Source organism: Podarcis tiliguerta (genome assembly GCF_965153285.1).
Source record: "Podarcis tiliguerta genome assembly, chromosome: 8".
Classification (NCBI taxonomy): Eukaryota; Metazoa; Chordata; class Lepidosauria; order Squamata; family Lacertidae; genus Podarcis; species Podarcis tiliguerta.
Genome location: NC_139541.1, coordinates 20594838 through 20666926, shown reverse-complemented (window position 1 = coordinate 20666926; position 72089 = coordinate 20594838). Strand labels below are relative to the sequence as shown.

Here is a 72089-nt window from a genome sequence, read left to right as displayed (position 1 = left end):
CTGTCAGCACATTTTCCCCGCATTTCGGTTGGCAACCCGGGTGGTTGGGAGCTCCGCGAAGAGGAGGTTGCCACCCCTAATTTAAACATGGAAGGGAGAGGATTTTGCACACAGATGCCCATGTGGGTTCTATAAGGCCTGTTTGTTTGTCAATGTCCCTTGAACTTGTCTGGAAGCTCTTAGAGGAAGTTTTAATTCAGTTAAACTAAATAGCCAGCTATTGGAATAATTGGACTAAAGGTTTAACAGGAGAAGTCGAGAGGGGCCAAAATTAATGGGAAATCCATGAAGAGGAACGTACCAAGGCAGACCCTTGATCCATCTAGCTCAATATTGTTCACACTAACTGGCAGCAGCTCCCTAGGGTTTCGGATAGGAATCTTTCAGAGTCTGATCTGGACCTGCCGGGTTTTGACTTCCACATGCAAAGCAGATGTTTTCTTGCTGAGCTACAGCCCTTCCCCTCCTGCAAGATCCAAGATGGGTGTCACAGATTAGACAAGATTATTCTGGTAGATCCACTATGTACAGTGGTACCTTGGGTTACATACGCTTCAGGTTACATATGCTTCAGGTTACAGACTCTGCTAACCAAGAAATAGTACCTCAGGTTAAGAACTTTGCTTCAGGATGAGAACAGAAATCATGCTCCGGCGGCGTGGTGGCAGCAGGAGGCCCCATTAGCCAAAGTGGTACCTCAGGTGAAGAACAGTTTCAGGTTAAGAATGGACCTCCGGAACAAATTAAGTACTTAACCTGAGCTACCACTGTACTTTCTTTCTTTTCTTTTTTTGTCAAACATTTTTATTGATTTTTACATTGCAAATTTAAATTCAAACAGTAAATATCAACATCATTATTTAGGATTTCCTGAATCCTTTGACTCCCGTCTGCCCTTCCATGGTTACCATTTTCTATCTTTTTTTCAGCTGCTTCCCTTATTTTCTCCATAATCCATTTTTACCATCGTACATTACAAGCATTACTCAAATCCTGCCAGAGTTTTTAGTTGTTTGTAGTGTTCTCTTAAGTGCATTGCGAATTTTCCCCATTCCTTCTTAAAGTTCTTCTCTTCCTGCTTTCTGATTTTCCCGGTCAGTTTTGCCATTTCGGCATAGTCCATCATCTTCATCAACCATTCATCTCTGGTTGGGACTTTATCTTCTTTCCATCTCTGCACCAGTAGTATCTGCGCTGCTGTTGTTGCATGCATAAATAATAATTTCTGCTCCTTTGGTATCTCTGCACCTAAAATACCTAATAAAAAAAGCCTCTGGTTTTCCCCCACAAACGTTATTTTAATCATTTTCTTCAACTCATTATAAATCATTTCCCAGAATGCTTTTGTTATCTTGCACATCCACCACATGTGGTAGATGTGCGATCCACTATATACTTTCAGTCTGTCTGTTCACTACAGGTTTGGCCACTTCTCAAAATATCTCCACCAGATTTGTCACAACGGATCCCAAGCTGCGGAAGGCAGATTTTTCTATGTGTTAGAATGGCAGGCGCCATTTTGAATCAAGATGGCAGATTGAAATAGGAACTTGGCATGACTTCACCAGATTTTTGCCACGACAGCTCCAGACTAAAAAGAAAGACACAATCCTGTTAAAAATAATCATATTTTGGGGCTTCTAAAAAATTCCCCAGGGCAGAATATTCGCAGCCTGAAGTCATTGCAATTTTGGCTTTATGGTGGTAGGTATCATTGGATTGTTTTTTGCCATAGTACTGGAAATAAAAGAAAGGGTAATTTTACTGCCTCTTCCCTTCCCTTCCCTTCCCTTCCCTTCCCTTTCCCTGCCCTGAACAAATAGTCACCAATAAGAGTGTGTTTTATGGAGCCTCCCTATTGTTCCAGACAAGGTCCAGGGACTGCATTGATCCATATGCACAGGTTTTGTTTGCCTCCAGGTTTCCTTGAGGGGAGATGATCGATACCATTGAGTAAATCTCATGCAGAGAATGTCAGATTGGCAATATCAATATGTGTTATATAATAAACTGAAATTGAAGCTGCCTTTCCTTCATCTCGGCATAGCTTTAAGGCACAAAACTGGGCTCCTTTCACACCTGGAAGAATGAGTGGAGAAGAGGTGATTAAGAGGCAATATCACTGGAGGCCCTACCAGCTTTGGTCTGTCTTCAGCCAGCCCTCACCTGTCCAAGAGGTGGCACTGGCAGGCTGGTTCTTCCTCCTTAGTCTCAGTTCTGCCCTTGTGCCACACAGCCAAGTGCACAAAAGTCAAATTCATCAGCTCTCCCTGTCATTGGCTCTAGCGCCACCTACTGTTGAGCTCCTTGCCCTCCGCCCTACCACTTACCAATGGGCACTGGAGACCATTGGATGATATCATCACCATGTTCAGTTTGAAGGGGTCAGTACAGAGTCAGACGCTCCAAGTGCCCCTATTTTCCAGGGACAGCCCTGGATTTGCAGAAACCACCCAACTTTCTGAATTGATCCTAGAATGTCTTGCTTTTCCTTAGGTTGTCCTTATGTTCATCGGAGAAATGTTGGAGGGTGTGGAGTTATGCGACCCCTGAGCCAAGGAGATTAGTAACTATGCAACCTTTAGAAGACATCTGAAGGCACCCTGTATATGGAAGTTTAAAAAAAATGTTTTGTGCTTTATTATGTTTCTATATACAGTGGTACCTCAGGTTAAGTACTTAATTCGTTGCAGAGGTCCGTACGTAACCTGAAACTGTTATTAACCTGAAGCACCACTTTAGCTAATGTGGCCTCCCACTGCTACTACGCAATTTCTGTTCTCATCCTGAAGCAAAGTTCTTAACCTGAAGCACTATTTCTGGGTTAGCGGAGTCTGTAACCTGAAGCGTATGTAACCCGAGGTACCACTGTATGTTGGAAAGGGATGCGGGTGGCACTCTGGGTTAAACCACAGAGCCTAGGACTTGCCGATCAGAAGGTTGGCGGTTTGAATCCCCATGACAGGGTGAGCTCCCATTGCTCGGTCCCTGCTCCTGCCAACCTAGCAGTTCGAAAGCCACCTCAAAGTGCAAGTAGATAAATAGGTACTGCTCTGGCGGGAAGGTAAACGGCATTTCCGTGTGCTGCTCTGGTTCGCCAGAAGTCATGCTGGCCACATGACCCGGAGGCTATGACCTAGAAGCCGTACGCCAGCTCCCTTGGCCAATAAAGCGAGATGAGTGCCACAACCCCAGAGTTGGCCACGACTGGACCTAATGGTCAGGGGTCCCTTTACCTTTACCTTTATATGTGTTGGAAGCCACCCAAAGTGGCTGGGGCAACCCAGTCAGATGGGTGGAGTATAAATAATAAAATTACTATTATTATTATTATTATTATTATTATTATTATTAGACCCCTATTTTCATCAGACAAATGTTGGAGGGTATGCATAGTTAAACTATGGAACTCACTGTCACAGGGGGCAGTTATGGTCCCCAACTTGGATTCATAGAGAAGGCTAATAATGTCTACTAGCTATGATGACTATGCTCTCCCTCCTTGATCAAAGGCAGCAATGCTTCTGAATACCAGTTGCTGGAGACCACCGGACAGGAGAGTGCTTTTCTCTTGTGAGAGTGCTTTTCTCTTTTCCCTTTTCTACTTGTGGGCTTCCCATTGAGGCATCTGGCTGAGAACAGGATGCTGGACTAGATGGGCCATTTGGCCTGATCCACCAACAGAGCTCTTCTTATGTTCTTAAGTTCAGTAAGGCTGTTCCCTTCTGGTTCATTCCCAAGAGCGTGAAAGATGTGGCCTTGCAGTTAGCTTGATGGCCCGATCATTTTTCGCACCGCTCATGCCCCCTCCTGCTGTTGATGGATATTAGCTTAAATGCAAATGTTTGGGTCCACCGTAATCTATACAAGAGAACAGATTTTCTTCCCCACTGCAACGAGGAAATGAATTATTTTATCACATTTTCACAGCTCATGCTTCTGCCTGTTCGCTAAATACTTTACTGATGTTCCTGGAGAAAAAACATTCTCATAAAAGGGGGCGGGCAGGAGGGAGAAGGGGAGGGAGAAATCTGCTTGGGAATTCCTGTTGATGTGGTGGTTTTGATTAGTACTAATGTTTCTTTGGCCCTGCTGTGAAAACGCATTTAAGCGTAATTGACTCAGCATTGTTAATTCCTGTGCTTTTGCAATCTTCCGATGAAATCTGTAAAGGAAAGAAGGCAAATACAGAAGATTGATCTAATATGGATCAATTGGATGTATGTTTCCCGGCCATATTTCAGAGTTTTGACAGGGGAGGAAGGGAGCCCTGTGCAATGCAGCTCTGATCCGATTTCGGGGCTGTGAGCCAACATTTCCCCCTGTCCATCTGATGGTGACCTCTCAGATAGTGACCTTCAGCCAAGATCATCTGATGGATGGGGAGCAGGGATGGGAAGAGAGGACTCCCAGCCCCCAGCCTCCAGACTAAGAGCTGGAGAGACACAGAGAAAACACTATTCTCCTGGACTTCTATCTGCCCTGAAAATGTACCCTTCAGGGGATACGTAGCAGTTTCAAAGCAATTTTGGGAGGGGAAATGGCACACGTGGGAGAATCAAACCCTGACAATGCACTCTGGACCCAGTTTGGATGGAAGAAGCTCCTACCTGCAGCAGTTATATCTTCCTTCGAAAATCCAACAAGCCAAAGATAGATGATCAGATGGGAACAGTGCCGGATTTACGTACAGTGGTACCTTGGGTTAAGTACTTAATTCGTTCCGGAGGTCCATTCTTAACCTGAAACTGTTCTTAACCTGAAGCACCACTTTAGGTAATGGGGCCTCCCACTGCTGCCACGCCGCCGGAGCATGATTTCTGTTCTCATCCTGAAGCAAAGTTCTTAACCCAAGGTAATATTTCTGGGTTAGCAGAGTCTGTAACCTGAAGCGTATGTAACCTGAAGTGTATGTAACCCGAGGTACCACTGTATAAGCTAAACAAGCTATAGCTTAGGGCTCCACTCTCTTGGGGACACCCCCCAAAAATTTCACTATTAGTATAAAGGTAAAGGTACCCCTGCCCATACGGGCCAGTCTTGACAGACTCTAGGGTTGTGCACTCATCTCACTCTAGAGGCCGGGAGCCAGCGCTGTCCGCAGACACTTCCAGGTCACGTGGCTAGCATGACACAGCTGCTCCAAAGAACTTCTTCTTAATTGTATTTCAGTTCAATAGTTACTTTGATAAAATACATATTTTGTGCAAATGGCTTTAGATACCTATTAGGCCCATAAATTACCATATAGCATATATTCAACACAAAAAACAGCAACAATTTGTTGTTGACAAAGGACAGCTGGACATATAAAGGGCCCCATTACCCTCAGTAGCTTAGGGCTTCATCAAACCTAAATCCGGCCCTGGATGGGAAAACTATTATCTATTCTGGGGGGGGGGGGGTTCTAGAGTGCAAAAGCAAATGAAAAGGTCCCCACTGCCCTCTCATCACTTACAACAGCTCAGACAAGCCCCCCCCCCCCAAATCAACCCAACACTCCAAATTTCCCACCAACATTTTGTTCTGGATAGATGATCCCCTGAAAATGGGGTGAGGGTCCCATTAACTTCTTACCGTCCACTTCCTTAAACAGTTCCCCTTTTGAAGGTTAAGGGTGGTGAGAGTTGTTAAGAGACCCCCTTTCCCGTCATGGATGTATAATTCCCAGAATCCCCTGGGAAGAGGGGATTGGTTGTTAAAACTCATCTGAGAATTGTAACTCAGGGAGAATTGGAGCCTCCAAACAATTTTTAGCACCCTTAACAAACTACAGCAGTGAGGGAAGCCGTGACTGTTTAAAGTGGCATGATTCTGCTTTAAATATACAGTGCAGTTGGAGGAGTTTAGGGAGTTTTTGAGGCATAAAAGTCTCTGTGACTGATTGCAAGCCAAGTGCAATAGCACTGTGGCCAGCAGGTGGCAGTACCAAGGCCTTTCCTCTGGCTTTGCAAAGCCATTGAAATCCACAAAGACTCTGTCGTGTTGCTTATGAGATGGTGGATCATGTTGTGTTGCGACAGCAGGGCATTGCCATTGCATCACCATTGTCCTTCCTGGAAGTAAAGTGCTAAGCTAAGCAGAAAACTCATGACTGGATTGTAAGGAAAGTGAGAAAAAAGTCTCACAGGCAGGAAGTATTTTCGACTTGTCCATTTCTTGAAGGTTTTCAGATTTCTAATCAATGGGGATGGATGAAACACATAGTTGATGTGTAGGGTTTTGATAGCACAGTGTATATTCTGTGGGGTAATTTGTTTAAAGTTGGAAGGACTGCCACTCAACTTTGTGACGTTTCTGGCATGGAGGAAACAGTGGACCATGCAATATGGATTTGTCTAAGATGCAGGCAGTGACTGTTTTCAGCGTGTCTGATATGTGCAGTACCATGTAGGTGTGCATTGCACTGAACCCGTAAGTGGCCAAAAAGGTCATAGAAAAGTCACAAAAAGGGACAGAACAGGGCAGGGCAGGCTTACATGAGCCCTACCAATGCGTGAGGGGGGTCTAAAATGTAACTCCCGTGCAAATTGGTTGCTGCCTGTACAGGGATCAAAAGGATCCTTTCTTCGTGAGCTTGATGACTTGGGCATTATATACTTGTCTTCAGGGCCTGACTTTCAGAACAAAAAACTTTGCTGGTCAGTACTTTCCATTTTATATGAGTTCATGTGAGATGCTAAATTTTATGAGCCGCTGCAATTGAGAAGTAATGACATTGCAGCTAGTAGGTGGTTTCGCTAGGGCCTCCTTATAGTTTTGCAACACCATCGCAATCTGAGGAACAGACTCTGTTGAAGTAGTTGTCCTGGAGGTATCAATGGTGTGCTCTTCTAGCTTGACTCAACCTACCTGACTGAGGCTCTCCTGAGAGGCCGTTGTGCCATATGGAGTCTAGATTGTGGTCATTATGCCAGGTGGTGACCAGAGAGAGGGGTTTCCTGGGTCTGTTGTCTTTTGAGCACCAGGTGAAGACATCATTTACTCTGGCCTTTGATTATGTCCAGAATTTTGTTTCCTGATATTGTTAAGTCACCTTGGGGAGGAAAATAAATGTAAAGGTAAAGGACCCCTGACAGTTAAGTCCAATTGCAGACAACTCTGGGGTTGCAGCGCTCATCTCACTTTACAGGCCGAAGGAGCCAGCGTTGGTCAGCAGACAGTTTTTCCAGGTCATGTGGCCAGCATGATTGAGCCGCTTCTGGCAAAACCAGAGCAGCACATGGAAACGCCGTTTACCTTCCCGTTGGAGTGGTACCTATTTATCTACTTGAACTTTTTGGGCGTGCTTGGACAGCACTAATCATATCAATCACGTTTTTATTATGAATATTGCATTGCAATATTCACTTTGCTAGTGACTCTTCATTTTGAAAATGAATGGATAGCTTATGGGATACAGATTTTTCTGAACATGTATGCTGTGATCATAGTCGCACTGCATCATGGGCTTTGTAGTCAAAATTCAGGAGGATATTTGACAATGTCCTTACCACCATGATCATTATATATCATTCCTGCTTTTAAGTGTTAAAACTATCTGTTGATAGATTGAAAAAATTGTTTTCTCAATTTTTAATGCATATCCTGTTCCCAAGGGGCATAGCTGAGTCTAGTAATGGTTCACCTGAAAATCTTTCTCCCCAAATTGGATATCTGCCACTTCCACACACCCCGTCAAAAGAAAAAGCAAAACAAAAAACCCTGCCTAACCCTTCAACGTGTTGGAAAGTGAATTTTTACATCACTGCTCATCCCTCTTGGCCTGCTTGGACAGATTTGTGTTTATGGGGAGAGTACAGCACTGGGATGTTTATAAGTGTTATAACAGCTGGAAGGAAAAGCTCCCATACTGTAGTTTTGTAAAGACCACAGTGGAACCAAATCCTAACTTAAGATCTCCTCAAAGGAAAACCAACCCGCTGGGACAGCTGCCCTTGTAACATTTGAAAAGGGGAGTTTAGCCGTATGGTAGTAACAGTGACAGCATTGATTTAGTTCAGGATACTTGATGCAAAGCTGAAAGGTGACCATAAAAACTATGAGTTGTCCAGTCAACAATTGGATAGAACATAGAGAATTACCTTGTACTGAGTCGGCCTGGTGGTCCATCTCACTCAGGGTTGTCTGTGCCAGGAATAGTCTGGGTGTTGTCCTCCAGATGTTGTTGAACTACAACTCCCATCATCCTTAACCATTGACCATGCTGGTCGATGAGAGTTGTAGTCCCACAGCATCTGTAGACACCACACCTGGTCTTTGCTGTCTGGCAGCAGCTATCCAGGATTTCCGGCAGAGCTTGATAAGACTTCTATCTGCTGGGAATTGAACTTGGAACCTTTTTCAGGAAAATCAGGTTCAGCCCCAGTGTAACAGCCCTACAGAAGCTATGCTAGCAGTCAGTAGGACCCATGATTTGCATGATGGGTCCAATCCACCATCGGCAACTATTTCAAAGCAGCAAACCGCCTTTGGTAAGTAGCACATCTCGTGTGCAATATCCCGCGAATATTCCAGGCACCATCTTTCCAATTTCCAAAAGGAGAGGGTTTATAAAATGCCAGGGGCACATATGGTTGGGGGAAGCTAAGGAACGAAATTGCAAAGTGGGTTAGGGGAGCAAAAAAAAGGCAGTATCAAATCAATTAATGTGACTTCTTCCTAGCTTTTTGCCTTCAATTATCCGAATCTCAATGAACCCTCCTTTGCAGGCCCCAAGCGAAAGCTATGCAAACTTTCTCCCTCCTTGTTTTAATCTTTCACCAAGTCCTGACTTTCGCCTCCAGCCCATCTAATTGAAACTAATCTTCCCGGGCGAGGCCTGTCTCTTTCCTCTAATCCTTCTCTAAGGAGACTCACATGGTCCCAATTAGAACCACACCGGCCCTTTTTATTCCCTTCCCCATCTCCTTCTGCCAGTTTCATTTTTTTCAAAAGTTTGCGTTATTAACTCCATCCTTGCAAGTTCCTGCCTGTCACGGGGGCCTGGAGATCTTATCGCTGTCCGCTGATGTCTTGGGTTACCATGAAAGCATTTTATGGATTACATTTTGCAAAAAGGCGATAGAGGGCATGATAGCAAGCATAGTGGTGAGCTTTATGGGCGTTTAGATCAGCAATAAATGAGGGGGCTGAGGAAGTGTTTATCTTGGACTTAAGCATATACCTGAAGGCAGGAGACAATATAAGCTAAGAAGGCACAGCTACCACACCACAGAAGAGCTTCACAAAGAGGCCTCAGCAAGAGGAAGGATCTGGAGAAGTTGGAACATAAGCATCGCCTTCTGGATCAGACCCAGAGGAGAGCAATCTTCCCCCATTCCATTCCTTCAATTTTCTGTGGTCTCCCATTTGGGATGGTGGGATGAATTCATTTATTTCATTTAGCTTACTTCTCAAATTTTCACTTCCTGAAACAATATGTGAACCAAAACACCATTCTTGAAATTCTCAATTCTCCTGAATATTGCATTTTTATTGTCCAACCAAAGAATGCAAACCCATCCATTAGAAATTCAGTATTTCATAGACACAGGACATGCATAGGGTCTATGGGGAAGGGCCATAGCTCATTGGCAGAGAATCGTCCTTGCATGCAGAAGGCCCCTGCTCCGATCCCCAACATCTCCAGGTAAGGCTGGAAAAGAACCTTGCCTGAAACCCTGGAGAGCTACTGCCAGTCAGAGTAGGCAGTACTGAACTAGATGAACTAATGGTCAGATATGGTATCAGGCAGCTTCCTACATCCAAAAGATTTATTCCATCTTCTGTAAAACAGCCCACCGAATATCTGAAAATGATGATCCTACCATCTCTTAATCTTCTCTTCTCCAGACTAAACATACCCAAACTGCTTCAACTTTTCATAATCATACCTGAGCTCCAGGTCTTTCACCATCTTTGCTGATATGTTCTAGCACTTCAATATCCATCTTAAACCGCATTGTGCAGAACTGGACACAGGACTCCACAGGAGGTCAGCCCGAAACAGAACAGAGCGCTACCATTATTTCTTGAACTCTGGACACAATGTTTCCACAGATGCATCCAAGATCCCTTTAGAAATTCACAGAAGGATGAGGGATCCTTAACCAACAACCCCATCTTAATGCTTATGTTGAATTGTGGCTACTGAATCATCTTATCAAGCATCCACAGTTGCATCAATGTGTCAGCATTTTGCCATTTTTTCTGTTTTGTTTTAATTTCTGGACTTTCTTCAGACCGCTGCGCATGCACTATTGTCTGAAATAATTGGAGACGGCAGTCCTCTGAACACCAGCTGCCCCACAGCAGAAGTAGGAGGGGGATTACTGCATGCATCTCCTTCTTTGGAGCTTTCCAGAGGCATCTGCTGTGACACTCTGGGGAACAAGAGCAGAGGAAGGGAACCTTTTCCACACTGAGAGCCTCGTGCCATTCTGGGCAATTTTCTGGGGGCCACATGTCAGTGCTGGAGAGGGCCAGATGCAAAGGTGAGGAGAGCAATGTATTTGAATGTTGCATCTGTACAGGAGGCAGAGGGGTGGGAGTCATTACGTGGTCCACCAAGACCCTCAAAAAATTTCTTGCGGTTCATGCGGGGGAAAGTTCAGGAGCCACTGGCCTTGTTTCAGACACTGTGATATTTATCTTTATGATAATTTTCTGGACTTCTATCTCTTGGTGGCTTTGTGCATTTTAATTGTGCTTTTACAAAATATTTAATATACACATAACACAAGCTTCTTTGGACAAAAAGGAGGAGCAGAAGCGCCTACACTAGTCTGTCAAACCCTAAACTGAAGTGCAAAATGGAAACTCCATCTTAAGCACACCTATTTGGGAGTAATGCTCATTGAATTAAGCAGTGATATATTAAGCAGTTTGTAAATGTTTTAAATAAATATTAATGTGCAGGGTGTACTCTAAAGTCCTTTCAAGTAGCTGGCGATGCTACTTACCATACTTTTCCGTGTATAAGACTAGCCCCCCCCCTTAAAAATCATGCTTAAAAGTGGGGGTTGTTTTATGCATGGGCGATTGGCAGCTTCTGCCGGCGAGGGTACAGATGGGAGTGGATTTTGTGACACATTCGGGTGAGCGATTTTCAGCATTCCCCCCTAAGAAAAGATCAACAACCCTTGTTAATCCCACCCAAAAAACCTCAACAACTTTTTGACATCTCCCCCCATTTTCTGAAATTTCAGTCCCCCAAAATAGGGGGCATCTTATACACGGAAAAGTACGGTATTTGTTTATTTAAATTTATATCCCGGTCTCAAAGGATACTGTTGGGTGCTTGGAGAAGCATTCCAAGTTGTTAACTGATCCAGAAACTAGCAAACAGATTAATGCTCAGACATCCAGTGGGAAACTTCTGCAGCCTGCTTCTCACTGAGGTGGCAGACTTGGACAGTAGCACTTCAGAGAGCAAGTTAAGGTGCTTAGTGCTGAATCTCCTGCACAAGGAAAACTAGGCTGTATAGGAAGAAGGGTTCAAGCCTCTTTCTCTAACATGCTAGATGTCTATGTGTGGGGATTCTTAACTTTATTATATTTCTTTTTGGTGCATGCATAGGAGCATGCCAGTGATAACAGTCCTCATTTAAAGTACTGCAGCCCAGACACAGTTTTAGTCTAAACAAGGGCTGAATTAATCATCCCCCCCCCCCAACATCCCACGCCACCGATCAATTATGAATCAGAGAAATAGGTATGGTGGGGAGGGTTGCCCATTTCTAGTTAATTCAAAATAGACACTTTCCGCCTCTCTATATCTAAGTTTTTTTTCTTTTTAAAAAAAAAATCCTTTGAGTGCTTTGCTTAAACAAGTCTCGGGCAATCGTTTTGCCTTCTGCAAAGCCCGTGATTTATTGCTTGCTTATATCGTTTCTGCTCGAGAGCTGGGCGCATAAATCAATCAAGACGTCTGTTGCTCGGAATACATTCGGCTCTTCAACCTCACTCTTGCATGGCCCTGAGAAAAGCCACAAAACATTGCCACCCTCCCACCAACCCCTCCTGCCCAAAAACCCAGTCGAAATGAGTTCACGATGGATCTGACAATGCCCATCCCTCGTCTGAATATTTGCAAGATGGCAAAACCCTAAAAATTAGGGAAGGCTTTAAAGGATCCCTTAAGGAATGTTCTTTAAGAACATGATGCCTCTGTTGGAGACGGAGATCCGCCAGCTCTCTAGAAATACCCACTGCAAAACTCAGTAATGAGCTACCTAGAGTTGTGAGAACTATCGCAGAGAGACAACCCCCCACCCTGCATAGTGAAATTAAAATGTTCATGATGAGAGCAAAGCAAGCCCGGGGCAGGGGGTTGAATTGGTCTGGTTAGAAGAACCTTACACCCTGATTTTTATGGGTCAGCTTAAGCTGCGATGATCCAAGTGGTGACAGGCCTCACTGCAGCTGAAGTGTGATTGTGTGCCTGGGAATTGGAACCCCTTTGGTCACAGGGGTGTGATAAATCTGCACAGCTGCTCTGCTCCCTACCTGCTCTGACTAGGAACACACACACACACACACACACACCCCAGCAATTATATCAATCCATCAAACACACACTCATAAGTACAGGATATTATTATTATTATTATTATTATTGGCTTGCATTTTGTTGGGAACACCAGAAACATGGTGCTTGCTTTTGTGTGTGAATGTACACATTTATTTATTTCATGAAATTAACTTACCACTTTATTCTTTTTTAAAGAAGGGGAGGAAACCATCTGAAATGGCTTTACAAAAAGAATGTGCTGGACCATATTAGTTGTGTACAGAATCATAGAACTGTACTGTTGGAAGGTACCCAAGCGTCATCTAGTCCAACCCCTTACAATGCAGGAATCACAGATAAAGAATCCCAGGTAATCAGAAGCACGTTAGCGTCCAGAAGCATCCTGGAGATAGTTCGCCATTGACTATTAGCCATTGAAACCCCCATATTCCATGATTCTGCCTAAGACCCTTTTAAAGCAATCCACGTTGATGCCCAACAACTCATCTTGTGATAGTCAATGCCACAGAACCAACAGGCTGTACTCTAGGATTGGCCATCTGTTGGAATGCTCTCTCCTCCAACAAGGCCACCCACTGCTCTGGGCCAGTGGATCAGAAGCTTAACGTTCATTCCCAGGCCATGGGTTGAAGAAGGATATTGACAAGTTGGAACACAGACAGAGGAAGGTGACCGAGATGATCAAGGTTCTGGAAACTGAGCCTTATGAGGAATGGTTGAGGGAGTTGGGTATATTTAACCTGAAGTAGAGGAGACTAAGAGGAGATATGATAGCCATCTTCAAATATCTATAAAGGGCTGACACAAGGAAAATGGAGCAAGCTGCTTTACTCTGGCTCTGTAGGGTAGGACCCGAACCAATGGATTTAAACTACAAGGAGATTCCAACAAAACATTAAGAAGAACTTTCTGACAGTAAGAGCTGTTCAACAGTGGAATGGACTCCCTCAGAAGGTGGCAAACTTGGAGGTTTCTAAGCAGAGGTTGGATGGCCATCTGTCATGGATGCTTTAAATGAGATTCCTGCTTTTCAGGGGGCTGGACTAGATGGGCCTCGGGATCCCTTCCAATTCTATGATTCTATTAGTCCAAGACAACTGTCTGAAACATGCTCTCTCCTTCAGCAAAGCCACCCAGCACATTGGTCCAGTGGTTCATAAGCTCTGTGTTACAACTTGTAGAGAGGATCAGGACCTGGGTCCCTTTCCTAGTCATAGAAATGATAGTCATAGAAATGCTCTCTGCTTCAACACCGAAAGTTTCTGCAAGAGCTCCAAAGTGTGCCCCAGGAGAGTTGTGAGAACGATGAGATCAGAGATCCACAGAAGCCACAATAACACAGGCCTGAGATTGTATCAGGGAGGTATAATTACCCATGAGTTTCCCAAGCAGAAGTTTGAAATAGTCTTAGTTTTCATATCAGAGTCATAACTGAAACATAGCCCAAATAGACAGAGGTTTCTCTCCCCCCCCCCCATCTTTCTGGGTGGAATGAATGCTTTGCTGCTTAAGAGAGACAATGCGCATGACGCTCGCCAGACCTCTGGCACTCTGTGAAAATCCACACCAAGCCTTCAGGGAAATGAAGAATGATGCAGCCAAAACTCTAACCCCAGGTACTCGCTCCTAATAAAGCTGCCCCATATTTTGACTTGAAGTGGACTTTCCCATAACAAACCTAATTGACGAAGCCTTGAAGCGGGAGGAAGACGATCATGGTAGCCCGAACTCCAGGTCTGTTGTGGTTCACTCTTAAATTCTGCATTAGATGTTGGCGAAGCAAACTGAAAACGAGATCAGCTTGGCTTGCCAAGAGAGACAAAGCATCAAGGGGAAGTTTTTCTCCTTCTCTCATAATACCAGAACTCAAGAACAGTCAATGAAATTGACTGTTGGAAGACTCAGGGACAGACAAAAGAAAGTACTACTTCACACAGTGCTTTGTGAAAACAGTGGAAGTTGCACCTACAAGAGGTAGCGACGGCCAACAGCTTGGATGTCTTTAAAAGAGGATTACAAAAATGCATAGAGGATCAGGTCATCACGAGCCACAATGGCTATTGTCAGGGGACTGCCATCAGTGTCCGAGGGAGAGAGCAAGCTCCAAAGGGATCCCAGAGAGCGTCCCGGGAGTGGGAGAGGCAGCCCGTCTTCTGGGGAAGAGAATCAACGTAGCTCCAGTGAAGAAGGGGGGCAGATGGGGGAATCAGCGAGGCGGTCCCATGATTCCTTGCTGGGGACCAGCGGGGAGAGGAAGGGTCCTCCGCTGCCTACACCCTCCTTGCGCAGAAGGCTTCCGCGCAGGGAGAGTAGGCAGAGACTTGGCGTCAAAGAGCTTCTTTGCTGGAAGAAGTTTAAGAAACGCCCACTGACGGATTCTGCCAGCGATTGAGACAGTCACGGGCGAGTGGCTGCCCAGACAGGAAAGGTTCGCACAGGTAACCCAGCCAGAGGTTGGGACAAGCTTACGCACGAGCAACCCCTAGAACCATTACAGCTATGCTCTGTCTCCACTGTCAAAGGCAGTATTCCTCTGAATGATGGTCACTGGTAATCACAAGCGGGGAGCGGGTTGTTGCAGTCGGGTCTTGCATGTAGGTTCCCCTGAGGCACCTGGCTTGACCACTTGTGAGAACAGGATGGTAGACTAGATGGGCACTTGGCTTCATCCAACAGGGCGCTTATTGAAATCTGAGGGCCACAAGTGTCCTGCCAGCACCCATAACTGATTCTGCACTTGGAGTGTGTCTTCTTTGGCGATCACTCATAGCCAAGTAAGATTGTCTTCCATAAACACAGTTTTAACAGTGAGTCCGTAAGTGACTGTGGAGGCCAATTCTGGTCCACACATCCTTCCACAATAGGGACATTGGTTTCCGGGCCAGAGTTGATCACGGTGTGGATTTGCCAAGCGTGCCTTCCTCTTAGCCTGTTACTCCCTTGCATCCTGAGTTTGAGTGTCTTCAAAGCCCATGACACCTTTGGTAAAGGCTGTTCTCCAACTCCAGTGTTTCCCAGTTGTCAGTGTGTATACTACATTTTTTTAGATTTGCCTTGAGACAGAGTATGTATTCACCCACCCAAGGTCCATTTGATATTTATTGGACTGATACCTCACCTTTCACCATAAGGCCAGAGGGCACCTGAGTGATGCAATTACTTCTTAATTAGAAAATGAAGATCAGAACCTATTTTGTATGCTTCATATTTTAACTGGAATAGTATTTGCTGCATTCATTTAGGCTGCTGTCCTTCAGTCATTTAGGCTGCTTCATTCATTTAGGTTGCATGGCTCATCCAAGTGTTGGCAAACAACCATCTCCCATCAACTCCTGAAAACGTGGACTATGGGAGTTGTTGTTCACCAACATCTGGAGGACCACAGGCCCCCTACCCCTGCTAAATGTATACTTACTTGGGAGTGAGACCCACTGAACTAAACAAGAGTGTCTTATGAGTAGACATGTTTAAGATTGAGGCAAGAGATCGAGTTCAGCAACATCTGGAGGGCCATAGATCCCCCATCCCTGCTGTAGGGCATAAGGGCATTTTGCAGTCTCTTCAACTTTTCTCCTCCTGGATGCAAATACCTCAGTTAAGCAGATCACCTTGACTGCCTCTGTAGGTAGCTGGGAAGAGGTCTGAATCTCCTAGCATGGCGTTACTTCCCCGGGCAAGCTGAGCAGAGGCCTTCCCTTGATTTATGTGAACTTGGTGAATGATTAACTGACAGGGATAAGGGAAATGAATCTGTCCAGTGTATGAGAGGTTGGATTCTCCAAACCAAACAAATGGCCCTCGTTTCAGATTTATGCTCTTCATGAATTTCCACAATGGTGAGCGATGACCTATCTTTGGGTTATTACGACAACTTATCACCAAAGTAACATAACAAGACCAAGGGTGTGTGGGAGGAGATCTGGAATGAAAAGTGGAGAAACTATCTTTTATTTCTTCAGGAACTTTCCCCAAATCCATTTTTTTTTAAAAAAAGTATCTGTGTCTTCGAGTTCTCAAGTGGTGGCATTGAGCTACCTATAGTAAAAGGAAATTGATATGTGAGAGAATGAGGAATTGTAAATCCGGGGAAGGGATAATTCAGTGGCAGAGCATCTACTTTGCATGCAGAAGGTCCCAAGTTCAATCCCGGGCATCTTCAGGTAGGGCTAGGTTGGGAGGCACTCCTGTCTTCAGAAACCTGGACAGCCACTGCCACTCATTGCAGACAATACTGAGCTAGATGAACTAACGGTCTGACTCAGTATAATGATCTAAACAAAGCAAATCAAGAATGGAGCAATTTGTGCATGCCTATGTTTGAGTACTTCTGCCCATGGAGAGGGAACAGGTCGGCACATTCTCACCCAGTGTAAGTCCACCCGTGCCAGAGCAGGGGGGGTGCCAACAGTAAAACTGTGTTGAGTAGGGACAGAGGTCTGAAGCAATACATGAACCTAAACATGACCATCCTCTGAAATTCACGTCTCCAAACTTTTGGATGCAGTTATCCAGCTAAACAGTAGTGCATATAATAGGGGAAAATGTGCATTTAAAAAGTACATAGATTAGTGCAGGTAACATGCAAGAATGCATTATCTTAAGGAAAATCGCTTGCAAAAAAATGTGTACATTAGGCAAAATTGTTTCCAAGGAGTACACTAAAAGGCAGACCTTTTTGTGTGTGTGAGGTCTTCACAGGCAAGAGAGGCATGGTGCCAGTAGTGGGGCAACAGTGAGTGAGGATTGCACAGTCCCATTTTGCCTCCAGTGGACAAATGAGACGTACCACCCCTGCTCAATAGCATTCTTCCTTTCAAGAAGGCTTGCCACCCTTTGAGCTGATTAGGTCTTAGGCTAACTCAGAATCATAGAACTGCTGAAGAATTGATGCTTTTGGATTATGGTGCTTTTCCAACAGTGGGCTAGTCAACTGTCCCTGAGACCTTGTGGGGGGCCAGCCTATATTTTTTGGGGGGGAATTCCTATGCCCTACAAATAACCCAGAGTTCCATTTTAAATAAAAGGACACATTCTACTCATGTAAAAACATGCTGATTCCTGGACTGTCCACGAGCCGGATTTAGAAGGCAATTGGGCCAGATCTGGCCCCTGGGCCTTAGTTTGCCTACCCATGCTCTAGCTCCATGCTTTCAAAAGTTTCCCTCCCTTGCTGAACCAAGGACAGTACTGTATTGAAATACAAGCCCCAGATTTTGATGGCTGCTCAAAGAGCAGGCCGGCAAAAGTTGTCGGGTGACTGTAACTTCTTCAGCTTGCTGCTGGAACCTCTGCATCTTGCTGAGAGCAGCTGCACTTAGGAGCTGGGCTGGCTCTGGCATTGACTAATGAGAAGGCATCTTAAAAGGAATTCGAAAAGGGTCAGGGGTATATCATAAAGTGCACACCCCTTGAGGGCTCTGCATAGCCCATGGGGGCAGATGGAGTTTCCCAAAAGCTGGACTCTGCAACCTGCATAACATATGCAATCTAGTGAGCTGAATTTGCATCATTATGTTTGCATTTGTAAAGGAAAACGGTTAAGAATTAAAGCCACCTCTTTTCCCAATCCTTCTGTTGCTCCACTATGCAGTGTCCAAGTGTCCACAGATTTTCAAGTAAAAAGAGCCCTGCTGGGTCAAGCCAGAAGAGGCCCATCTAGTCCAGCACCTAGTTCTCATAGTGGCCAAGCAAATGTAGGAAGCTGCCTGACATGACATCCATCTAGCTCAGTATTATGAACAGGCAGTGGTTCTCCTGGCTCTCCCTACCTGGAGATGTTTGAGACTGAACCTGGGACCTTCTGCATACAAAGGAGAAGCTCTATCACTGCACTTTCCATACCTGCTATTCCCAGTATTATTGCCTCCAGCTGTCAAGGTACAGCATAGCCGCGGTGGCTAGCAGCCATTGATGGACTTCTCCTCCATGAATTTGCCCAGTCCTCTTTTAAAGCCACCCAAGTCAGTGGCCATCACTACATGGAGGGAACTTGACAGAAAGTTACTCTGCATAAAATGCTCTGCAACGAAGCTTCGTGGAGTTTTTACATCAAGAGACCAATTAAGAAAGTAAGATGGGCTTGGGTGCTGGATTAGGCCAGTGACCCACCTTGTCCAGCAAACCTTCTTCTCACAGTGGCCAAGCCACATGCCCCTGAAAAGCCCACCAGCAAGACCTGAGTGCAATAGCCCTCTTCTCTCTTCTTCTTTTATATAATTTTTATTAAATTTTCTCTTTCACAATTTAGAACATTCATTTAAACAACCTTAAAATATCAATGACTTCCTTTCTTCTCTTTCCACGGTTCATTTTGCACAGCATAAATCCCTCCATATTTTATATAAACTAAACCATTTCGTATTCCATTATTACTTCCTTCAAAACTTATTTACACTGTTGAATTTATCTTAATGCTGCCAACGTTTTCAAGTGTACACAATCCCCCCCCCCCATATATCCAATAAACATTTTCCAATCTTCTTTAAACAAATGTTCTTCTTGTTCTCTTATTCTATAAATTAGATCCGCAAGCTGTGCGTATTCTATCAGTTTAAGTTCCCATTCTTCTTTGGTTGGGACCTCACTCGTTTTCCATTTTGGGGCTAAAAAAACACAGGTCGCCGTCGTGGCATACATAAATAACCTTTTTTTGACACCTGGTAATTTCCATCTGAATTATTCCCAACAAAAAGAACTCTGTTTGGGGGGTTTGTTTGGTTTTTTTAAAAGGAAAGTGCTTTAAAACATTTTTTTTTCAATTCATTATAAATTATTTCCCAATACTCTTTTACCCTTTTACAGTTCCACCACATATGAAAGAATGTACCCTCGACCTCATTGCATCTCCAGCACTTATCTGATTCAGTCTTATACATCTTCGCAAGCCTTCTCAAACAGCCTTTTTCTCTCTTGCAGTTTCCAGCAAGTGGTATTGGTCCTTGGCTTGCTCCAGCAGGGCTCTTCTTACATTCAGAGGCATTCTTGAGAAATTGAGGTGCAAAGACTGCAGCTACCGTGCCCTGTGTTTTCAGAGGTCTGGGCTGCTTGCTGCTGCTTGACCCCACTGCTGCTGAATCACTCTGGTGCCAGCCACTGCCCACCCAGCTGTCCTGCCCTCTAGCAAGCACAGCCCTGGGCCCCTTCCAAACAAACCCCAGCTCTGCTCTCCCCGAACAAGCCCTTTCTGCTACAAAGGAAGCTACTCTACTTCTGAGCTGCAGACCCCCCTCGAGGATAAAGTAAGTTTCCAGTCCTCATGGTTCTAAATGAATAGCTGTTTAAATGGGCTCCATTCATGAGGCACTAACACAGCCATAAGAGCGTAAGTAGGGTCCTCCTCGATCAGGCTTATAGGTCCAGTGTTCCCCAAACTTAGGTCTCCAGCTATCATTGGACTACAATTCCCATTATCTCTGACCACTGGCTTTGCTAGCTAGGGATGATCGGAGTTGTAGTCTAAAAACAACTGGGGACCCAAGTTTGGGAAACACTGATCTGGTCCAATCGAAGTTGGCGGCCATCCTTACCTCTTGTTGGAGCAAATCCTATAGTTTTATCTATGCACTATGTAAAGACTCCCTGGAAAAGACTCTGATGTTGGGAAAGATTGAGGGCACAAGGAGAAGGGGACGACAGAGGACGAGATGGTTGGACAGTGTTCTCGAAGCTACCAGCATGAGTTTGACCAAACTGCGGGAGGCAGTGGAAGACAGGAGTGCCTGGCGTGCTCTGGTCCATGGGGTCACGAAGAGTCGGACACATCTAAACGACTAAACAATGTAAAGATGTTCTTCCCGTGGTCTGTTCTGAATCTTCCATCATGCAACCATATCTGCCTCCATAAGGGCTAGAAACTTGTGAAGAAAACCAACAGCTGAATGCTGAGATTCTCAAGAGAATATATTGGGTTCTGTGCCTGAATTACTTTTGATAATGGGACTTGACAGTTGCATCTATCAGCTGATAACAGGAAATGACAGTTGTTATCTATATATTCAAGGGCATGGCATGAAACTACAGGGAGTCATAGGAGATGAGCAATACTGGAGATGGAAAATGGGGATTTTGCAGATGCCCAGATGCCCTCCCTCAAACCTGGGCTGGGCATCCTTTATGAAAACGTTTTGGCAATGAAGCATCAACAATGCATCTCATTGTCCTTTTTTTTAAAAAATAAAAAACCCTCCTGCCCTGCCCAGACAATAGGTTTGTTGTAGTGCTGATAAGCCTGAGCATATCTCCTCCATGTTGCTCAGGGGATGAATGAGGTTAGGCTAAGGGTAAAAATAATTTGGCCTTCCCTGGTGCTGAAAGCTCTTTCACTGGGGCCTAATTTAAGGAGGGGTGTGTGTGTGTGTGTGTGTGTGTGTGTGTGATCCATCACCTGGTTGGCAGTGGAGATATAGTTACACCATTGTGGTGTGTGCGCATTTGTGTCATTGCACCCACACCTCTGCAAGGGAGCTTGATGCATGCAGCTGACTGCAGGAGGAGTTAAAGGAAGCCTTTCCAAAGAGAGGTGAGATTATCCTTGATCTGCAGCTACAATCAGCAGCACAGAGGGGGCCCAAGACAGCCATCCATGGTGGCCCCGTGCCAGGCAGCCTGCTCTTCCGCACGCACAGAGAGCGCCTCAGGTGGAGAGCACCGTAGCGGCTTGGCAGTGACCCTCCGTTCACCTTGGCCACTGGGACAGGAACACAGGGTTGGTTTTGTTCTGGCCTAAGAGTGGAGACGGGCTCTGACAGCCAACGTTTGCTGAGGGCAGAAAGAGCCTTTGAAGCAAATTCTTGGGGAAAGAACTGGAAATTTGCTTAACTTACCATGTCTCCTGCTCTCCCCCGCCCCACCCCAATCCTCCTATAAACTTCTTCCTTCTCTCCCTCTCTCCTCTGCCAAAATTGGGCTTTCTCTCCTTTCTGTCTCCCCTGCTCGAAATGCGATCCCTCCACGTTCTATGAGGTGATTCATGGTGAACAGTCTTCTCCAACCTGGTGCCCACCAGCTGTCTTGGACTACAAGTCCCATTAGTCCCCAGAATCCTCTATGTTGGTGTGGGTGTAAACATGCCCATGTTGAAAAGTATTTCCTAATGATAGGGAGCTTGCAGAATGTGGATTGGATGGTAGGCATGATGCCTTCCAGAGGTTTTAAACAATAAGCAGACAAGACTGATCTAGATTGGCTCAAACCTCTCACTCTGTAGATGGTAGTTTCCTATGTTCCTAGAGCAGCAGACCCTCCAAGTGTCCCTATTTTCCATGGACAGTCCTGGATTCACAGGCGCCATCTCAGTTTCTGATTTGATCCCGGAAGGTCCCACTTTTCCTTAGACCGTCCCTATTTTCATCAGAGAAATGTTGGAGGGTATGGTAGGACATCTCTATTTTCATTGGACAGAATGGAGTTATGTGACCCGCCCCCCAAAGCCAAGGAGATAAGTAACTATACAGTGGTACCTCAGGTTAAGAACTTAATTCATTCCAGAGGTCCGTTCTTAACCTGAAACGGTTCTTAACCTGAGGCGTGCTTTCGCTCATGGTGCCTCCTGTGGCGCTGCGCCACTGGCGCGCAATTTCCATTCTTATCCTGGGGCAAAGTTCTTAACCTGGAGCAACCACTTCCTGGTTAATGGAGTTTGAAACCCGAAGTGTCTGTAACCTGAGGAAGCACTGTACAGCCTTTGGAAGACAATTGAAAGCAGCCTTGTATAGGGAAGTTTTGTTTAAATATATAATCATTTTTTTATATACAGTGGTACCTCAGGTTAAGAACTTAATTTCTTCCGGAGGTCCATTCTTAACCTGAAACTGTTCTTAACCTGAGGTACCACTTTAGCTAACGGAGCCTCCCGCTGCTGCAGTGCCGCCACCGCGCAAGTTCTGTTCTCATCCTGAAGTAAAGTTCTTAACCCGAGGTACTACTTCCGGGTTAGCGGAGTCTGTAACCTGAAGCATCTGTAACCTGAAGCGTCTGTAACCTGAGGTACCACTGTATGTTAGAAGCCATCCAGAGTGGCTGCGGCAACAGAGTCCGTTGTGCAGCCTGTAAATAGTAAAATTATTATTATTATTATTATTATTATTATTATTATTATTATTATTGAATAAGATGTCCCTATTTTCATTGGAGAAATGTTGCAGCAGGAATGGGGAACCTTCAACCCATCAATTCCCATCTATCTGCAGATGACAACTTCCATCAGCCCCATCTGGAGGGCACAAACAGCATCTAGATGGACTAGTTGATGCCTGGTGCCCCTTCCAAGTCTACAATTCTGTGATTCAATCAGAGGCGGAGGAAGTGGGGTGTGGTGGGGGCGGACTGCCCCGGGTGTCTTCACTGAAGGGAGTGACATTTGGCACGCCGCCTGCCCGCGACTCCCAAGCCTACCCCGAGCCACCAGGGGAAGGGGCAGCCACGCCACTTTGCTGGTGGTATTTCCCTCTTCCCCCTTTGTTTTGACAGCTTGAGGGAGACTTGGGAGTTGCAGGTGGGCGGTGTGCCAAATGTGTGCCATCGGCGGCCCACTCCACCCCTGTGGGTGGGTTGCTCCGCCCTGGCACCCTCTGCATCCTGCACCCCCACCCCCCGGAGCACCCCCTGCCTGGGAAGCGTGGGCATATACTCAGCCGCTGGATTCAATGATACTTTAAATGCTCTGGAAAACATTGTTTGTCAGTGCAGTTAGTAGGCTCCCTCCGATGGCCACCATTTTGCAGCCGCTGTCCCCAGAACCCCCTGGAGCAGCATTGCAGTTAAAGTCCCATCACACTGCAAAGTGTTGACTCCCCAATAACTCCCACTGGGGTGCGCCCCCATTGTAGGGGAGTCCCTTTTCACGTAGCACCCCAAGATTGCAGCTGAAAGTATTCTTCAGAGAACGCCGAGTTCTACCTTAGACAAAGCATACCTGCATCCTAATACTGCTTGCTTCTGTACACTATTTTCAGATTTCTATTTATTGATGTTTGGTTCAACTTTGACTCCAAAGCTCACTCTGGGCAAAATCTAGTGGCAGCTAGAGATGGACAGATCCATTTATTCCAATTGTGTGCATGTTTGTCCATAAATCCATTTCAACACTGACCTGAATTTTTTAAAGAGAAATCTGCACACAAAAACCATATACTTCATTCTGTATTGATTTTATCACAAAATATTTGCCTTGATTTTTCATAGCATCTTTTTTTCCTAATGTATGGAGGCTCCAACCCATTTTGATCCTTCTTTTTGAGCTAACAGTTCAGAGACATGTGAAATCTGAACAACCATTACCTTCCAATCTGCTCATTGGCCTGGGAACCACAGATTGTGCCTGTGTGCTTTGGAATCCACAGATATTAAATTCCTCAGACATCCCTAGTAACATCCCCCAGAAATGTCACCAGTCATTTAGTGGAGGGCGGAGCCCACATTTAAAGACAAATCTACCTATTTTTGCACTTCCTGAAATTGTACGTGAACTGAAAGCACAGCTATCCTTCAAAATCTGCACTTCTCCAAATTTTGTGATGTGGTTCGCCAACCAAATTATGTGTAAAGAAATGTAAACATCAGGCTAAAGTATTATTGAAAATAACATACAAAAGATACAATGTGAAATGTATATATTAGGCAAAATTGCATGCAGAAATGTGTGTATTAGAAGAACTATGCACTAAAATTCTGACAAATATTCATAAGGACTTAAAGAAAAAAAACTGAAGCTGATGTAGAAATCTAGAGACCTGAACTCAAGATCGAGGGGAGGGGGGAGGAAAACTGTAATTGACAGATTCCGCCATCTCTTCCCGTCATAATATAATCTTGATTTTGTTTCTTACACAAGAATTGCTTTGGGTTACAGCCAATGCATGTCTACTCAGAATAGACACAGTGGACTTGGGTTAATGAACTTGGGTTTATAGATTCCAATGTGTCTACTCTGAGCAAGGATAGAGGAGAATTTCAGTAGGCATTTAAAACTGAATCTAGCATTATCTTCAATTTCTGAAACAATCTATGAACAAAAAAAACTATCATTAAAATTATGCACTTATCAAAAATTTTCAGTGCAGTTTTTCAACCTATGTTTACAAAGAAATGCACACATGAAGATATTAGTTAAAATAACATATAAAAATGCATCATACTAAGGGAAATTGATTGCACAGATGAGTACATTTGTCAAAGCTGTGTAAAAAAAAATGAGTTTATTCGGAAAAAAATCACACCAAAATGCTAATGAATCTTCATGAAGAGTTAAAAAAAATAATCAAAACATTGCAAATGGCTGTGAATTCTGGAGAACAGAATTAAAGAAATGAGAAACTGAGAGAACAGAAATTGGCAGATCCTTCCACCCCTTGCTCTGAGAAAGAACTTAGCCACATGCAGCCCTGTCTAGGCCACAGTTATGCCATACATTTGAAGCAGGATCATACCACTTCAAACAGTCATGGCTCCCTCCTGAAGAATCCTGAAAGCTGCCATTTTTGAAGGGTGCTGAAAGTGGTTAGGTAACCCCTATTCCCTTCTCCCACACCTACAATTCCCAGAGGGGTTTAGCAGGTAACTTGGGAAACTGTAGCCCTGGGAGCAGTGGGGACAGGGGTCTTCTAACATCGTTTGACACCCTTAACTAAATTTTGCAAAATTATTTGTGGGGGAGTCATGACTGCTTAAAGCAGCACCCTAGCATTTTAAAGACACGGTATGCATGTGGCCCTGTTCTTTTCCGGTTTTGCTACTGGCGAAATACTGGCATGAATCCTGGGAAGAGAGGGGAGGTTGGGGTTGGCCAAGGGAGGTTGTGTCCTCTGTCCCCCCCCCCCCGCCCATATGGTATTTTAACGACATCTTGTTAAAGTGAAAAGGGAATGTGCATCACCTCCTGCCTTGCTCCACCTGTGCCTGCCTGTCATTATGTCAAACTTTTCTGGAGCTGCGCCGTGTTTCTTTTTATTATTATTATTTAATTTTCCAGCCAGCACGCTCTTTTATCATCCGGAACCGTGAAAGTAAATTAAGAAGAAATGGTTTTCTTTCAATTAGGCCCGCAGTTGCTTTGAGTAACTGCCTATAATTCTATTTAATGAAAAAATAAAATCATTATTTCAGTCTCGCTTCCCTCGACTCCTTTCCACCCAACGCAACACCCGCGCGCGCACCCCCCTCACCCAGTTGCAGGCTCACAAGCCTGGCTGCTGTTAATGTGGGTACCATACATTTATTTAATTAGAAAAATATTTTGTGTTCTCCTCTCTCTCTCTCTTTAAGAGTTAGTGGTGGGGCAGGGAGAGAGAGCAGGGTGTGCGTGTGAAGCAGGTGAAGAGAAAAACCTCCAGGCGTGAAATTGATCAGTCTGTTACCTGGTGATGAATAACTTATCAGCTGCCAACATACATCACTCCAATGGTGTGGTTTCCCCTTGAACTATATACATGTCAGCGTTGTGATTCTGTCAACGGACTCTTGTCTTTAACATTCTAATTTTCCTCCACGGTTCTAACCGGTGGCTTTTCTGGTGGTGGGAGAAGCAGCAGTTGCTGAATTTCTCTCTCCTGGCTCCTGCAGGAGGAGGAACTCCAAACCAGGTTGCAATTTCTACGGAAATCCTTAACGTTCGAATCAGAACGACACATAGGCGAAACTATTAAGTTGTGGGTGGACATAGCAGTCGACACAGAGATTTCTCCAAGTGGTTCTTTATAGTAAGCTGGAACTGAACTGAACTGAAAACAGCTCAGCTGGCCTGCTTTTATGGGCAGCCAGCTGTCAACATTGTGACGACAACAACCCAGGGTTCCCCGCCTAAATTAACTTACGTGGACCTGAGTGAAATCTATATACCCCGTACCCCTGGTGGCCAGGGTGAGAACTTCAATAGGGTGGTACCTCGGGTTAATAACTTAATTCATTCTGGAGGTCCGTTCTTAGCCTGAAACTGTTCTTAACCTGAGGTACCACTTTAGCTAATGGGGCCTCCCGCTGCCGCCACACGATTTCTGTTCTCATCCTGAAGCAAAGTTCTTAACCCGAGGTACTATTTCTGGGTTAGCGGAGTCTGTAACCTGAAGCGTCCGTAACCTGAAGCGTCTGTAACCCGAGGTACCACTGCACATAACAGAAATGTATCACTTTGGGGTGCCTCATGGGAAGCGACGCATGAACAGAATCAATAACAATATGGCCTCCGTTAGAGGAAATATCCCTCTGAATGCCAGCAACTGGCATTCAGAAGTGGCGAGAGATGCTGTTGCACCCAGGTCCTGCTTGTAGGCTTCCCTAGGGGCTTCTGGTTGGCCACTGTGAAAACAGGATGCTGGACTTAATAGGCCTTTCCCCTTCTCCAGCAGGACTTCTTCTTATGTTCTTAAACTTGAGGGAATTGTAGGGCAGGCTGGGCTTGCAAGGGAGTTGAGAGAGGCCCTTAGCATATCTGTCAACGATTCCCTTTTTTAAAGGGAAATTCCCTTATTCCGAATAGGATTCCTCGCAAGAAAAGGGAAAATTTGACAGCTATGGCCCTTAGACTCCTTTTGTTGATCCTCCAACTGTGCAGGAAAACAAAAACAAAAACCTAGTTTCATTTTTTGTGTGAGAGAAAATGCTTCCATTTTCTTTCTTAACTTCTGAATCAGGTTGTGGGGAGTTTCCCCTTCATCATTTCGCAGACCCCCCCCCCCTGCTGCATCACTAACTTTTAATGGGGACTATAGCTTATGACAGGCATTCCCCTGCTTGCGCACAACAGCATATATACACGGCGCTGGGAAACAATTCAGTAATTTGATTCATAACAAGAAATGGTGGGGAGAGCTGGAGAGTTCTCATGGCTCGTGACAAGACCCTCCCCGGAGCCTGAAGAGGACAAAGGAAGCCCCAAAGAGACCAGAAGTGCAGCAGTGCTTTGTTTAGGCTGCTCAGCCTCCTGTCCTAACAGCTGATGTGCATGATAGCGCAGAGGCAGACGCTGGTTTTCCACACGTCCTCCAGCCTTCAGCAGGCCACAGAAGATCAGCTCCAGTTGTGGATAATTTTGGTACTGTATTTTTGATTTGGATTGGAGAGCGGCTGCCAGAGAGGGCACTTGCGCAATTTGCACTCATCCTTGCAGGGCACAGGAACGTAACCCCTGCATAAGTGGGGAGCTACCTATCTTTATTTTATATTTTATTGTATTTCTATCCCACCTTTTCCGCCAAGGAGCTCACGGTGGTATACTTGAGTTCTCCCCTCTCATTTCTTGCCCGCAACAACCCTGTGAGGTTGTCAAAAAAAATTTTTTTAAAAATCCTTCCAGTAGCACCTTAGAGACCAGCTAAGTTTGTTATTGGTATGAGCTTTCATGTGTATGCACACTTCTTCAGATTCACTGAAACAGAAGTCACCAGACCTTTATATATAGTGAGAGGGTGGGGAGGGGTATTACTCAGAAGGGTGATGGGAATGCATAGCTGTCAACTTTTCCCTTTTCTTGTGAGGAATCCTATTTGGAATAAGGGAATTTCCCTTTAAAAAGGGGGAAAGTTGACAGCTATGTGGGAATGGGTGATTGGCTGATAGGTGTGGTAAACCTGTTGATGACTGTTAACGACTGCCATTGGTCTTAGAGAAAAAAGCAAGGGGTGAGATGGCTAACAATAGCTTTATTATGTATAATGAGATAAGAATCCAATGTCTCTATTTAGACCAGGTCTCTCCATGGTTTTAAGTTTGATAATAAGTTGCAATTCAACAACTTCTCTTTCCAGTCTATTTCTGCAATTCTTTTGTAATAAGACAGCTACTTTGAGATCTTGTATAGAATGTCCTGGGAGATTGAAGTGTTCTCCTGCTGGTTTCTCTGTCTTGTGATTCCTGATGTCAGATTTATGTCCATTTATCCTTTGGCATAGGGTTTGGCCTGTTTGTCCAATATAGAGAGCTGAAGGGCACTGTTGGCATTTGATGGCATACACAATGTTAAAAGATGAGCAATTCCTGGTTTATGGCAATTTTATAGTTTAACTTTCGCCATCAACCACAAGAGTCTTGCAAACTGTTGCCTTGTCAAAAGTGCAGTTTAGCATTTCTTACACTCTGCATATGCTCTCGTTAGGATTCTTTAGCTGGGATTTCTACATTGCCGGGGGTTGGACTAGATGATCCTTTCAAGTCTACAGTTCTATGATTCTATTTTTTTAAAAAGCCCCACAAGAATAATCTGGGGAGAAAGAAGGACTTCTTAGAGCAGAATCCTCTGAAGCAAGCATCACTTTGCTCCATGGGGTTTACTCCCAGGCAATTGTGCAGAGGGACGCGGGTGGCGCTGTGGGTAAAAGCCTCAGCGCCTAGGGCTTGCCGATCGAAAGGTCGGCGGTTCGAATCCCCGCGGCGGGGTGCGCTCCCGTTGTTCGGTCCCAGCGCCTGCCAACCTAGCAGTTCGAAAGCACTCTCAGGTGCAAGTAGATAAATAGGGACCGCTTACTAGTGGGAAGGTAAACGGCGTTTCCGTGTGCCGCTCTGGCTCGCCAGATGCAGCTTGTCACACTGGCCACGTGACCCGGAAGTGTCTTCGGACAGCGCTGGCCCCCGGCCTCTTGAGTGAGATGGGCGCACAACCCTAGAGTCTGTCAAGACTGGCCCGTACGGGCAGGGGTACCTTTACCTTTACCTTTAATTGTGCAGAGGACCCGTACCCTTAAGATGGCTGAGATCTGTAGTGAAAATACTAATGCCCTCTGTTAACACTTCAAGGTTTTCATCCTTTTTCCTCCTTCCTACAGACAAGGGATTTCTTGAAATGATGCACTGAATGGTCTCCCTCTTCTCTCCCTTCCCCATCACAATCCACCCGTTCCTCCCCTCCCTTCGCTTTCTGCTTCTGGTTTCTGTTCAGCCCGAAAGAAGAGGAAGTTTAAATTAGGATGCTGAAATCCTGGGCTGTAATTTCTACGGCTTTACATTAACATATAGCAACTTGCTCCAGGTACTGTAACAAAGTCAATGTTCAGCAAGTCTGTCTCAGATTACCCAGGCTGATAAGAGATCTACTGACTATAGAGCAAAGGAAGTCTGCTTTCTCCTGTTCTCCCAATTTAAAATTGGATGCTGGTCTAGAGGGCAGGCTGAGACTGTGAGAAAGCATTTGGAGCCACTGAAATGGGAAGTGATGGACATACTTTCGTTTAAAATGAAAACTAGTCATATTGCATTGAACAAGCGCACCGTTAATTTTACAGGCTAAGGCAAGAATAACCAACACAATGCCCTCCAGTTGTTTCTGGACTGCAGCTCCCATCAGTCCTAGCAGCATGGACAATGGTCAGAGGATGATGGGAGTTGTAGTACAGCAACATGTGGAAGCCACTGCATGGGTTAGCCTTGGGCTAAGAGCCGTGGGGAGCAGGTTCAAGCCACGGAAGATTTGTAGCCATTTCAAAGCTTCCAGTGGGTTGTGGCCAGAGTTAGCCCTACTCAGAGTAGGCCCATTGGAATTTATTGTCATGGCTAACTCAGAGCCAATCATTTCAATGGCCCTCCTCTGTGTAGCACTTAGCTACAGACAAGCTGCCACTTCTAGAGCCCTGCTTGCCGGCTTAGCCAAACAAGTGCAAAAGTGTTCCTCATCGATCTGAAGCTGGTTCACGCACTCCTTCATCACATGATAGCTTCAATGTCAAGTGATGGCTTTTCTTTAATTCTATGTGTTGGAATATATACACCCCAACAAAAATCAGTATTTAGAAAACACAGTGCAAATTTCACATTTGATACCACTGCAGCTGATGACGATAATCAGTGCCACAGCAATAGATTCTGCATTTTTTAGTAACACAACTAAGCAACAATTTCCAGACAATATGCCTAGGTACACAAATAAGTAAAATAGATAATAATAATAAAATTATAGACAGAACATCAACATGTAAAATAATTACAGCATATATCTAAAAAAATCTAATAAATATTACCCAACAATTCCTACTGCTACTACTACTAAAAATAATATTTGAATTTTTATCCTTCCCTTCCTTCCCAAGGAGCCCAGGGCAGCAACCAGATACGTAATTTAAAAATGAATGCAGAGAAAAAACAATCTGAAAGAGTTAAAGCATTCTAAAAACTGTTACAGTTTTTAAAAAAACCTTTGTCCATCCAGCGACCTCAGTGTTGTCAGAAACAGTATTCTCCAGCCATCAAGTGCCTGGGTAAACAGGAATGCTTTCAAATCCCTCCTGGAAGTTATGAATGATGGAGACAGGCATGCCTCACTGGCAGGGCATTCCGCAACTGGGGAACCACCACAGAAAAGGCCCTTACGTGTAATGCAATCACTAAAATTTTATCAGTGTGGCGTCAACATTCTTTTCTGATAAGTGTTTGATTCAGCTCTGTGGTGAAGGAGCCAAATGTGAGACCACAAATGCAATATTCATCTCACCTTAAATGCATACTGTTCAGTCAGCAATTCACACATTGTCTTGGTTTCATGCAGTTTCATGTAGGCCTCTGGGTGTTGCTGAATTAGACCCACCATCATCCCTAGCCATAGGTTGTGCTGACTTGGGAGCAGGATTTCAAGAACATCTAAGGCGCCATGGGTTCCCTATCTTCAGTTTAGTGGAATGTGAATTCAACACTCCCTTCTGCCTTTCTCTGGTAGACCCACAATGAAAGCTTCCACTTCCTAGTTTAAACTAACCACAGTTTATTGTTATTTCCAAATCAGAAACCATGGCTAGTTTAAACTCTTTTTGAAACATTGGAAAGCACAGCTTCCATCTTGGCTTGTTTTAATAAACCATACTTTAATCAGTTGTCAGTTTGAACGTAACAACAAACTGTGGTTAGGATTACAGTGGGAAGAGCATGCTAGAAAGCTCCTCTACATAGTTTTGTGGGGAGAAGAAGAGGAGAAGGGAGAAGGAAGTGTTTAAACTTGAGGCCTGTCCATTCTTGTTCCCATAGTGCTAAACTGCAGGCCGCTGAGTTGCTAGTCTTCAAGGTCATTGTGGAATAGTAGATTAAGTAAACAAATTAACCCCTGGAGAAGGCATTTGGGACAACATTGCTAACTCAACCCTTGACCTTTGCAGCTGGTCAATAGCGTTTTTCCAGCCCAAAGGGTCCAGAGTTGGTTTCTTGGGGAGAAGCCACACCATTGCCTCTCTCAAGGTAGCAGGCAGCATTAACCACATGTTAGACCCAACCAATCAAACCCCACTCTACTACATTTAATAAGACAGGAGGGACAAGGGTCAATAGGGCATATAGGCACTGTATAGCTGTAAGCACCTTGTCCACATCAGCTGACTACATCAGCTGAAACTGATCCCACAACACACCACCAACTCTGGCATTGGATACATCACCTGGAACTGCAATAACTGAAGAGTCAAGGTCACTCCAAAGTCGAGTGACTTTATCCTCAAAATGGGTGGGTGGGTGGTTGCAGCAGGTACTCAAGTTCCTCCCCTTCAGTTGGAGTCAGTAACTTCTGGACTGTCTGAAATAACTCGGCTGGCCAGCTACTAGAGGAGGCAATGCAAGCTGTGGAATGGGCCTTCTTTGTAGCCTGCACTGCCACATGGAAGGCATGATTAGGCGTACTAACCAGTTGTCTGAGCAGAACTTGCACCACTTGTGGTCTAGTCTTCACCCGGCTTGCTATGTAGACCAAAGCTTCCCAGAATACCAAGGACCCACTTGGGCCAAAGAGGACACTTGGGAGCAATTGTTTCAACAACCCCTTTCATATTGTCATTCCATAGCGAAACCAGGGCTTTGACAGGATTCTCCACTGGAAAATCCCCCCTACCATTCAGGAACCCTATCACCCTCTGGTGTGGTCCTTCCATATGGGCCCACCAGCTTTAGAGGAGCAAATTGTCCATCCTTCATATTGCTTGGTTTAAGGCTGCATCAAGGCTGTACCCTTTCCCGATGCATTGGACTGATGACCGTTTGAGACAGCCCCATGGTTGTCATGGTGGCCATGAAAAATGCGGAGAAGAAGGAAGGAAGGAAGGAAGGAAGGAAGGAAGGAAGGAAGGAAGGAAGGAATGTCCCAGTGCCAGCACAGAGGCAGCCTCCATGTGGATACTGAAGTCTTCTAACACAAAACCTTGGCAAGTTTGGTCAGAGATGGTACTAGGCTACAGGGTCCCCTGCTTTCCCCTCAGCCCATCAAAACTCGGTATTTTGTGCCCCACTGATGTCTTTAAGCTATTCCCACCCTAGCTTTTTTTCTAAAGTTATTTAACACCTAGGCAAACTTTAGAGTCCTCCCCACCCCACCACAGGGGACAGGTTTTCAGCTCAGCCTATGTAAATAGGAGTCTTTATGTTGGTTTGATTTTTTGAATGCTTTAGATTATTGTTCTTCATTGTTTTTGCCAATCATTTTATTGTTTTACCTTTTTTTGTAAATTGCTTTGAGGGCTCCCTCCCCCCCACAATCAATCAGTGTATACATTTTATGAAATAATAATAATAATAAGGGAGAAATGATCAGAACCATAAATAAGAATGAACATTTCAATAACAAGGTTGATGAATTTGATTGCTGTTGTAGTTCTTAAACTATTTTTTGTTTTCTTTTCCATATAAACTGGCCTAAAACAGGTGAATAGGTGCAAAGGTGAGTGGAGGCCCTGAGGCTGAAGTGACATTTTAGAAAAGGATGGATATGCTTTGCTTCGAACAGTTCTTTTTGAGACCGGTCCAAGGAGCCCCTTAGCATTTTTCTTCTTGCTCTAAGCCACCCATTCAATGCAGATTTCTGGTTGCAGAAAAAGTAGCCAAGATCCCCTCCATCACACTTTCCTCTCATTAATTCTGCTTTTTCCAGCTCAAACAGGCTTCCTATGTTTGTTTGGAACTTCTAAGAACTACATACAGAATGCTGGCACCCTCTAATGGCTTTTCTTGAAATGACAGGGGGGGAATGATTTTGCATCTACAGTTTGGCCAGCTAAAAAACCAGTGTTTTCCCCAAAGGCCAACGGTCAGAAGTAAGCATGGTGGAGAAACTTGATTCAGTTCACTTTCTGAAACAATGTGCAAAGCGAAACACAGCTGCCCTTTGAAATTTGCAGACAAATGCATATGTTAATGAAAATAACATACAAACATAGAATCATGGAATCATGGAACTGTGGAACTGGAATGAACAAAGGTCACCTAGTGCAGGAATCTCAGCTAGAGGCCCTGACAGATGGCTACCCAACCTCTGTTTGAAAACTTCCAATGCATTCTGTTAGGCAAGATTACATATAAATCTCACTAAATTTTCACTAAATTGCTAGTGAATTTTCATGAGGACTTAAAAGAAACAGCAACCATGAACCAATGTGTAAAGTGGAAAGCTAAGCTTCAGATTGGGAAAATCAGATTGCATTCTATCCAGCTAAACCCTACTTAGCATAGATCCATTGGAATCAATGAACCCAAGTTAGTCATGTCCATTAATTTCAATGGATCTACTCTGAGTCAGACTAGCATTGTATGCAACTCAATATCTTTGTTTTAAAATATATATGTATTATGGGTGGGTGGATTCTCAATCAAATCAGATCCACAGTGAACAGAGAAGGGGAGGTTAACCCTTCCAAAACCACCCTTGCCACAGTCTCAAGAAAAATCCCCTCTGAACCAGATGTGTGCCCTAGAACAGTCTCCCTTCTGCAGAAAATTACTGAATCATGGAAACATAGACTTGCAGAGTTGGAAGGGACCCCAAGGGTCATCTAATCCAACCCCTGGCAATGCAGGAATCAACTCCATGGATTTTCAGCAAGTGAGCCACTTGTGATGCAAGAGATCTGATTGCAGAACTCCTGGATGCAAAGGGATCCAATATCCATTGCAACAAGAAGGCAAGGGAAAGGAGTGTGTAAGCCATTTCTCCCTCTGCTGTTTTCTGGATATAAATCTCACCCACCACAGCTTGCTATCAGCTCTTCAGGAGAGGGGCTTATAAGCACCTGTCTCAAATGCTGCCACCACAGCCACCAGCCCAGCCAGGTAAAAAGGAGTGAAAGGAAAGCAGGAGGGGATTCGGTGGATGTGATGGGGTGGGTGAATGTGAAATCGTTCAGGGGTGATGCCCTTTGGGGTTGGTAGGGCAGAAGGCAGGGAACCCAACAACAGGTGGAGCCAGAGCCAATGACAAAGTTGTTCCAACTAAGTTTTGCCCCCATCTTCTTCCTTGCTGAGCTCTACAAGGGCAGCACGAAGACGAATGAGGAGGAATCTTCACAGCCGATGCTGCTCCCCTTTAGAGTGGGGGTAAGGAAGAAGGCAGGCAGGTGAGGTTCAGCAGAGGTTGGATAGATTTTTGTCATGGATGCTTTAGCTGAGATTCCTGCATTGAGTGGGGTTGGACTGGATGACCCTGTTAGAATATTCCGTTCCACCTTAAAAGAAACAGGCATGATTGTTGTGTGTCACATGCCTGTTTACACTCCAGCACAGCACAGCTTGCTGGGAACTTCAGTTTGTGTATAGCTTTTGCTCATTGCTGTTTGCTTGGACCCGAAGGGGAGAAGACATGTTTTTCCCTTTGCCCTGATGCTAAATTAAATGCCTGTAAGTACATTTTACACAGCCTCTCTCTGCCCTTCTGTTGCGAAGAGTTATTTTCTCTGCTGGCTTGCGTGCTCAGCCTCTGAAGGTTTCTGAGGCTTGAGTCGCAGTTTACTTGCTAATCCAAGGATTGGAGATCGCCTGGCTGGCAGCCGGTGGGCTGGAGCCAGCTGGGGGCCTGCCAATTGCCCCCGTTCCCTTGGACGTATCCCAACAGACCCTGGGGTCCCTTCCAGCTCTATGATTCTATGAGTACTGAGAGGGGGAAAGTGGAAGCTGACATGCTCATTACCCATTTACCTGCATGGACCAGCTTCCACAGGGCTTGAAGGATGAAAGGGCTACCAAATTTGGCTGGGTTCTATAATAAACCAGACTATTTTCTGATTTGGGGTGGGTGGGTGAGGGAGGGAGATAACTTGGCTTGCAGTCATACACTGGGAAAGTGATGCCACCAAGTGTCTGGGGTTGTTTCCTTAAAGTAAGGCTGAGGGACCTGTTGCTGGACTACAGCTTCCATCCTCTCTGACTATTGACCATGCTGACTAGGGCTGACAGGCATTGAAGAACAGCAACACCTTAATCAATTGAGGAACAACAACACCTTAACCAGTTGAAGAACAGTTGAAGAACCTTATCCAGCATAGGATGACAAGATGTTCTCAAGAGGTACATGATGAAGGAGACTATGATCTCCTAGTTCTTTGTTTCCAGCATCTGGTTCCCCACCTCTGAACGTGGATGCTCAATTCTTCTTACAGTAGATAACATGTTTCTGTATTTAACACTATTTATATACCTCTTGATTGTAGCGAAACCTCTAAGCATCCTACAAAAAAAATATAAAACTATGAAGTTAATGTGTGGAGGGGAGAATAAAGCAAGCTCAGCTGTTACAGATATGAATTTGATGGGGTTCTGGCTATTTTCAAACATTTCATAGTATGGGGGGCAGTTTATAAGTTGTCTATGATAATAGTTCACAGATGGGGTTGGACCCAACTTGGATGGCTTTAAAAGAGGATTAGTCAAATCATAGATGATAAAGCTAAGAATGGCAATGGCTATGAGCCCCAATGGCTATGTTCATCCCGCTCTGTTGGAGACAGTAGGTTGTCTCCAGCTCAATCCTACTCAGAGAAGATACATTTTAATCAATGGATCAAAATGAGTTATGTCCACCAGCGTTTGAGTAGGAGTAGCAATGGATACAGCCCAATGTTCTGAGCCTCCACATTCAGAAACAATACACTTCTTATTACTGAGCATTGCGGAATAACTGTCTGGATTTATCATGCTTCTAAAGGTATTGGCGTCATCAGTTCCATGCCTGTGAGTGCAGTGGTGCCCTTGGGGTCTTTTCCTGGTGCCAATGAAGTCTCTGAAACCCACCCACACTGGTCACAAGGTGGAAAGTGAACAGTGAGCTGGAGGAGGAACTTGGAAGAGTAATACTCTTCCGCACTTCATCCTCCAGCTCCATGTCCTTCTCAAGGTTCAGGTTACTGGACATGACCAAAGCAGGGGTGGCTGGCACCCATGGCATTCACTCAAAGATCCATATATGGTGATGGGCCCAGAAAGGTTGGTGACTTAGCCAATGTTGCAGACTGAATGCTGGAATGGATTAACCATTTGTCTCAATCAGCCAGGTGGTGGTTATATGCACCAGAGCTGCTGGATTGAACTTCTACCCCTTTCTGTGATGGCCTGGGATTCAGACTCGGAGGCTGAACCTGAGGAATCCCAGCCTGCACAGGATTCCCTGCCTCCAGAACCAGCTGAGCCGGGGCTGGGGCTTGAGCCTGAAGGGTCCTCACCTGTGCTGGATTATCAGGTGCAGGCACCAGCTGAGTCTGCTCTGGCTCCTGAGATGATGGAGGACCCATTGCCTGCAGGTGCTCCCCTCTCAGCCCCGTCAAGGGAAGCTGAGGTTACCTCTGGGTCCGGTAACCCTCCAGCCTCTCCTGAGCTGCAGAGGGTCAGGGCAGAGAGGCAGAGGGAACTAAGTTCCCGCAGGAGGAGTGCTCACCTCCAGGCCAGGAGAGGCGAGTCACCTGTGGACTGGGGCCGCCCTATGCCTTGGGGCAGATAAAAGCCAGCCAGCCCCAGTCCCAAGTTGTAGGAGCAACATTGTTGGTAGCCAGTTCCTGCCTGCACCCTGCCCTGCCGGATCTCCTGAACCCACCTGACTCCCTGCCTTGGACCCAGCTTCAGCTTTGATGGATGGCTTCAGTACAGCACCCTTGACCTCGGACTGGACTCTGACCTCGCCTCTCGGTTAGCTCCCGGGACCAGCACACTTTCCCTTTAACAATGAACTCATGTGGTGTGTGCCAAAAGTATTGGAGCAAAATGAGGGCCTTGAGGAAGGAGAGAGTGAGATCAGCATGCCCAGAGAAATTCTGCCAATTTTCAGAAATACCTATATATATATTTAATATCCTATATCTCACAAAGCCTAATGGTGGCTGGCTAAGCATGCATAGTAGCCATAGAATACTGGGTGCCATGGTTTGGGGGGGGTGAAAAATGGAGATTGTAGAGCGGAGTGTCCTGGATGAGGACATGGAGAGCAGGAAATGGAGCATTCCTGGTATGAGAAAAGCATAGATTGCAGCATTTTGTTTCAGGTCTCACCTGCTTGTTACTGCAATTGGACTGCCAATTTTCTCTGCAAGTTCTTCTCCTCCCTACTTTTAAATCAAGAACAGAGAAAGCAGCATATTATTGTTAAACGATAAGTTATTTGGTTACACTAGCGTACCCAACTTATATTGGTTTTTGAACTAAGTTTATCAGCCAAGCATAAAGACATTAATCACCTGGGGTTGGGGCTGGGGTGGGGGTGGGAGAGAAACACAGAGCGAAAATGACTTTTCAAAATGTCGCTGGTATAATTATCAGCTTGCCCATTACATTAAATGCCACCATTTATAACTGTAATGTTTAAGTATGCAAACAGTAATTAACTTCGTAATGAACTGAGGACCCCTGCGCCTCTCTTCCCTCAGCTAATTTGCATGTTAATTATCATTAGCAACCAGGGAAACAAGTTATAAACAGCTTAATTAGCAGCTTAATCATTTTTACAAGGAAATGCGCTACACTTTGATATATGAGCAAGAATTAGATTAATGAAGTCAGAAGGGAATGGAGGGTGTTTTTCCCCCCTAAGCACTCCTAAGTATTAAGAATTGGAAAACTTGTTTTTCCACACTTATGCTTGTGCCCCCTATTTCACAAAAAAAGACATTTTCTCCAACAGTTTTCTTCCAGATTCAGACGAGCTGACATTTAGCTTTAAGTAAAATGAAGTGAAAAACTTAAGTCGGTGGTGGCCAAACTCAGCCCTCCAGCTGTTTTGGGACTACATTTCCCATCATCCCTGACCACTGGTCCTGTTAGCTAGGGATGATGAGAGTTGTAGTCCCAAAACAGCTGGAGGGCCAAGTTTGGCCACCACTGACTTAAGCCAGTCTTTCAAAACTTCGTTCCTTCTAGCTGCTTTGGACTACAACCTCCATGAGCCCCAATCAGCATGGCTATCCAGGCAGGGGCTGATGGGAGTTGTAGTCCAAAACAGCTGGATGAACCCAGGTTGTGGAAAGGCTGACTTAAGTGCCAGCACTGTTTGATTAGAAAGTTTTCCCTCTTTCCAGAATATTGCTTCTAATGACAGCCAAGCATATACCTTTGGGAGCTTGGTATCAATAGATGTTGATGATTGCCCATCCCTGTTTGTTCCCCTTAGTGTCTCATATTTAGTGCTATACTGCTGCAGTGCATGCAGGTTCTATTTCGTTCAAAAGTAATAGTAAAGGTAAAGGTAAAGGTACCCCTGCCCGTACGGGCCAGTCTTGACAGACTCTAGGGTTGTGCGCCCATCTCACTCAAAGAGGCCGAGGGCCAGCGCTGTCCGAAGACACTTCCGGGTCACGTGGCCAGCGTGACAACGCTGCTCTGGCGAGCCAGAGCTGCACACGGAAACGCCGTTTACCTTCCCGCGCTGGGACCGAACAACGGGAGCGCACCCCGCCGCCGGGATTCGAACCGCCGACCTTTCGATCGGCAAGCCCTAGGCACTGAGGCTTTAACCCACAGCGCCACCCGCGTCCCTCAAAAGTAATAGTAGTTAATAAATCTGTCCTCCATACATATCCCTCCGATATCTTTTGTTAAGAGCTATAAAAGCTACAGGATGGAGGACAATTTCATCCAGGAAGCATTTTTAAGTGAATTGGCCTGATTTTCAGCTCTCAGAATAATGCATGGGTTGGAACCCAGTGACCATTTAAACTCTGTAATTCCCCAATATTTTTGATGCAGTTTTGTTTTAAAAATGCATACAAAAAGTGAGTATTTTTTATGGGGGAGATGTGCACGATTTTGCATATTTTAGCAGGGTCAAAGCATACCAAAATGTGTGTATTTGAGGGTGCGGGAGGGATGCCATAATTGCTCCAGACCAGGAATCCTTGAAGCTAGAGTCCTCTGACAATGGCAGTCCCGAAGTAGAGATGAACCCCCTTCCTGGTTCATTCCATATGGAGTCATGGTCACTGGAACTGCATCTCCTTCCTTGAACCCTGAAGAAGCATCTGCTACCAGACTCCAATGACTGGTCCACAGACTGGTCCTTGGAGGATCAAGAGATCCCAGAAGAAACAGCCACATGAAAGGGGCTGAAAGAAGTCATTGGCTGCAGAAGATGACACCGGCCCTTTAATTGGCAAGATGTGGCATGCAGAGGGGTGGGGGCTCTAGTTCAGTTGATATCTACCATAGCCTGTAAAGATCTGCCAGTTTCACCAGGCCACTGCTGAAACAACTTGCATGTTCTGGCTCAGCAGCAGGAACACAAAAAGTGGTCCTGACTGAAACCTGCATCCAAGTCCCTCTCCAAGGTGCTGATCGTACATGACTTGCCTTCCTGAAACTACTGACCTTCCCTTTGCTTGGATTATCATCTACCTGCAGTGGTGGGCATCACTATATAGTAAGACACATACAAAAATATGCTATTGTAGAGGAAAATGCACAAGACCATATTCAAATGTGTATCTTAGGGGCAAAGTCACACCCAATTCTAAGGTCCAGGTAGGTAGCTGTGTTGGTCTGATACAGTCAAAATAAATAAAATAAATAAAAAATTGTCCAGTAGTGTGCATGCACACGAAAGCTTATACCCAGAACAAACTTAGTTGGTCTCTAAGGTGCTACTGGACAATTTTATTTATTTATTTTTATTTATTTCAAATTCTATGGGGAAATATATACAAAGATCTGTATTTTATGTGAAAATGCATTCAGTTTTATCGTAAATATAATATATATTTAAATCCACAGAGAATGTGTTGAAACAAATTTATGTTACAACACATGCAAAACTGGGCTTGGGGCAACTGGTTGACCACTCTGAGCACAGGATGCTAGATTAGATGAACTAGTGGTCTGATCCAGCCGGGATGTTCTTATGTTCTTTATGTCTTTAATGAGGAGGAGGAGGAGGAGGAGGAGGGTTTGGATTTGATATCCCACTTTATCACTACGCTAAGGAGTCTCAAAACAGCTAACATTCTCCTTTCCCTTCCTCCCCCACAACAAACACTCTGTGAGGTGAGTGAGGCTGAGAGACTTCAGAGAAGTGTGACTAGCCCAAGGTCACCCAGCAGCTGCATGTGGAGGAGCGTGGAATCGAACCCGGTTCGCCAGATTACGAGTCCACCACTCTTAACCATTACACCATGCTGGGTAGGGAAAGATTAGGAAAGTTCCGTTTCTACTTTGTGACAGCTCAGTGCCCCCAGAGGAAGGCTTGGTGTGGTGAAATCCAAAGATGTTCTTTAAAAAATCCTGGTTTGAGTGGTCAGGTGCCAGATACTGCTATGATGAAAGAGGAAGGTGTCACAGGCAAGTGCAGAAATGGATTGAGATGGAACAGCTTATTTGGTCCTTGATAACTGATTGTGTTTCTTTGTTGCCCAGATGGAGGACAGAGAGGGATGAGCACACATGAATTGCTGTACTTGTGCCTACTGTACGCAAGGTAAAATTCACATGCCTTGCCCTGTCCACTTTTGCTTCTGGCCATGCCTACCACTTGCAGGTAGCCCTGGCAGATAACCCAGAAGTCCACCCCTAGGATACACCAATTCTGCTTCCATCGAAGGGCTAAAGCTCTCTTTCCTCTGTGTGACAATGATCATACCACCTGGGTGCCTCCTCCTTTTAAAAAATTCATGGTCTGCGCAGTGACAAAACAAATACCTTGTAGCATGCTTTAATATTTAACCAGGGTTCTGGAGAGCTGTATTCTCCCCCTCTCCCTCTCTCATTCTGTTTCTGATACAGTTTTGGAGATATTCTAAATGCAAGAATCTCAAGCCATGTGGGAGAAGCACCTCACCACAATTACCTGACCATGGCGGATCGTGTAGGAAATTCCGGTAAGTTGCATGCCTGATGTTGCTGTCGTTCCTCTGAGTTGTCTCCATACAGTAGACACATTGAAAGTATCCTACATCATTTATTTGAATGGGTCTGCTCGTTTCCACGCTATCTGCTTCCATTTGCAAATAATACGGAAATGATTGCCAAAACTTGCACTATATATTCTGCTGTAGTTCAGAATCTGCTGCTGTATTGCATGAAAGAGCAAATATAACATGGAAATTAACAGTTGGAGAAACATTAGGAAAATAAAATAAACTGCCACATGAATGCAGCTTTAGCTGTAGACAACCTTTCACTTTCTGTATTTAATAATAATAATAATTTTATTATTTATCCCAGCCACTCTGGGTGGCTTACAGCATGATTTAATCCTCTTTTAGGCCACAGTGCTCTCATCAGGCTCAGGTCAATGGGAATGTGTTGAAGATGGGAAGAAGTCAGCAACTTGACCCTTCAGCCACCGACCGTTTTTTCCCGACCTAGAAAATGAACCCCTATTAAGTCATTTGAAATTAACTCTCCCCCTCCCCCACCACTCCCAGTCAAGTGGGAAAACCAGACACAAACTCAGCTAAGTGGAAGCAGTGGCTTGGGGCAAGAACTGTAAGAAAACTGTCAAGTTGGCTCTGCCACTAAGCGCTCCCCATCCTGCATTCACATTCAAGGCAAACACAGTTTTCGGAACATACTATTTGCCAAGAGAACATGTGGGTAATTTGTTTGAATTGTACACTGAGCCCCCAAAATGGATGGACATAACTGTTGGGCATGGTTTTTCTGTTTGTTTGCTTTTTATCTGAAGCATAGGTGCCAACTGCCTGGGGCCCTGGGTGCCTGAGCACCCACAAAATTCCCCATGAAGGGGCCAGGCACCCACAAATTTCAATGCCAAGGCCATGCATGCATGCTGCATGGCACCCACGGCCCTGGGCACCCACAGTCGTGGGGCTAAGCTGGCACTCCTGATCTGAAGTGCATTTATTCCACAATTTGGGGTTTTTCTATTTAACTTCTCATGAAAATTTATCAGTGTCTCTGTGCAGATTTTTCCTAATATACACCTTTTTGTATGCAGTATGGATTAATTTGGGGCATTTTCTGTGTGCTGTTTTAACTAAACTGCACACTTTCCTCTGATGTATTTTTGTACAAATTGCTTGAAGAACGAAATTGCAAAATTCAGGCTAGTGCAAATTTCAAAGAATACTTGTGTCCTGGTTTGTATATTGATTCATCAGAATTAATAGACCAGAGGTAGCATGTCCATTAGTGTTGAAGGGTCTGTTCTGAGTAGCACCCACATTAGATACAACCCATTATCTGTGTACGTGGATCTACATAGGAAGGCTGCCTTATACCAAATCAGACTATTGAATCCATGTAGCTCAGTATTGTCTACACTGACTGGTTTTTCAGACAAGGGGACATTTCCAGCCCTAACTGGAGATGCTGGGGATTGAACCAGGTACCTTCTGCATGCAAAACATGTTCTGTGCCACTCAACTACCGCCCACAGACACAAATTGCTTCTCTGGCTGAAGTCCCAGGGCCTTTCATGCTCTCACTCTCTCTCTCGCTCCCCACTGGGTCTGAGGCAGTGTTTACTGTCTCCTGGGAAACAGCTGAGCATGTGGTTGTCTGAGCTGCTCCTGCTTCCCCCCCCCCCATGCCTTCCTGCTTATGGGAGACAAGTTCTACAGTGGAGACATAGCCTGAAACAGGTATCCATTCTCTCCAGCGAAAGCAGGATGGGGACCACCAGGAACCCCCAGCCAAGAATTCACGCAACTGCTTTTCTTACATGTGAGTCCCCACCCCTTTGACAGACTCTTGCTTTCTCTGTTCTGATTTTTTTTCCACTGCCATCAGCAGATGGGGAAGGTGCCAGATAAATGGGAAGCGGATTCCCCCTCCCACGATAAAAACCCACACTTGCCCATTAGGGCTCAGAGGATACGCGAGTCCCTGCTTACAACCCCCACCCCACCCCAAGATAGAAAATTAGGGCAGGTGCATGGGTGCATTATTCTAGCATAATTTCATGGGACTGGGTGCTCTTCCTCATAAACAAAAGCAGGAGAGAGAGTTGTGCGTCCCTCTACCAATATTATCTTTAGCTCTGTTGGCAACTGAGCCCTCAAAACTCTCCCATTTGTGGTAGAGGAATTGAATTTCTCCAAGGGAGGGACAAATCATCCAAAGATTCCTCAGAGCTGAAGCTCTGGCAATAGCACAGCTTATGACTTCTTCCTTTTTCGTGTGGTGCAATGGGTTGGAGTGCCTGGCTGCTAACCAGAAGGTTGGTGGTTTGAGCCCACCCAGGGATGACTGTGGGCAGGATCCTGCATTGCAGGGGGTTGGACTAGATGGCTCTTGAGGTCCTTTCCAACTTTACAATTCTACACTTCTAGACAGTGCTTTTTTCTGGGGGGATGCAGGGATATGCATAACCCTAAACATATTGTGAATCAAACGGAAGAAGAAACTTAAAAAAAATTACATTTTTTGTTTCTTCTCTAGCACGGTGAACCATCAGTTCCGTTGCTACCCCTGATGGCGGCCTCATTTCCTCTCACGGTGTTTCCTGAGTCTCAGACAGAAGTGAGTGTTTAATGTGTGGGGTAGGAGTTGGAATCTAGCTTGGTGATTGGTCAGTTTCGTTGTTACCACCTCCAATGGCAGCTTCTAAACATTTTTTTTAAGAAAAAAAACACACTTCTTCTAGGAACCTCCAGCCTGTGGGTCAAATGTGACTCTCCAGACCTATCTGTGAACTGCCCTCAGACTTTTCTGTGAACTGCCCTGAGACCTCTGCGTATAGGGCAATATAAAAATCCAAGAAATAAAATAATAATAATAATAATAATAATAATAATAATAATAATAATAATAATATCTGTGTGCCCCTTGGAATTCTCCTCAGGCCACACCCTTCACCTGCCTTACTTCACACCCTCTTTGAGTATTTTTGCCTGGCTGTGATGTGTCCCTGGACTCTGATAATGCCTTTTGCTTGCTGGGATGGAGGATGGAAACAGGTGAGAGAGAGTGTTGTAGAAAAAAGCCAGCAGTGCTCTTCTTATGACCCCTTATGACCCCTTCAGGTGTATTTTGATGGATTGCAGCCACGTAAACAAGGTAAGTCTTGACATTTTTCTATCTGTTTTTCTAAAAACATATATATTTAAAAACCAGGCCTGGAAGTGGAGTAAACATGGTTGCTGATAACAGAGAGGGCACCATGTCCTCTAAGGACAAGGCGATGCAGCTCTGTGATGCGGCGGAGCAACAATTGGCTGCAGATGACCCTTCACTTGCCACTGCCTTCTACACAGCTGCATTCAGCTGCAGCGTGTCAACAGCTGTTGAAAAAGTGGCTTCCCTGGGAGAAGAGTCACGTGCCAAAGTGACGGTCACTTTATCAAAGTGGTGTCGGGATGGCGGCCCCATACCAAAGATTCAGTATGGTGGCCTAAATTACACGTCTCTCAGCATCGAAATGGCAGCCATTTTTCTCTCAACCCTCAACCCCAACAACATGGCTGCCTCTATCTGCAAGATGGAGGCCCTGCTCAAACTGGGCCGCTACGAGGAAGTGCTGCGGCGATGCGACTCTCTGCTGGACGCCCAGCCTTGTGTGGAGCTGGCCCTCACCAGGGCGTTGGCCCAGGTGCTGTCGCGGACCCACTTCCAAAATGGCGTCACAGGTTATCTGCATGCTTTTGCGGAACGCCGGGATGAGACTGTGAAGTTTGTGCGCAGTCGGCAAAAGGAGCACCTTCAAAGGATAATTCAGGCGTTTTTTGACTTCGTCTCACTTAAGGAGAAGACTCACTGCGGCAAGGGGGGCTTGGAAAATTGGCGGAGTGACTGTTACAACTTCCTGGTTGCCATTTCACCAGAAGACATCCACACCTGCCAGGCCCAGGCAGCCCACCTCTTGGAGAAGCACAAATGCAAGGAAGGCGTCTCTGTCTACAGTGAGGCAGCCAGTGGTGCATTCTGGGACGAAAGAGCGTCTGGACTCCTTATGAACAGGGCTGCTGCATACTTCTCTCAGGGCGGGAGGGTGGCAGAGATGATACAGGACATGACAGCTGCCTTTGAGGCAAACCCCAGCCTTGCATCGAGGCACTTTGAGGCCCTTTTCACCACTGGGGATGCTGAGAGGATAGAAAAACACGCCAGAGCAGCCCTGGATCTGGAGTTTTCTGCTTACAGAGAAGCTGTGCGTGCTAGACCTGAAGTCCGGAGTGACAGTGGCAAGGAGCTTCTCTCCCCAGTGATCCGAACCCTTCGCTTCCTCATTCAGATTTCTCCAGGTGCCGGGCGCGAACTAAATGTCCGCTTGGCAGACTGTTCCCTCTTGGAAGGCAGTGTCCAGAGTGCCTTGGAAATCTGCAACCACCTTCTGGATTCTGAGCAGGAGACCTACTACAACACCCTTCTTGCCCTCCGGGGGTTCTGCCACCTCCATGACAAACGTTGTGCAGAAGCCCTTCAGGATTTCCAGAAGATCATAGAGTACAGCTCTCCACACCCCAGCAGTTGCATCAAGGCTCTCTGTGGCCGTGGCTTAATCCGAGCTTGGGGCAGTAGTCCTTACCTGACAGCCCTGGATTATATCACTGCCTGTAGGTTTAGATTTGAGGAGACCAGCTTTGTCATCAAGTCCTACATACCGTGGAACCAAAGGGGCTTCCTGTTGATCGTTCTACAAGAGGAAGCAAGGAAGATACTGGAAAGGAACCGAGACCCCAGGGGCACAGCTCCTCTTCAGAACAAACCAAGAGGGCTGGATGGATTCCAGGTGAAAGAAGGGTAAGCAAATCTCCCTGGGCCAATGCTTTAAAAGACAGATGAGTTGATATTGTAGTGCAGGGCTGGGGAACCTCTGCCCTGTGGGCCAAATTAGACTCAGCAGGCCTCCCCAAATTGGAAACGGAGGCCATTTCTGCTATGCCACACTCAACCAGACGTCCATCTGGCATCATTATACCTACAGGGCAGGTAAAGATGTGACATGGCCTGGAAAGGTGTTTCAATCACCTTTCAGCAGATTGGTGGCACCTGCAATGTCCTGTGTTGGAGTGGGGAAGCTTTTTGGCCCATTGGGTCAAATCTTTATCTCCCCACCCGTCCACAGGCTGACTTTGACAGGTGGGTGGGGCCAACAACCTCTCTTGGGCACTTCCCCATTGCACATGTGAAGCTCTCCTTGACTTTTTTTAATTAAAAAAATACCGTATTTTTTGCTCTATAGGACTCACTTTTTCCCTCCCAAAAAGTAAGGGGAAATGTGTGTGCATCTTATGGAGCAAATGCAGGCTGCACAGCTATCCCAGAAGCCAAAACAGCGAGAGGGATTGCTGCTTTCACAGCTTCTGAGATTCAGAATATTTTTTTTCTTGTTTTCCTCCTCCAAAAACTAGGTGCGTCTTGTGGCCTGGTGCGTCTTATAGAGCAAAAAATACGGTATTTTATTTTGACAAAGTAATAACCATAAATAAATAAGAATAAAATGTGCACCCCACCACCAAGACCATTCCATTGTAACTATCCAACCTCCCAAAATTTCAACACCTTTTGAGATGCTTTGACCCCTTTCCCTTTATTATTATTATTATTATTATTATTATTATTATTATTATTATTTCTACCCCGCCCAACAGTACAAATTCTACAAACACCTTCCATATCTCCTCAAAATCAACTCTCCTGCATATTCCCCGTCTTACCTTAATGGCACGTGTTAATTCATCATTAATAGCTATATCCCACACCTGTTTATGCCATTCTTCCATTTTACATTCTGCTTGCCCCTTCCACTTTCATGCAGCAGTCAATAAATTTGTGAGCAAGTCCTTCATAGCCTGTGAACCTTCCACCCCATCGTAAATTGATAATAATGCTACCTCTGGACCTTCAGTCAGCTTTAACTCGGTGTTTTCTGTTATCTCCTTAAACACCCTTTGCCAGAAAAACAGTACATATTTACACCCCCACCACATGTGAATATAATTCCCTGTTTCCTGGCACCCCCTCCAACATAACACTGAATATCCCTTGTTCTCCTTGACTTTTAAGCCTCTCCTTGTGCTTTGCGCATCCTGCAGAGACCTAAATAATGCTGTCCATCTTTCTTGGGCTGCCTTCAGGGCTACTGTAGACATGTTGTTTGGATATTGGAAAGACGTAATATACAAGTGTTAGAGAACAAGAGAGGGATAATCTATGGGAGTACCCCTACTTCCCCCCTCTTTTTTCCAGCGATGCATCTGGAGCTCACCAGCTGGCTTCTCTCCTGTTGGACCTGGATGCTTCAGATGAGACATCTCAGCTCCTCAGTGCTGATGCTCTGTACCAAATGGATCGATTAGATGAAGCTCACAAGGTCCTTTTGGTGGCTCTCTCCAAAACCTCCCAGAGATCTGCCTTCTTGGCCAGGCTGGCTCTGCTTCAGTTGAAGAAAGGCTTTCTATACGATTGCAACCAGGTAAGAGCAGCGGGATGGGGAAGGCATGCCAAAAGAAGGGGAAATCATTCACTAAGGAAGCAACAAGGTAAAATGATAAAGGATAACAAAGTGAAATGAATTTTTCAATCACTATATATAGACAGAAAACCTAATGCCTTTGATACCCATAGATATGATAACAATATTTATTACATGAAAATGAGCTTGAATCTTAGAGTAAAACACACACACACGAAGAGACAAATGTACAGAAAACAAAAGGCAGTGGACAATCTTTCTTTCATTGGAGGTTTTTAACAGAGGCTGGATGGCTGCAAGTTAGGGATTCTTTAGCTGTGATTATCAGGGATTCTACTAGATGACACTTGGGATTCCTTCCAATTCTGTGATTCTATGAGAATACCAAATATAAAAACTCTATAATACAACAACTGAAATAGATAAACATGCAAATTGAATGTATGTCAAAATAATATATACACAGTGTGTGAATAACCATGGAATAATCTAAGTGAAAAAGAAACCCCCTAAGCTGTGTATGATATGTTCTTACAGTTCCTCAGTCATATTCTTTAGATATGCTGAAATGCCACCATAATATGTTCTTGGTCAGGTTTTCCAGTCCAGGCCACAACTGCTTCTTACCCTAGAAAGAGAGACGCATTCAGTTTGAGTGACTGTACTCCAAACGATGAAGCACTATAATAACTAGCTTTTAGCACACAACCATTGCATGGTAGCTCAAATAATCCACAATGGTAGTTCTACACTGCATAGGCCCATTGAAGTTAATGAGTGTGACCAACTTAGCCCCATTCACTTCAATGGGTCTGCTCTGTGCAGGACTCAGTTGAATACAACCCAGTGGCTTTACGCTATCAGTTAAGACCTAAACTATATGAACAGCTCATCACATGGGAAAGTGGGGCAGAGTATCTGCATTGCATTCAGTGGGTCCCTGACTTTGCCACTTAAAAGGGTCAAGTAGCAGGCAAGGAAAATGTCTTCATCCTGAGACCTTGGAGAGGGGCTGCCAGTCAGAGCAGACCAAAAGTAGCCGGTGTGGTACCCTACAGATGCTATGAACTCCAATTCCCCATTCCTGCTGTGTCCTAAATCCCCATTCTGAAATCCAGATGTGCGGTGAACACTTGGGAGGGCAGGAATTTTTGCAAGGGTCATCCACGAAGTGCTTGTAGGCATAGTAAGCAAAAATCAAACGCACGTCTTTTGGCCATGAATTAAGATTGTTGACTTTTGGAAAGCTAGTTCAGAACAACCTATAACTTGACAGCAGAGGGCACTCTTATCTTTGCTTAGGACTCACAGAAACTCACAGTGTCCGCATAGGAACCTATTTTAGCTGCTTTTTGTAGAGATGCTCCAAGACATATAGCCCTGGCTTACATGCAAGGGCATGGCTGTCTAGGCTTTGGAGAGCTAACAAAACATCTTAATCCTGTGCTATTTTAACACATCACAACTCTGAAAGAAGGTCCTGTAATCTGTAAGGAATTTGCTTGATTGGATCTGCTTCTTCCAGGCATATTGGGAAAGGGAGAGGAGTTAGATGGGGCAATGAAATCTCTGCTCCCAGCTGCTGGAAATTTTACTCTATCTACCCCACTTCCCAGAAACTACCTCTATACACCCGATTTGCTCTTTCCAAAACAATACCTGAACTGAAACACAGCCATCCTTTGGAATTTGCACTTCTCCACATTTTGCAATGCCTTTCTCCAATCCATAAATGTGTACATTGGGGGAAAGTGTGAATAATAAATGTAGTGCATCTAAATATGTGATGTTGGGGGAAATTGCTTGCAAAAGTTGTACGTTAGGAGAAATTTGCACTAAAACGCTGACACATTTCAACATATTTTTTTAAAAAATAATTGCAAACTGACATGCAAATGTGGAGAACCGAACCTAAGACAGGAGTCGAGGGAATGAGAAATGTCCAAAACCCAGAATGGACAGATCCATCCATCTGCCCAGGTTTCTTTAGTTGTGATTCCTGCACTATAGATGGCTCTTGGGGTTCCCTTCCGACTCAACAGTTCTATGATTCCTCCCTAAATCTTCATGCTGATTCCTCTTTTCTCTGTGTTTCCTTTACTGAAGCTACTCAAGAAAATGACCCAAACTGGGGAGACCTCCTGCCTCCTGACGGTCGTGAAGATTTTAAAAGAGGAAGATAGAGCATTGTTGCAAAGCCACTGTCACTCCAGGGCCATGACGATCCTAAAGAACAAGCAAGGGGGAGGTTACATCAAAGAAGCCATCGTCTACCTCTCCTTTGCCATCACCGCAGCAGGTGAGACACCCCACTGTAGCCAACTTGCGCAAAACCAGGCATGCAGGTCAATACTAATGGGCAAAACCTGTCCCTCCTCCTTTATTTCTACAGGTTTTTGTAATTCCCCATGCTCTTGAATATATATAGGGACTGCACTACTTCAATGCACTCTTTGTGGGGCTGCCCTTGAAGATGATGATAATAATAATAATAATAATAATAATAATAATAATATATAATTTTATTTATATCCCGCCCTCCCCAGCCGAGGCCAGGCTCAGAGCGGCTAACAACAGTAAAATAATAGAGCATACTAAAATCAATTCAAGATGGCAAGGGAACTTCAATGGCTTCCAGATCATAGCAGCCACATTACTGGCTGGGGTTGCATTCAGATCTCATATATGTCAGTTTGCATTTCTTAGTACAGAAAGCATTGATCTGATAGTTTACAGATCTTTCCTATTCTACTTAATTCAAGAGGGTTCTGGAAGCTTCTCTGCGTGAAAGAAACAAGCAGAAGGTTCATGATGTTTGGGTTATTCCTTCAGAGAAGCTGAGTTCAGCTGGTTTAAACTGGTTCTGTTATCTCTTTCTGTCAAGGTCATGCTGACTATAAGAGTGAGGCCAGAAGGAGCCTGGGTTTCATTCTCTCTCTTTTCCTTTTGGTGTGGTGTTCCGTATATAGTGTTAAGGTTTAGTCTTCTTATAAGTACAGTATTGTAAGTTTAAAGTTAAGTCTGCTGCAACTGGATTTTTTACGGACAGTGCCAATCCTGAATGTATTGGATTTGTGACTATTATGCTCATTTGCCTTCGGTAGCAATAAAGCTCTACTGGATGAAATGCCTCTGGTCTATTTTGGGGGGAATCCTGCAACGTGTTTAAGTTGTTACTCTGCTAACTATACATTGGAATCTACTCAGGATCAATATTGAGTAGAATTTAAATGTCAATGTAACCCCCCACCCCTACCCCCATTTTAAAACAGTTGCATTTGTCAGTTCTTTTTGGGCCCAGTTCAAGATACTCACATTATTGCTTAAAGCTCTAAATGACTTGGGCCCCAAATATCTGAAAAATCTGCCTGTTATTTGCATATTTGAAAAGTCTTTTCAAATATCTTTGCATATTTGAAAAGTCTGCCTGGTATTTCTCCAGATGCCAGGTTCAGAATTGGTTGTTTTCTGGGCCCTGGGCATATGGCACGAGTTCCTGCAAAAGAATAAAGCTCCATTTTGTTCAGGGAGATAAAAGGCACCCCTGTCTACCCGAACTGCTTGCAGCTATAGTATATCACGGAAGAGACTTGTTGTACCTCGCAGGGAGGATTGCTGAGGCAACGTCTTTTCAAACTGGGTCGTGTGATAGTCAGTTGACAGTCACTGAGAAGCAGTCAAGAGCCCAGCGGAGGAACCAATGGGTGTTAGGTCTAGTTTCTACCAAACTGGTGAACCTGTGCCTAAGTTGGGGCTCAGAGAAGCCAGGGCACCTCCATTAATAATAATAATAATAATAATAATAATAATAATAATAATAATAATCCTGTCCATGCAGCAGTTAAAGCCTTGGGACTAGGACCTAGGAGACCAGGGTTACAAATCCTCACTCAGCCAAGAAACTCAGTGGGTGACCTTGGGCCAGTCACTGCTTCTCTCAGCCTCATCTCCCTCACAGGGTTGTTGTGAAGCTATAATGGAGAAAGGGAGAGAAGCCATGCACACCCCCTTGAACTGCTTGGAGGAACGGTGGGAACAAAATGCAAAATTAATAACAATAACAGAAAAAAGCAGCTATTAAATACTAATCTTAGATAGAGCCTAACAAGTACTAATCAGAATTAAATAGGATGATGGAAAAGGTTCTGTCTCAGATTAGGTATGTAAGGATCTGTCAAATTCACTTCTCCAATCTATTTCGCCAATCTTAAATTCACTTCTACACATTTAGAAGCAAAAAGAAAAAAGAAAAAAAACCTACAATCCTCATGAAAATTCATAAGGATTTTAGTGCAAATTTCTCCTAATATGCAGCATTTTGACTGATGTAACATTTGTGCAAGCAATTTTCATTAATGTTTCACTGATAATGTTTCATTTTCATGCACGCTTTCTGTTTTGCTGCAGGAGGTTATGCTGTCGATTCGCTTCTTAGCCGGGCCCGCTGTTACGGGCATCTTGGGCTGAAGAAAACTGCCATATTTGATTTCAATGCCATCCTAAAAGAAGACCCCACAAATGCCCAGGCACTGAGTGGGAAAGGATTTGTTCATCTAGCTCTGAACCAGAAAAAGGTAAGAACGGGGTAGTTTTATTTTTCTATTTACTTACTAACTAACTAAATGTAATGGTTCTAGGGGTTGCTCATGCGTAAGTTGCCGCCACTCCTGGCTAGGTTACTAGGTTGAACCCTTTCTGTCTGGACAGCCTCAAGTTTCGTGGCTGCCTCAGTCGCTGGCAGAATCCGTCAGTGGGCGTCTCTTGAACCTTTTCCAGCATAAAAGCTGTTTGACGCCCAGTCTTCTCCTACTCTCCCTGCGCGGAAGTCTTCTGCGCAGGGAGGGTGTGGGCAGCGGAGTACCCGTACTCTCTCCGCTGGTCTCCGGCAAGGAGTCCTGGAGCCACCTCTCCGATTCCCCCATCTGCCCCCCTTCTCCACTGGTGTTACGCTGATTTCCTTCCCCAGCGGATGGGCTGCCTCTCTCCCTACTGGGACCCTCTCCGGCATCCCTCTGGAGCCTTCTCTCCGCCTCCAGCTCCGATGGCAGTTCCCTGACACTAAACAAGACTTTGAGCCAGAGGAAGAATCATAGCTCAGTTGGTTAGAGCATGGTGCTGATATTGCAAGGTTGCAAGTTGGACCTCTGTATATTCCTGCAGAGGGTTGGATTAGATGATCTTCACCTGAAGTTAGAGGAAAGTGGGTGGACCAAGGAGTGTAAATCAGCATTCAATGACTTAGTCCAGCCAGGCAAAAACATTCAAGGAGGGTGCAGAACAAGGCTAGTGAGGTACATGGCTCAGAAGGGTGTGTGGCCTAGGGAAAGTATGAAGGGCAAAACAGAGAGGCAAAAAGGGCTGTGTTTGGTCCATAGGCCCGAGTTTTCCCCACCCTGGCATAGTGGATACAAGGACAGTCCAAGATGAACCATAGGATCATAGAACTGTAGAGTTGGAAGGGACCCCAAGGGTTATCAAGCCCAACCCCTGCTATTGCTGGCTGAGGCAAAGGACAAGGCAATGCTCTCAGTCAGAGTCTGGGAGTCAGCTGGGCTGGTGGGGCTGACAGATCTCTGCCCTCCAACAGGACCACAACCTCCGTTGCCCAATTATCCCAATTGGCGGTGCCAACTCTGATTTTTTTGGGGGGGAGGGGGAGTTGTGCAGGGCTGCTCTAACCACTGCACCACTCGCTGGCTCTCAGGTCATGCCAGGATAATGATGTGAAGAAAGAGGAGGGGAAGAATGAGAGGCCCGAGGGACAGCAAGAGAGAGAAGATCTGACTGAGCTATAAAGGCTTTCCTTTCTCTCTCTGCTAAATCCCGTAAAGGCCTGGAAGGGGACAAAAAGGGATATTTTGATAAAGGTTAAACAGGATTAACATTTTGAAAACCCTCCCCCCCCCCACACTTCTCTCCCCCTCCCCTTTCAACCATTAAATGCAAACTGTGTCTGTATCAGCAGCCCCCAAGTGGCCTGTCTTAATGGGGAAGGTTGTGATGGCTAGCTTATCTGCCTTCTGAGATAGCAGGCGCATGACAGTGAAGAGGCTTTAATGTTCCCTGTCGCATGCATCTTGCGTGCATCTTTAATACCTCGGGATTGAAAAGAAAGCCCTTTGTTTACCAAACTAATAGAAAAGGCAGATAATTAAATGTCATTTTGGCTTTGAGCAGGGCAGGCAGGCAGGGGAAGCATAGAAATTAGCTCACAATACTTTTGCTCTGGCTAATTAAACTCTTTTAGCGCCTCCTTTGATTTTGAAGGGCACACAGGAGTGTCTTATAACACCTGGTAAGGGGCAGGAGCCAATCTAGGGGAGAGTGACTGGTCTGTGTGCACTGTGCGCTGAGCCAAGAGGGTGTCACAACAATGACTTAGAACGGAAGGCAAGGGGTGACCTTGAGCGAGTCGCTGCCTCTCAGCCTGATGTACCTCACAGAGTTGTTGTATGCCCTTGAGCTCCTTGAAGAAAATGGTGGAATATAAATGCAAATAAAGCTGTTGTTGATAATGATAATCAGGGCTTTTTTTCCCCCAGCCAGAGTGTGCTGGAGCCTCCAAACAACAACTCATGGTGCTGAGCCCTGGCATGAACCAACTCCTGAACCAATGACTCTTCCTCCTTCCCCCTCACACACACAACCAACGCTGACACGACTGTGCTATTGCTCCTCCCCACAGGCAGAGGCCGCTGTGAGGCCTACCCGCAGGCTGCTGAGCCGTCCCTTCTTCCTCCTCACTCTGGCTGCTCTAGCACGAGGCAGCTGGGAAGCCCATGGCGCTGGAGGAAGCAAGCGAGGAGGGAGGGGGGAGGGGAAGCTAGGCTGTGGTGTGAGCGGATCACTGCAAGGAGAAGAAGAAGAAGAGGCAGCCTCCCCATTGTCCTGGCCCAGGTGCCCAGGGATGACCACAAGCCTGTGGATGGGAGACAACTGATAATTATGACAACAGATGATATAAACCAACCAGAGCTATGCAAACAATTAGCAGGCTTTTCAAAAACTACTCTTGTTTTATCCACATAGGAGGCTGTGCAAGATCTGACCTCAGCCCTAAGAGCCAACCCAGCCGTAGCAGTTCAAGAAATTCTTTCATTAAAGGAGGAGGCCCAGGTGTTGATCCATCAGTGGTTGTATGACCACTGCAGGACTAGGCTGTCGGAGTTCATTGCTACCAAAGAGCCACCCGTTGGAGATACACTGAAGGACCTCGCTGTAGCTGGGGCATTGCTTGTGAAAATAAAGAGCAAGGACACAGAGAGTCACATGCTTTATGTGGACCTTTTAGCCGCCGATGGTAAGAGAACTTTCAAATATCTTGGAGTACCGTCTCATTATTTGGCATTACTGTCACCCACTGTTTCTTAGCAACAAATGGAACCTGGTTAGTCTTGCCAAGGTGTGATGATTATCAGCTTATGATAGGGCAGAGGCCCCAGTTTTGCAGGATGCGCTCCCTGCTGAAACATGGAAGAGGCCCCATCAGCATTGGCATTCTGCCGGCTTTCGATAATGCAGCTGTTTACCTAGGTGTTCCCTTGATCTCTTCACCTGAGTCTCCTGTTTGAACTGCTGTGTCATTATTGTGCATTTTAATTGTGGTTGTTTAGATTGTAATGTTTCTGTAGCTTGCTTTTATACTTCGTAAATAGCTTAGAAGTCTATTCTGACATTAAACAGAATGATGATGATGATGATCTAGGGTTGCCATATTTCAAAAAGTAGAAACCAGGCCACACCAAACATTTTAACAAAAACGCACAGACAAAAAAGTGATTTTTCGATTGACTTGCCTAAAATCCAGGACAAAGCGCCACATGGAACACCATCAAAATAAGCTCCAGGTGAGCTTCCCTGATGGGCAGGGAGAGACTGAGGAAATAACTTTCCCATTTTGCTTCTTCTTGTTGTACTGATCACGAAGAGGTTCCAAAAGTTTCCTTATTTATGAACTGGTTTTCTAATGGAAAAATCCCTTGTGTCCGTGCACAGAATATTAAAATCACAGTTTGAAATGTGGGTGCACATTTCAATTTACTATGTTCAGAGTATGTTGCATGTGGATGTCTCATGTCAGTCACCTTTACAACAGTTTTGTAAGGTAGGCTGATATCAATATTCCCATGGAGCCCTTCAGAGATCCATTGGGCAGGCAGCTGCCATTTACTGCAGCAACAGAAGTATAGTGACCAGATCGAGGAAAGTAATAACACCACTCTATTCTGCTTTGGTTGTACAATAATGTCCATGTTAGGAGAATGTCATGCTAAGATTCTGATGAATTTTCATGAGAATGTCATCTTCTTCCTTTTAAGTTCAAATTGATGTGGAAATCTAAGAAGGAAACATGAGAAACTGAGAGAAGCAAGAACTATATTAGCCTATAGTAACCACTGTGAGCCAGTGTGGTATAGTGGTTAAGAGCGGTAGATTTGTAATCTGGGGAACCAGGTTCGCGTCTCCGCTCCTCCACATGCAGCTGCTGGGTGACCTTGGGCCAGTCACACTTCTTTGAAGTCTCTCAGCCCCACTCACCTCACAGAGTGTTTGTTGTGGGGGAGGAAGGGAAAGGAGAATGTTAGCCGCTTTGAGACTCCTTAAAGGGAGTGAAAGGCGGGATATCAAATCCAAACTCCTCTTCTTCTCTTCTTCTTTATTGATGTTCATTGGCAGGGAGAGACAATGAGGCTCTGGCGCACCTCCAGGGAGAGTTTGGTCACTCTGCACCCAGTGATTCCATCAATGCTCGCTTTGGAATGCTCCAGGCCAAGAAGAACCACATGAATGTCGCAGCCCATATTTTGGCCAGTTTGGCCACAAATGACTACAAAGACATAGGATACCTGATGAGCTTCCTAGACACCAAGCAACGGCAAAGCCTTGCTCAGGTAAAGCTGCCTGCTTGATGCAAATGATGTCTGTTTTTCAGCTGAAGTTATCCCCGCTTCTCCACCAGTGAACATACCAACTCGACTGATTGAACACTATCATATTGGGAGATATGCTGGAGAAACAAGAGAGCAGTTGTACAGATAGATCTGGGATGGAGAGCCTGTGGCCTTCTAGATCTTGTTGGGCCGCAGCTCCCATCATCCTTGGCCATTGTCCAAGCTGGCTGGGGCTGATGGGACTTGGAGTTCCTATCATGCATGGAGGACCACATGTTCCTTATCTCCAGATGTTGCTGGACTCCAATTCCTATCGTGTCTGACACTGTTCCTACATTCTGTGTTCCTCAGTAGGGTTGATGGGAGTTGCAGCCCAGAAACACCTGGAGGGTCACAGGTTCACAATCTCTTCTACAATGCAAGCTGGAAAACCTGTGGAGCTCAATATAGTGCTGAACTGCAGATCCCATCATCCTTCACCATGGCTGCCCAGCTGTTTTGGACTACAACTCCCATCATCCCTAGCTAGCAGAATCAGTGATCAGGAATGATGGGCATTGCAGTCCAAAAACAGATGGAGACCCAAGTTTAGGAAACCCTGTCCTTGACCATGGCCCAGAACAGCTGGGGCCAATGGAAAAGTCCCAACAATGTATAGAGTAGCCACGGGTTCCTCATCACCATATTTTTGGACTACAAGTCCTATCATGTCTGTTCCTACGTTCTGTACTCATCATGCTGTTCACCATGCTGGCTGGGGTAGAAGGGAGTTGGGACCTCATCTGTGTTCATTCTCTCTGTTTCTCTCTCACTCACTCTGCTCAGGATTGCACCAATATCAGTTTGGAGGTGAAAGAGAGATGCCGCATCCTGGTTCTCCCAGATGATACCTGTTCAGGTTACCCAGGATGTTGGCTTTGTTCCCCTGATCCTGGTCTCTCCCATTGCAAGTGACACCCATCCTTTTTCAAAAACAAACAAGCTGTTTGTGGATTCTGTGAATCAGGCTGGCCTGAACAAACACAAAACAGCCCCTCCCTATTAAAAAAAACAAAAAACCACAAAAACCACCACCCTGTGTTGTGTGCTGATATGCTTAATAAATAAAGGGCCTGGAGAGGGCTGTTTTGTATGCACCCCTCGCAAGCCAGCAGGAGGGTGTTAAGTAAGCAAGTATTAATTTATCAATCCCTGAGGCAAAGAACCTCTCTTCTCTAAATCAGGCAGGCAGTCGGAGGGGGCATATCTCTTCTGGGAGAAAGAAGCTGGGAGATTTTAAGAACTAATTGCCAATCACCGACTTAATGTGGGAGTTAAAAGGACGACCAAGAACATTACTCCAGGGGGGCAAAGTGACTCCTTACTTAGAAGCGAAATGTTTCTTAGCTACATGCATTTAGCTGCCTTTTCCCTAAGAGGTTTGCATTTCTAGCAAACTAGATTTGCAAGTCTTCCCCCTCCCAAGGTGTTAGGGAGCAACCCTATAGCCTATTCCAAATAAGCCATTTTTTTGCCTATTCCTAATAAACAAATGCACCGGGAGGGGGGCGCACAAATGAGGGACACTTCCAAATTGACATGCATAAGTGGACTTGTGTATATATTCATAAAATCATAGAATTGTAAAGATGGAAGGGACCCTAAGGATCTTCTAGTCAAACCCCCTGCAATGCAGGAATATGCAGTTGTCCCATACATTCCTTCCATGTTGAGATACATCAGCAGCTTCAGCATCAGTTACACTCAGAGCAATGTTCCCTTCTTGGGGGCTGCATGCCGTTGGTGGGTGAGGCCAGAGAAAAACATGGGAGGAGCAATTTTTGGGATGGGAGGCGAGTTTCTAAACACCCCCACCCACCCTTCTCTGTCCTCCTCCAAGGCAGGTAAGAAGCATTCTCAGAATTCAAGGACACATTCCACACTCAAGGAGGATTCAAAGCAGGGTTGGTGAGGCGAGTGGCTCAGAGACATGTGTGGCTTTGGGAGAGTCCCAGACAGTAAGTTCAGGGACACCCCAAGACATTTTCTTGCCTGATGTCAGGGATTAGCTGGACGAAGTGGAGTGGTGGCAGGCACCAGCCGGAAACCCAAGGGAAACTCTGGAGGAGGAAGGCTCGAAGCCTGGGGATTGGTGGTAGGACACCGAGGAAAGGTCAAAAGGAGAAGATTGGGAGGAGAGGCTGGGTGCTGAAGGGGCAACAGGGGTTAGTGAGCAGGAGGAAACTGTGACAGGGAGCAGTTCAGACTCTGAGGCTGCAGCAGAGGGGGGGGGTCAAGAGACGGCCAAAGAATCCCTCTCCTGCTGTGACAAGCTCCGCTCCACCGTGGTTTGCAAGAACACAGAGAATAATGAGGAGAGCAGAACAGAGGCCAGAGGTGGGCAGATGCAGTTTGAGACTGCTTGGGAAACAGCTGGAAGAGGAGGAGCCTTAGAAGGGGTGGAAGGCAGGGACCTTCAGTCCTGGAAACAGTTCCATAGGGGCATGACCTACTGGGAAGTGTTAACTTCACTGGCATGGCACTGTGCCTCGTTCGTGGTGACCTGTATCTGATTCCAGCCCTGACACCTGTGCAGAAGTCCATTTTACTGGCAAGCCCTGCACACCTCTGTCCACCAAGAGCTGCCCTGTTTTGTCCAGTGGTAGTGCCAACCTTGATACTCCCAGGTCACACAGGACTGTTGTAAGCACTGTCACTCTCAATGACTCTCAGGTCATGCCAGGAGGCATGAGCCAGGCTCAAAGACACATTGCAGCCAGGGAAAAACTATTGGGGAAGGGGTGAAGCACAGCGAGTGAGGAGGTGTGCCCTAGGGAGCAGATAGAGAGAACTGGAGGGCTGCCTGCAGTTTTCACGCCTGGTCTGGGACATTATGGGAAATTTGAACAGTGGGTCTGTTTCCCAGTCCCAGCCGTTGCCCCATGGAAAAAGGTGTGAGACCTTCAACCCCAGAGCCCCCTGCCTTGATCTCCTACAGTCATCAATCAGCAACCAACCAAAAAATCAGTATAACTATACAAGTTATTTTGGCACCCCTCCAGTTGCCCTGATATTTTGGGAGCTAAATTAGGCTGCCGTGTGCATTAGCAGTAATTTTAACAGAAGCAATTTTCTTTCCAGCTCGCGTTGCCAGCTGTAAGATGTGAGATGCAATAAAGGAACTTACTGGCAGCTGGTTTAAACATGAAGCATTTCCCTGGCCTTGGTCAAAGTCTTCAGCGATAGCTCTTTTCAAAATTCAGAGCTGCTGTTCCAGTGTGGAATGAAAAGAATGAGGCAGGTGGGTGTATTTAGTCTGGAAAGGAGAAGACTGAGAGGTGAGATAATAGCTGTCTTCACATATCTGAAGGGCTGCCAAATGGAAGATGGAGCAAGCTTGTTTTCTCCTGCAGGACCTGAACCAGCGGATTCAAAGGACAAGAAAGGAGATTCCTTCTAAACATTAGGAAGAACTTTCTGACGGTAAGAGCTGTTCGACAGTTTAATAAAATCCCTCTGAAGGTGGTGGGCTCCTTCATTGGAGGGGTTTTTTAAACAGATGTTGGATGGCCACCTGTAAGGGACTCCTTAGCTGTGATTCCTGCATCGCAGGCAGTTGGGCTAGATGACCCTCAGGGTCCCCTCCAGCTCTACAGTTCTATGATTCTATTAATATAGCCAGTGATATAGTCACTTTAACCACAATGCCACACTCCTTCAAGAACACAAGACATGGATGAGCTACTTTTGGTAAAGAGTAGAATAACGCAAGAAGATCAAACCGATCCATTCTGAAGGAAATCAGCCCTGAGTGCTCACTGGAAGGACAGATCGTGAAGCTGAGGCTCCAATACTTTGGCCACCTCATGAGAAGAGAAGACTCCCTGGAAAAGACCCTGATGCTGGGAAAGATGGAGGGCACAAGGAGTAGGAGATGACAGAGGACAAGATGGTTGGACAGTGTTCCTGAAGCTACCAGCATGAGTTTGACCAAACAGCGGGAGGCAGTGGAAGACAGGAGGGCCTGGCATGCTCTGGTCCATGGGGTCATGAAGAGTTGGACACGACTAAGCAACAACAACAACAAAACAAGGATTGTCAACTAAGCCCCCCCCCTTTTTTACCCAGAGGAGACCCACTGAAATTAATAGATCTAATCTAAGTCATGTCCATTAATTTCAATGGGTCCATTATTTACTTCAGAATGGATGCATTCAGAGTAGACCCATTGGAGTTAATGGTCTTAAGCTAGAGGCAGAGCCAAACCATTCTGGCTGCATCCCCGGCCTTCTCCCTGCTGAATTCTACCGGGACAAAGAAGGAAGAGCATGGGCAATGCCACCCTCTAGACTGATTGTAAGTAAAAATGACCAGCTGAGGGAAGATTCAGAGTGGTGGGGCAATGCCCTATTTGCCCTGATAAAGCAGCCCTCTGTACCGCTTCCTGATGTCATTGTTTATTACTTAAACATTTGCTCTGCAGCAGTGTGGTGAAAGCGCTGTTTTCATTTCTGAGTGCTATAGGAGCAGTAATGAGAAATCCATTAGAGCCACGGTGTCCTAATGAAGGTCTCCTGATTGTCCTTCATGAATTGAAATGGAAGGAAAGAGCTAACTCCTAGGGGCTGTGGGGGCTTCAGCCCCCATAATAAAATATTTGAGATATTTTTTCTCCACGTGATGTTATCTGAGTTATCAATATTCTTCCTTGTTCATCTTTAAATAGTTTTTTGGGGGTCCAACTCTGGTTTTATATACATTACAACTCCTCTCTTTTTTGTTAAATCAGAGGTTGCAAAGTCCTTTCCCAGACTTAGATTTATCAAAATTCTTCTATGTTTCTTTGCAATGTGTGTTTCTTGGAGGCATATCACATCCAAATTTAGCTTCTTTACAACATGTTCAATTTTATTCCTTTTAGTCTTATTATTCAGTCCGTTTACATTCCAAGTTAGAATTTTCAAATCCATCTTCTTCCATATTTATTTCTCTTTCGCCTCCATTTCTGTTGAATCTTCCTCTTCCTGTCCAGCTTCCAGTCCCCTGTTTGGAATCCTAGAGATGTCCAACACTCAGTGGTAGAGCATCTGCCTTGCATGCAGAAGGTCTGTGTTCAGTTCCCAGCATCTACAAATAGAGTTGAAAAAGTCCATCTGAAACCCTGGAGAGCCAGTCTAGACCAGTGTTTCCCAAGCTTGGGTCTCCAGGTGTATTTGGACTACAACTCACATCATCACTAGCTAGCAGGATCAGTGGCCAGGGAATTGTAGCCCCAAAATAACTGGAGACCCAAGTTTGGGAAACACTGGTCTAGACATTACAGAGTTAGATGGATCAATGTTCTCACATGATAGAAGACAGCTTCTTGTATTTCTATGGCACTACAATGAGTCTTAAGGATGATGAGAGTTGTTAGGAGACTCTCTACTCCCCCCCCCCCCAAGAGCTACAATTCCCAGAGCTCCCTGAGAAGAGGGATTGTCTGTCAAACCACTCTGGGAATTGTAGCTGCGTGTGAAGAATAGGGGTCTTCTAGCAACTCTCAACATGTGTTGAGTGTTAAAGTGGTATGATACTGCTTTTAAATGTATAGTGCAGTTGGGGTCTTAGGATGGTGCAACCGGATTTTCTGTATCCTTTGCATGTTGTGATTGATCAGCTACAATGTGATCCTTCCTCCATTTCCTCAGAATATTACTCGGAGCCTCTAGTTTGCACTATGAGAGCAGGATGTTAGATCAGATGCTCCTTTGGCCACATCCAGTAGGCATTTTAGTTTCACCCACTTCACAGAGAGCTTAATTCATCAGCCCCAGTATTCCTAAAAAGACATCCAAAACTGGTGAGAAGGAGAAAGAACAACCAAATTACTGCTTTAATTTGCGCTGGTACATGCTGACCTCCTCACCCACTACCCCTGGCAGAAATGTCGCTACGGCTACTTAAACCTCTTCTTGCATAGCTCACAAGTGTTTGGCGTGGAAAATCCAGATTTGTTTCAAATTGTCACTTCAGGCTGAATTCTGTGTTCCCTTTAGTAGATGACATAGAGCATACTATCCGAGAGCAGCAGTGGTGTCGTGCAAACAACTTTAAAAGCACACGGTCCTCATTTATGTATTTTTCTTCAAATGAAAGCATCATGAGTTATTGGATCCTAAGCATGTGTGCTTGGGAAGTAAAGTCATGGTGAATTTACAGGAACATAAGATGCTATCTTAGGTCAAGTCAAACCATTGGTTCATCTAGCTCAGTATTGTCAACACCCACTGGCAGTGCCTCTCCGAGGTTTCAGATAGGGGGTATTCCCAGTCCCACTTGAAAATGCCAGGGATTGATCCTGGGGCAACATCCATGCAAAACAGACAGGGGGAATTCCCAGTGTTGTCCAGAAATTCAAGAGTTTAAAATTATAGAATTGTAGAATGGGAATGGATGTCCAAGTTCATCTAGTCCAGGGGTGGCCAACTCCCAAGATACTGCTATCTACTCAGAGTTAAAAGCTGGCAGTGACCTAACCCCCTTTTGGGGGTTCAGGTCAAAATTGTTGAGCTTTTCTTAGGGAGGAAGAATGCCCGAGTTTTTTGGGGGTTCAGGTCAAAGTTGTTAGCTGTTTTGAAGGAGAAGGAAAGCCCCATTTTTCTGGGGTTCAGGTCAAACATGTTGATCTTTTTTTAGGGGAGTCGAAGTTGTTGAGCTTCTTTGGGGGGAGCCAGTGATCTACCAGTGATCTACCACAGACGTGCAGTGATCTACCAGTAGGTCTCGATCTACCTGTTGGACATGCCTGATCTAGTCCAATGCAGGAATCACAGCTAAAGAATCCCTGACAGATGGCCATCCAACCTCTGGTTACAAACTTCCAATGAAGAAAAGTCCACCATCTTCCAAGTGAGTCCATTCCACTATCGAACAGCTCCTACTGTGAGAAAGTTCTTCCTAATGGTTAGTCTCAGTCTCCTTCCTTGTCGTTTGAATCAATGGGTTCGGGTCCTACCCTCTGGAGCAGCAGAGAACAAGATCCTCCATGTGACAGCCCTTCATATATTTGAAGATGGTTCTCATATCACAGTCTCCAGGCTAAACATACCCAAACCATTCATAGCCAACTTCTTGGGACTTTCAGCATGCAAAGCAAATACTCCACCACTGAGCTACAGCTCTTTAGTCAGACTTACTTCTGAGAAATGAACCTAATTTAGGACTGGGGGTAACCAATATTCTTCCTGTCATTAGGTTGCTTCCAAAGAAGGAAATGCACTGGTGAAGGAGCAATTCTACACAAAGGCTGTTGGCTACTACTCACTGGCCGTCTTGGCAAGTAATGGCAATCCACGATATCTCCGCCAACGTGCTGTTTGCCTAGCCCACCTGAAGGACTACAATAAGGCTTTGACGGACATGGACAAGGTGATCTCCAACCACGGGAAAAACAGCCTGAAGACTCAGATTGAGGACTACTGCTTGCAGGGACATCTGCTCTTGTCCACCTTCAAGGAGGAACTGGCGGTCAAGCGGTACATCCAAGCTCTTCAGCTGGAACAGTCTTTGGCTCTGACCATCATTGCTGCTGATCACGATGGGGATGCACTGTCCATAGCGTTCCTGCAAACTGCTCAGTCCTCCTTTGCAGCAAGACGTTATGAAGAATCCTGGAAGACTGCAGAGTATGGGCTGATGATCAACCAAAACAACGCTGAGCTTAAGAGACTTAAAATAAGACTTAAACGGGAGGCATCTGGATGCAGAGTACAATAATTTATTCAGTCTGGGTCACAGGAGGTTTTCTCATGACCTGCATTTTTAAATCAACCATCTCGATTTGCATTTCCCAAAGTAACATACAGTAGTACCTCGGGTTACAGACGCTTCAGGTTACAGACTCCACTAACCCAGAAATGGTACCTCGGGTTAAGAACTTTGCTTCAGGATGAGAACAGAAATCGTGCGGCGGTGTGGCGGCAGCGGGAAGCCCCATTAGCTAAAGTGGTACCTCAGGTTAAGAACAGTTTCAGGTTAAGAACGGACCTCCAGGACAAATTAAGTTCTTAACCCGAGGTACCACTGTATTTACTAGAACATAGTTACTCATCAGTTTTTGCACATTGCCCAATGTGGTGATAATATAGCTCCCCAAAAATGTACAAGAGCACATATTTTAGAGACGAGACATACAAGTGTGTATTTTATGAAACAGTGTGTTGAAAATTAATGTGATTTTTGGTGCATTTTTTTAAATTGCAGAGTAGTGCAGAAATGGACTTAGGAATGAGCACATTCAAAGTAGGCACAGACAGACAAATGAATGGATCCATCCTTCCTTATTCTTCAGTGCTTTTGTTCAGCAAACCTCCACAAGCACACACTTTCTTCTTTCTTTTCTCTCTCTCTTGCTTGTAAAGACCAGAGAACATATATGGAGGTGCCTCTTATTCTGTAGCACCCTGTTTCTTGAATGCCCTCCATATAACAAAATCATACTGTCCAAGTTGTGAATTTTTATTTATTTATTTTTTCAAACGAATATTTGAAAGGCAGGAAGAAGGTAAGTTTTTTCAGCCAACTAGTGAACATAGTATTTTTCAGAATCATTTACAGCTGCTGTTCGTGTACATATTTACTGGGGAGTAAGACTGATCTAACTCAATGGGGTTTACTTTTGAGCAATAGGATTAGTTGACATCATTATTTATCATCCTTGCTTTCCTCAGCCAAGGATTTTTGCTGGTCCCAGTTCATAGATCTTCTCATTTAAAAAGCTGCCCCATACTACTTCGCGGATGGCAGGAGGGTGAGCATTATCAAAATGGAGAATCTCAGTGAAATGGTCTCTCCAATTTCTATGCCTGCACACAGAGCGAAGGATTTCAAGAGGCTATGTCCTAGTACAAGGCAGCTTTCATGTTAGCATGTATCAGCGATAGAAAACCTCAGGTCCAGAGGTCAAAACGTGGCCTGTGGCTTCTCTATATGGCTTCTGGAACTTTCCCCAGACCACACCCCTCAGTGGTTCTGCTTCATATCCTCCTTGAGTGTTTTTGCCCGGCTCGAATGTGTCGCTGAATTCTGATAATGCCTCTTGCTTGCCCAAATGGAAGAGGTGTGTTTGTAAACTATGTGAAGTTAATATTCGTTGCTCTGACCACCTTTGCCCCGTCTTCATCTGCTACTTGCATGTGGCACCTGGAAGGTTGACCAGGTGGGAATGTGGCCTTCATATTGACAAAGGTCCCCTGATAGAATCACAGGGTTGTAGAGTTGGAAGAAACCCAAAGGGTCCCCTAGCCCAACCTCCTACAATGCAGGGATCACAACCCTCATCCCTTTTGTGTATCATGCAACTGTCTTGCACTGTCTGTAAGAGTAAGCCATACTCAGCCTGGTAGGGATTGCCTCTGTGTAGGAATGAGCTGTGTAACTTGAGTATAACTTCACCACCTCCCCACGCCACCCCAGTTGCACCAGGTTCCCTGGCTGCTTGTACCAAATTCTCCTTCCAAAGCCAAGCAACTTTTGTGCGAAGACCTAATGGCAGGGGGGGTCACTGGTGCATAATTGTTTCTCCTGATCAAAAAGAGCGAGGGGGGAAATCCGCAGAACACTTTCTTCCCAGGCACATGTTCTGACTTCCATTCCACCACGCCCACACGCTTCAAGTGGCAGACATTCAGTGAAAGAGTTTTACTGTTGAAGTTTTGGGGAAGGAAATGTGATTGACTCATGTAATGAGACCCATCATATCCCCCCTCCCCGAAAAATGTCAGTGATTCCGCCATATCATCGCCTCCCTTTTAATTGCTTCTTCTGTTCCGAACAATTGGTGTCAAAAGGAACAGCTGACAGCCTTTTCTCCTTAGCAAACGCGCCTCCCTTTTCATCCGTCGGAAGATGGATATGATACCCTCATTCCCACTTTGCCGGCGCTTTTGTTGTCGTACGGAGCCACTTCTGCACTCTGACAGACAAATTGGAGGGCGTCTGGTTGCAATCAAGTCTTCCCAGGTATTTTGCAAGCAGAGTCTCCAGCTTACTGTGGCCTGGGGTTGCTGCAATTGACAGGCCTTTAATTTGGGAAACAGAAGCCCCCAGATTTCTGCAGCTGAAGCAAATGATCGTAATTAGGTTACATTCCAAGTTTCTGCAAGAACCCATGTTTGTAATCGCTAATGTGATTTTCAGCCGTGTTAAAAGAGCTGCTGTTGCCAAGCAATGGGACATAATGGTTCTGCTTCATTCAGCGCTGGTTTAACGTCTTGTAGAGGACCGTGTCTAGTTCTGGGATGTCACGCTTTAAGGAGGGATAGAGAGAAACTGGGACAAGAGTCGGTGTGGTGTTGTGGCAAGAGTACAAGACTGAGACCTGGCAGGCCAGGGTTCAAATCCCCACTCAGCCAGGAAGCTTGCTGTATGACCTTGGGCCAGGCACCATCTCTTAGCTTAACCTGCCTCTCACAGGGCAGTGGCATAGCATGGGGGAGGGGGGTTGCCCTTGGCACAAAATTGTTAGGGGACACAAAATTTCAAAACCCGGATCTGCATCAATACAGCTGAACGCTTCCGTCACTGGGCTCTGTTGAAAGTGGCTTCTCCCTGCAAACCAGGAAATGACCTCTCTAGAAAACGGAACAACCCTTCTTTTCTTTCTTCTTTCTTTTTTTAAATAAAGTTTATTCTAGAAAATATATGCACAATCAATATACCATCCTTTACAAAACATAAAATAAAAATTCCACCGCTATGACTTCCCTCCACCTCAACTTGACATCTATGTTCTTATTTACATTGTGTTTTTTATATTATTCGATATTCAACTATTATTAATTTTGTCATGATCCAGTTCAGCTTTATATACTTAATCCATGCATATCAACAGATTTTCTTTGAAACAGTATTTTTTTCATATAATCCTCAAAACACTTCCATTCCTTCCTTAATTTCTGGTTTGACTGGTGCCTTATGGCTGCCGTTAATTTAGCCAGTTCTATAAATTCACATAGTTTACCTAACCAATCTTCTTTGGTGGGCATGATGTCCACTTTCCAGTTTTTAGCAAGTAATAATCTGGCTGTGGCATATAAAAATAGCTTTTTCTTTTCCTGTGGAATGTCCTTTCCTAAAATGCCCAGTAAGTATGCCTCTGGATTTTTTTCTAAAGAGGCTTTGAGCAACGCTTCTTTCCTTATCTCTGTGGCTGTGACCTCTTGGGTGACACAGACTCCATTAGGCAGTTGAATGTACATGTGTACTCTGTGTTCTTTCCCTCCCACCCCTGCTCTGTGCAGCCCTGGGCACTAGTAATCCCCGCTACGCCACTGTCACAGAGTCATTGTAAAGACAACATGGGGAGGGAGAGGATGCCACCTCAACTTCTCAGAAGAGAAAGGTGGGATATAAATGTAATTTATACAATAAAACAGGTTCAGAGGAGGCATTCCACAGGAGGAAAGAAAGTAATCTGTGGGAAAGGTTGAAGGAACTGGGTATGTGTAGCCTAGGGAAGAAGAGAACTGAGTAAGAACATGAGAGCACTCTTCAAAAGTTGTGAAGAGTCGTCATATAAATGAAGGCAAATCGTAAAATTGCAGAGTTGGAAGGGATCCCAAGGGTCATCTAGTCCAACCCCCGCAGTACAGGAATCACAGCTAATCACAGGAATGATTGCCATCCTTTCTGTGCATGCTGCCTTTTCAGAGTTAAAACTGCTTGTGGCATCAAAGATTTACATAATTAAATGCAAACGAACAAAATTCAATTAGTCATAAAGAGTAAATGAAAACATCCCAGTAAATACACAGCAAAATTAAGCAATCCTCACATAATTCATAATAAGATCTAACAATAAAGATGCAAAACCATAATATGAAGAGCAGCAAAGTTAAATATTGACATCCCCCACCAACAGTAACTCCTAAACAACACCCCATCCCTAGAGTCTCTAGGCATCCTGAGCAGCAGGTCCTGCAGGACTCACAGGTAGGATGATCATGGATCCCTGCAGAAGTAGCAGCAGACCCACTAAGCATGGTTAACTTAAGCTCCATTCATTTCAATGGGAACTAAGTGCAAGTAAGTGGTAAGTAAGAGGAGGGAGATCACAGTCCCTCCAAGTGTCCCTATTTTCCAGGGACGTCCCTGGTTTAGAGAAGCTTTCCCAGTTTCTGATTTGACCCCGGAATGCCCCACTCTTCCTCAGGATGTCCCTATTTTCATTGAAGAAATGTTGGTCTGTATGGAGTTATCTGACCCCTGAGCTATCTGAATGCAATCCTGTAGAGGGAAGGTTAAAAATAAAAAATTTTATGTTTTTTATATATGTTGGAAGCTGCCCAGAGTGGCTGGGGCAATCCAGTAAAATGTGTGGGTTATAAATAGTAAAATGATCATTATGGAATGGGACGTCCCTATTTTCATCAGAGAAATGTTGGAGAGTATGAGCTCAAGAGGCAGAGATGAGTCAGGCTGGTGAAGAGTCATGAGTGTCACCACCTCCTGCTGTGACAAGCTCCCCTCCCCCTTGTCTGCCAGAACCAGTGGAGGCATGAAATGGGCAGAGAAGAGATTGACTGCATGTAGGTGCAGTCTCCAGTTGCATGGGGGGGGGGGAAGCCCTGGAAAGGAGGACACAAGCAACTGTGGGAAGGCAGGAACCTTTAGTCTTGGCAAACTGGTTTTGTGGAGTAAGACCCACAGGGAATGAGCTGCTGTGCTCAACAGGCCTGACACTCAGCCAAGTCTGTGGAGATCGTATTTTTGCTAATAAAGAGTTAACTCCAGCTTGAACTGTATACAGTGGTACCTCGGGTTAAGTACTTAATTCGTTCCGGAGGTCCGTTCTTAACCTGAAACTGTTCTTAACCTGAAGCACCACTTTAGCTAATGGGGCCTCCTGCTGCCGCGCCACCGGAGCACAATTTCTGTTCTCATCCTGAAGCAAAGTTATTAACCCAAGGTACTATTTCTGGACAGCGCTGGCCCCCGGCCTCTTGAGTGAGATGGGCGCACAACCCTAGAGTCTGTCAAGACTGGCCCGTACGGGCAGGGGTACCTTTACCTTTACCTTTACCTTTACTATTTCTGGGTTAGCGGAGTCTGTAACCTGAAGCGTCTGTAACCCGAGGTACCACTGTACTCTGTGACACTCTGCTTGTCATTGACTCTGGTACCACTTCCCATTGGCTTTCTGTCTTCTGTCCCACTAGTCCCAAAGGGTGCCAGCCACCACCGTGTCTATTTTGCCTTGCCAGACTTAGCTCTAAACATGACTTCCAAACTCAGCCTTTTCCTCGCAGGGCAAAGATGTCCAGGGCTCTTGCCTTGCCCCACAGCCACCTATACCTTCCTTTTGATTTCTATTTCCCTGGGAGTATATAAGGACACCGTTCTGAAGCCGGGAGGCAGATGTTTCTGTTTTAATGACAGCTCATCTAAAAACCATTTTGTTTTACTACCATCGCCCCAGGCAAGATTGGAAGCTGCGTTATCGTTTGCATTGTCTGAGCCTTGAGCAATTTCCAATTTGCCAAGGTTCTGGGGAGCCGGCATCCTCATTAATTTAATGTGCTATGCAAAATTACCGTTGGCATCCCAGCCCTGCCTTTGGAGACATGGTTCCTTAATCACATTTTGACTCAACCGGTCTGCATCAGAACCTGCCGGCCCGCAAAGCCATTTGTCAATGCCATCTCAAATAAAGGAGCTTGTTGTTTTCGGGAGGCTCACCTCCCAGGGGTCCAGAGAAACCTCATCAGCCCACGAGCACCATAAAGAGGGAAGAGACCCTCGTTGCATCCTAAGCTTACAGAAAAGCTTCTGCATGCAAAGAGAACCACCCTCTAAAATGCCAGCAACTGAGGAGATTTCTGAGACATTTCTTTTTTCTCATTGCACTAGAAGAAGAAGAAGAAATTTGCACAATTTTCTCGTAACGTTCGCCACCATTGCTTTGCTTTGTCTCTCATTAGCTGTGATTCCAGCAATGCAGAAGGTTGAACTCAAATGAACCTTTGGGCCCCTTCCAACTCTAAAGTTCTACGATTACCAAACAAATGTGCATGCACACTCACACAAAGAAACAAGCAGAGCCCCAGGAGTGGGAAATTATAGAGTTGAAAGGGACCCTGAAAACCATCTAGTCCAGCCCCCTGCAACGCAGGACTATGCAGGTGTCTCATATGGGGACTGAACCTGCAGCCAGTGTCGGATTTACATATAAGCTGAACAAGCTATAGCTTAGGGCCCCACTCTCCTGGGGCCCCCCCAAAAAAATTAAAGGAAAAAACTGTATGCACATTTCCAAAATATAAGATAAAAAGCAAATAAAATAAAACCTACATACAGCAACAGTGTTTTGTGTTGTATAAGCTCCTATGATGTGAGTAATGCTTGCTTGTTCCCTAAGATATCACTGGTTTGCTCATTTCTATATATAGGGTGCCTACATTCTGCATGGACTAGGTGCATTGCAACATGTGCAAATGGCTTTAGAGACCTATTAGGTCCATAAATTACCATACAGTGGTACCTCGGGTTATATACGCTTCAGGTTACATATGCTTCAGGTTACAGACTCTGCTAACCCAGAAATAGTTTCTTGGGTTAAGAACTTTGCTTCAGGATGAGAACAGAAATCGTGCTCTGGTGGCACAGCAGCAGCAGGAGGCCCCATTAGCTAAAGTGGTGCTTCAGGTTAAGAACAGACCTCCAGAACGAATTAAGTACTTAACCTGAGGTACCACTGTATAGCATATATTCAACACAAAAAACAGTGACAATTTGTTGTTGACAAAGGACAGCTGAACATATAAAGGGCCCCATTACCTTCAGTAGCTTAGGGCCCCATCAAAGCTAAATCCGGCCCTCCCTGCGACCATACTTTAACCAGCTGAGCTATGCAGGCTGAACCTCTGGCCCAGGGCCTCACTAATCTGGCCCTTGGGATTCTCCCAAGCTTCATTGGTTCCCCACACCCCTCACTGGCCCTGCTTCACACCCTCCTTGAGTGTGTTTTTTTGTTTGTTTTTTGCCTAGCTGGGAATGCACCATTGAACTCTGATCGTGCCCCTTAGTTGCCTGGATGGAGTTTAGAGATCAGGGGACGGGTGAGCATAGAAACAAGCCTACAGTAAACTTTGTACCTTTCATAATACTAGAACGTATGGACAGACAAATGAAGCTGAATGTTGCAGAATTCAAGACAGAT

At 45.2% G+C, this 72089-nt stretch overlaps 1 protein-coding gene across 8 annotated transcripts; it reads left to right on the top strand.

Moving 5' to 3' along the window:
• Positions 1–41459: 41459 nt before the first annotated feature.
• Positions 41460–65209, top strand: TTC34 (tetratricopeptide repeat domain 34). 8 transcript variants are annotated; one of them, XR_014514201.1, is made up of 10 exons: positions 43189–43327; positions 44720–46345; positions 47795–48020; positions 50127–50319; positions 52428–52594; positions 55050–55320; positions 56697–56911; positions 60032–60191; positions 64127–64726; positions 64949–65209. XR_014514201.1 is itself a non-coding variant. In XM_083452086.1 (9 exons), the coding sequence occupies exons 2-9, from the start codon at positions 44546–44548 to the stop codon at positions 64646–64648; spliced, it is 3237 nt and encodes a 1078-aa protein (XP_083308212.1). In that variant the 5' UTR covers positions 41460–41517; positions 44448–44545; the 3' UTR covers positions 64649–64728. The 8 variants fall into 8 exon arrangements, 5 of the variants coding, with proteins under 5 accessions (XP_083308212.1, XP_083308211.1, XP_083308214.1 ...); XM_083452086.1 differs by lacking the exons at positions 43189–43327; positions 60032–60191; positions 64949–65209 and adding exons at positions 41460–41517; positions 44448–44562 and having other exon boundaries at positions 64127–64728; XR_014514200.1 differs by lacking the exon at positions 60032–60191 and having other exon boundaries at positions 43153–43327.
• The last annotated feature ends 6880 nt before the right edge of the window (positions 65210–72089 follow it).

Coding starts and splice junctions, on each gene's coding strand:
- TTC34 (XM_083452086.1), top strand. Junction 55,321..56,696: donor GGACCTTTTAGCCGCCGATG/GTAAGAGAACTT, acceptor GTTCATTGGCAG/GGAGAGACAATGAGGCTCTG. Junction 56,912..64,126: donor AACGGCAAAGCCTTGCTCAG/GTAAAGCTGCCT, acceptor TCCTGTCATTAG/GTTGCTTCCAAAGAAGGAAA.